This window comes from Salarias fasciatus, chromosome 2 (genome assembly GCF_902148845.1).
Source record: "Salarias fasciatus chromosome 2, fSalaFa1.1, whole genome shotgun sequence".
NCBI classification, from domain to species: domain Eukaryota; kingdom Metazoa; phylum Chordata; class Actinopteri; order Blenniiformes; family Blenniidae; genus Salarias; species Salarias fasciatus.
This window is the reverse complement of record NC_043746.1, coordinates 11540324-11612412: the sequence shown is the minus strand read 5'-3', so window position 1 is coordinate 11612412 and position 72089 is coordinate 11540324. Positions and strand designations below refer to the sequence as shown.

Sequence of the window (72089 nt, the reverse complement as noted above, 5' to 3'; positions counted from 1 at the left end):
CGTGGAGATGGAGCAGACACAGTTTTAGAGTTGAGGCAGAAAGAGTTTAGTGGCAGAGTGCTTCTTTGCGTGGGCACCTGACTGATCCGTTACGGAGGAGAGGGGTGACACGCTGTCCAGCGCTCTGGCAGGATCCCGCCTCCCCTCCTCGCTCTGGATATTGACAGTTTGATTAATGTCTCTCCTTTCTCTGCGCTCCCTGCAGATACGTTACCTGATATCCCCTTCAACTGCGAGAAGCCCGTTGTGGAGCAGACCTACCCCACCCAGAGGCTGCCCCCCATCTCTTACACAGGCCGCTTCACACTCGAGCCTGCGACCACCTGCAGCAACAGCCTCTGGGCGGAGCCCATCCTGGGCCTGTTCACGGGGCTGATGGGCAACGTCGCTCCCAGCTCCAGCGCTTCCTCCACTGCCTCACAGACCACCTCATCCTCTTCCACCGTTCCGTCCTCCTCCACGTCCTCCTCTTCTACCTCCTCTTCCTCATCTCAGAGCTCCAGTCTCAGCTCCTCGATTCACCACAGCGAGCCCAATCCCATCTACTCGGCCGCGCCGACATACTCCAGCCCAAACTCTGACATCTTCCCAGACCAGGGGCAGGCTTTTCCCGGCTCGGCGGGGGCGGTGCAGTACCCGCCGCCCGCCTACCCCAACAGCAAGACCTGTGGCACAAGCTTCCCCGTACCCATGATTCCTGACTACCTTTTTCCTCAGCAGCAGGGAGAGATCAGCCTGGTGCCTCCTGACCAGAAGCCTTTCCAGAGTCAGTCCAGCCAGCCCTCCCTCACTCCTCTGTCCACAATCAAGGCCTTTGCCACCCAGACTGGTTCCCAGGACTTAAAAAGCGTGTACCAGTCGCAGCTGATTAAGCCCAGCCGCATGCGCAAGTACCCCACGCGGCCGAGCAAGACGCCGCCGCACGAACGGCCTTACGCCTGCCCCGTGGAGACCTGCGACCGCCGCTTCTCGCGGTCCGACGAGCTCACGCGTCACATCCGCATCCACACGGGCCAGAAGCCCTTCCAGTGTCGCATCTGCATGCGCAACTTCAGCCGCAGCGACCACCTGACAACGCACATCCGCACCCACACCGGCGAGAAGCCCTTCGCCTGCGAAATCTGCGGGCGCAAGTTCGCTCGCAGCGACGAGAGGAAAAGGCACACAAAGATCCATCTAAGACAGAAGGACAAGAAAGCGGAGAAAGCGGGAGCGGTGGTGGTAACGACGGCGCCGGTGTCCGCCGCCTCACCTGCCTCCAGCTACCCCTCTCCCATCACTTCCTACCCCTCACCAGTGTCCTCCTACGCCTCCCCAGTGACCTCCTGCTACTCCTCTCCGGTCCACACTTCCTACCCGTCTCCGTCCGTCGCCACCACCTACCCGTCGGTCTCCATGTCCAGCACCTTCCAGTCACAGGTCACCTCCTCTTTCCCGTCCTCAGTCGCGTCCAACATCTACAGTTCCCCCGTCCCCACCCCTCTGTCAGACATGCAGACCACCCTTTCCCCAAGGACAATCGAGATCTGCTAAAAAATAAAAAAAAAAAAAAAAGAGCAAAGAGAAAAACTTTTAAGGCTCGCCACACCTCTCCTTTCTTAAGGTTTTTTGAGGGGAATGAAATCAGCATCAAAAGGATTTAGGTTTTTTTTTTTTTTCCTCCCTCCAAAAAGCACTTTTCTGCTCCCTGTGCAGTGTTAGGTGAATCTTGAGATTTACCTGAAAGAGAGAAAAAGACACATGCCAAGGACTGGGCAAAGGCAAACGAAGATAAAAAGGGATTTTTTTTTTCTGTCTCTGTAAAACAAATGCAACACTTCAAATGCATAAGGGACTCCAGAGATAGAGACGACGAAACCTCTGCTATTAGGTACAAGAGACAAACAGGTTGCCAGCCGTCGTGGTGCTGAGGCACGTCCGCCCTTGCAGGCACTCAAACAGTACAAAAGACATTGAATGATATACATAAGCTATCATATATGTATATTGTACATGTGCCATGTTTTGTTTTTATCATTCTTTGGTACCACAGATGTGAACAAAATTATTTGCATATTTGCATTGTATTATTTGAAGTGAGCAGGGCCATATTTTCTACATACTTTCTCTATTATGTAGTGATGATGCTGTGATACGTTTTGACTTTGTTTGCAAAAAAAAGCACTTAAGTATTCAAGCATGAGTAAGAGTGATGTTAGTTTCTGTTTGTAAATATCATCCACTGGTACTATCTCTTTCTCTCTTTCTCACATGTGACATATCGATCGGTTATATGGAAAAACAGAGAAAAGAAAAAAAAAGTTCAAAAGAATTTCAACAAGACAAACGCTCCCGTTATTTGGTGCCTTTTGTGAAGCCTTGCTGATGTTGTGACTCGGCTGAGCGCGAGAGAGGATGCACTGCATCTCGCCTTAAGGGTTGAGGGAATATTTTTGTTACAGAATGTAAGTCATACTCAGAGAGAGGAAAAGGGACGAGCTGCGAGGGCACCGCTTCATTTTACCAGAATGTAAGCAAAAAAGGTTAAAAACTATAAAGTATATTTTTGTAAAACTTAAGTGTAAATATCCACATCTTCAAGAGCTGGAATGTTGAAGTTACCTACTGAGTAGGCATGGGATTCTTTTGTATGTTATATACATGCAGTTCATTATTTTGTGGTTATCTTTATTTTGTATTTGTGTTTGTTAAAACAAGTGACTGTTTCTGGCTTCTAAACACATTGAATGCGCTTAACTGCCAATGGGATATTTGATGTACAAGATATCCTCCCAGAAATGAAATATAAATAAAAATATGAATATATATGTATATTGTTATCATACTTTTATTGTTTGACTTCTGTGTTTTTCAAATATTTCCATTGGTGCTTCCACCCATTTCATTACATTGAATCCCACCCTCCGTTTCATCATACACTCCTCATACATGAATTTCACATATACCATTATCTGACGTGGTAATTGTATGCAGATTATTAGTAGGTTCATACCATCACATTACATGGCACTGCTCTTTAATTAAAAAAAAAAAAAAATCAGTATCATAATCTTCAGAAAACTCTCCATTTCAATCTTTCCCCTCTCATGAAACCTTGTATGATAACGCATGATGACTCCCATGCCTATAAACACCGGGGATGAGGATTTCTTATCGACATCTAACTTGCTCTTGAAGATATTAAGCTTATCTAGATTTTCGTTTCATTTTAGATGTGATGATATGCTGTTGGCTCGTTCTGTTGAGTACACAGACCTCTAGCAATTTAACAAAATGAAAAAAAAAAAAAAAGAAAAGAAAAGAAAAGAAAACCGTCCTCTGTATGCTGATGGAGAAATGATTTTTAGAAGGGGATATTTTAAACCAGCCCTGCTTAGACATGCACGGGGTTATTTTTGCAGGGTGCAGGTGGAACCCTCCATCACACAATAATTACCTACTTTTCCACGAATGTTGGCGAGATGCTGTCACCTCGTAGTGAATGAGCTGTAACACACAATTGGGCGATATCGGCGTAGGTTAGAGTGAACTGCTGCACACGAGCAGCCGAACAGACTGGGCCTGAAGGTTTAAATGCTGTTTCTTTGGGGTTTTTTTCAAGCAGAATATAATAACAGCTTCATCGCACCATCATTATTCATCTGCCACTGTTCCCTAGGCAAGAAATTCGAGCTACATGTTTGAGTATGGAAATAAAACAGCTCAATTTTTTTTTTTTTTTTTTTTGTCTATGTAGACATAAACCCTCCTCTCTCTGAGCTTAGGAGTAATTTTGTGTTGTGAAATGCACAAACCAAAATACTCACAAATGCAAACACAGCTAAAATAGAAAGCAGAAAAACAAGTACGAGAGAGTGATGGAAGGAAAGGGGAAATAATTAAGGTAATTGGTCTCCTGATCCCAGATTTTCAAACTGGGTCTGATTAGCTGAGCGTGTTTGTACGAGTACGCAGGCATTGGGGCGCAATGTACACACACACCGTCTATGGAACCAGTTTAATCTTGTGAGTTCCTGCTGTGCGTCCGCATGCTGCCCATGTATGTGGAAGCGTGTAAAGCGTGCTGGATTTGCACCACCTATAGCAAAGCTGTCAAACATATGACCCGTGGTCCACCCATGGGTCCGGCATGACCCGCCAGATGACATTGCAAGGTGTGAAAATGGCAAAGAAGGCGTTAACTGCGATTTTTACTTAAAAGAAACAGCAATTTCTTTTTCTTTTTTAACCTACAAATAACACGACACTTGCTGGCGCGACAGTGACAGCTTGCTGCGTTACAGAATGAGAAGCATTAGCAATAAAGTCATAATGTGAGGTTAGAGTTGTGAAAAAAAGATTTTTTTCTATAACATTTCACCAGGAAATACATTCAAAACCACACAATGTAAAATTGTCTTGATAAACTTTAAGTTATTCACCTTTTTCTTAAAAAAAAAAAAAAAAAAAAAGATATTTAATTAAATGCAAACTTTTTCAAAGAGATTTTGCACCTCTTTGCTGTAAAACAAAGGAAAACATTTGGAGTAAAGCAGATGTACATGGACAACACACTTCATGTGGGTGTGCATCCCGTATGTGTGAGTGTGTATTTATTATACAAATGAACACTCATGTGATAAAGCTGAAGAAGAAATACATGCAGAAGAAGGTAACAATGGTTCATTATCTTGGATTAAATCGACATCTCTGCAACATTTTTTTTTAGAAAAAAATGAAATGTGTGTGCATGGACATGCACACAAACACAAATCAGTGTTGCAGTTGCAGTCTACACTAAGGGAAATCAACTTGATGTTTAAATAATGATGCTTCTCACTCAAGAATATCTTGGGTTATTTTTTAAGAGCAAATCTGGAGACTCCTTGTGTGGCTTGAAATCCTGAAAATCTGTCCTTTCCCGTCATTGTTTACAGCATATTCTGGTCCCTGGCTGCAAATAAAAAGACATACAGCAGTTTTGGCATGAAAACTTTCTCCTGTTGCTATGTGTTTAAGAAAAAAGTCATTTTATTCAATGTGGGAACCACAGACTGTGCTTCTCTCAGCCCTTTCTTGTGTCGGGAGACTGCATTTCAGCCAGCGTCGGTCACACAAGGATGGACGCTATTGGCCAACTTTGTCACAAGTCCATGACCCAGATGCTCAAACGGCAGGCAGGCAGTATCATAAAAAGTATTAGGGAGATTGTGTAGATAGTGACACGCTTTGATTGAAGGCTCTTCCTCGCATATCAAAGCTCGTGCGCCGGGCCCGTTCTGTTTAGGGAGGTGTGAGAGGAGTATAAGAGGATTTGGGAAGCGCAGATGCGTAGTGGCTTCACTCTGTTGTAACCCACAATGGAGCCACCTCACACCCCCAACAGGCTTCCACTTCAAGAGCCCTGCCTTTGTTCAAAAATGTATTTGTTCTCTTATTCTTTTTGGGAACTGTGTAGAACAAAAAAGAACGAATGGCGAAAAGAAGCCATTCTTTCTCCCACAACCCTCCAACCCCAACCCTATCCTGCTACCACCTCTCTCTCTCTCTCTCTCTCTCTCTCCCTCTCTCGCTCAGTGACTGTACCTCTCTCTCCCTATCTGGTAGTGCATATTTTGCTGGAGATGCTAATGATCTCCCCCCGCTGTATTCTGATGCAAGGTCTGTCTACACTTTTCCCTTTCATCCACATACAAATGTGCTCTTATTGCCTCTTCGCCCTCGGGCCTTTTAAGATGCCTTTTTGAAATATGCCGTTTGATAAGCACATCATTGGCCAAGTCCCTGCAGTGATTAGAGCTCTCTTTAATGTGAGCAAGTTACAGAGTGAATGAGGGGCTCCGGGGCCGGCAGCTATCCATTCTCCTCTGCCCTCACCCCCTGACATCTCCCGGGCCGCTGGGAGAAGCCCGGCGTCGGATCGGATGACCCAGAGCCCGGCTCAGCTCCGAGACGCGACTGGCCGTCCTCCATCTTTCATCTCCACATGGAGATTAAGCACAGGAGGAACGACACTGGAGGATCGCCTTTATAGAGACACGGTACTGTATGCTGGAAGGCGAGATTCCTGTACTTTATCACAGGAATGTGACAGGAGGACTGCTCTCTAATGTCTTTTAAATATGCTCCATTGATCTCGTGTTCAGAGCCTCTCTCTGCCTCGCTGGGATGGCTTTTTTATCTTGCCAAAAGGGAACGCTGAGACGGTCGCCAGGCGCTTTTCTCCTGTTCCGCTTCTTGCTCTCGACACCTGTTGCGCCTTTTGGGATAAGTAGGTTATATTTAAACTGCTTGATTTCCAGCCTCTTCACAGGTACATTTCACATAGATTGCAACATTTACAAAGACGCGGTGCGCCCAGAACGTGCTCGGCATACGGCGGGTTGAAACGAACGTCGCTCAGAAACTCCGAGGAGCGACAGACATGGACAAAAAGCAGCAGTCCGTCTGTATCCAAACACTTCCTCGTGTCGTAAATGAAAAAATAGCTCAGCTAAACTCGAAACAACAGATGCTCACTTTGTGTCTGAAGACACACGAGCACATAATAGACAGTCAACATGTCACAATTTTGTTCTCCGTTTCTGGGTTAAGATGTGTGAGTGTGTTGCATGTGTGTTTGCAGTGTACCCGTTCAAAACCCGAGATGCAAGAGCAGCACAGCTCACAAGCATCTTTGAAATTATTTGTGGCGCACAAAGGAGATTTTTGACATATCATTTCTACAATAATCTACAGGTGTCCTGGCAACTTTAGCTCTACTTAATAAGCCGCGCTTGTTTGAAGTACATGGCTTTGAACAGACAACAAAACAGTGCATGCTTAAGTACCTCCAAATATGACACCTCTTCAACTCAGCATCAAGTACACTACAGCTTCACAAAAGGCACCTGGGTGGCTCTGAAATGCAAACAGGCCCTCATAAGTCTTTATGTGTCAAGGCTAGTAAGTGGGCTTGAGTTGTTTTCTCTTCTGTCTGCGAGTCGGAATATTATATGCAATCCCTGAGCAGGGCCTGTGACGCTCGGTAAACAAAATGCAGCCATCCTAAAACTTCTCTGCTTTTATCAGCGCGATGCAGCGCAGATGGCTTCAAACTGTACATTACAGGCGTTTGACTGCAGCGTGCAAGACCTTTGTTCCTCAGTAACAATAGCTTATGTTTATGGAAGTGTGACTTTGAGACAATAGAAGAGTCGTAGCAGAGAGCAGCACTGCTCTCAATTTCAAACTAAACGTTCTATATCGAAAGCATGCCCTGCAATCCGCCCAATTCTGTGACCTATTTCATCTCATGTGAAGCAGGAGGGGGCATTCCAGGATCACTGTGTGTTGTTGTGTTTTTTTTTTCCTTGAGTTGCAGTTCAGGAGTTCAGAACAACCCCCCAGTTGTCACAACAGTCCAGATGAGAGGCGAGAGCTGTGTGTGTGTGTGTGTGTGTGTGTGTGTGTGTGTGTGTGTGTGCAGGCTTTTTAATCAAATATTTTAATGAAATCATACTCGAAACAAACAATAATGTGAACATTTTTGCTTTGATATGACCCCAGTCACTGGGGCATCTCTCTCTCTCTCTCTCTCTCTCTCTCTCTCTCCATATATATATATATATATATATATATATATATATATATATATATATATATATATATAAATATCTGCGAAGCACTGCAGAGTGATATAAAGACAATATATAAAGACAATAAAAGCCAACAAACAGGCTCCTGTGATCATCACGCAGCGTTCCATGTCTCCCTCTGATACATCAAAAGCTGCCAAAAGCTGCTAGGGACACAGACCTGATAGAAAATCTGTGTCTCTCCCTCCACCCTGCAGATGTGCCCCGCAGTGACTTCACCACCTGTCATTCAAAAGGCGGAGGCCAGGTGTCTGCTCCGGCAGCACCGCCACCTGTTCAGAGCCGCGGCCACAGAAACACACGGGGTCCCGTAAGTACGCCGCTTTTTTTTTTTTTCCACAGAGCATCATCTCTCACTTTACCTTAATCTCACTCTGTGTATCTGGTCCATGCACGGCCCAAAATAATCCCTAACCCACTTATTAGGTAATACCTGTGGAATGATTCAATGATAAATAAAGCTTTCTGTGGCTGAAATGAGGCACACTGCCGTACAGCATTAGCAGTTTGGGTCTGAGGATAATAGAATCAGGTGTTGCGAGCTCTGACGATGGTGCTGTGTTCTGTGACTCCTGCTTTCATAAAGCAGTACTAGAATCAAGAAAGAACCTTTATGCTGCTGCATTAAGATCACAAAGATAAGAGAGCATGTGCATCTAAAACATTTGTGCACATGGACATAGTGGGTAGAACTTGAAGGGCAGATGTCATGTCCAGGTGAAGGCCTTTCTGTGAGTTTGCATGTTCTCATTGTGTCTGAAAGGGTTTTATACATCTTTATTTCAAAGACATTCCTGTCACCTTGTGACTGAGTTTGTCTTCTTTCTTATTTTCTGTTCGGCCTCTGATGGCAGTCGCTTCACTGTGTTCGCCCTCATGACCCTCACTTGAACAAAGTGAGTAAAGACGTTTAATGTAAGGTTCCAAATATTATTTTAGCAGTGCAAAAACATGGCCTTACAACTGCGTATACTGCATATGCTCGATCAAAGACCCTCAGAGCATTCAACTGCGCCTGTAGTGAAAAATCGGTTTGAACAGGTCAGCACTGACAAGCCTATTAAACGTTTTTCAGGACGGCATTAACGTGAGCCACTGAAGTACAACACATGAAACAGTTGTACACCATACAACATATACAGTACACACAGGTGTGCGCCTGTTCGGGTCACATGTGGCTAGCTATATGTGACAACCACAAGGTGTTATCAGTCTCAGGGGTGACGGTATGATCGCAGGGAAGTGGGAGAAGTGAGAATCGGGGAGGAGGAGGAGGAACATGGTGAATGTGTATCATCATCTGGCCAGGTTTCCTCTCCCGCCCCCTCACTACAGCTGTCCTCCACGTCGGATGAAAGCCTCGCATTGCTATATTCGTCCCTCAGTGATGAGGTGGAACTAATGGCCACTTTCACACCGGCTGATGTCATCAGTGTGCTGCGTCTGGGGAGCAGGAGGGTGGGATACCTGCTGGGAGCTTCTGTCGTCCAGCCGCTCGCCAGCGCACATCACTCCGGCACATGTGTATCACATCATGTCATCGCTGCAGTCGGATCAGGAAACTGACTCACTGTTATGGAAAGAAACACCGGGAGACCTCGATGAAACAGCAAATACCTTCTCCTCGCTGCACGGAAATGAGACTGGCGTCGAATCAATCGCTAAGAGCTTTTTTTTTTTTTTTTCAAAATGCACAACTTGTTCAATGTCTAATTTCTGCGTTATCGAAGCAAATAAAAATCTAACCAATCTCTCTTCCCCCCTCTGTATGTCGCCTCTCGTCTATCCCCTAACAGCCAGTTAACAGGAGGCAGAGCACAGCCACATCTCTGTCACATCCATACCGTGAGCTCCTCATTTAGGGCCTGAGACTGCATGCATTGGCGTGTCAGCATCTGTCAGCTCTGTCAAGTGTGCATGTAGACTTTTACGCTTCCTAATGTGAAACGCTTGACAGGTTATTACTGCCAAAGTGAAGTCACGAGCCTTGACCGCGACTATAAACCTAACTTTAACCTGGGAAATTTTTGGCTCAGCGCTCAAATGCTTTGACAAGGCGATAGAAAAGCAAAGTTTTCTCAAATCAGACTCAAACTGTGAGCCTTGTGCACGTTACAGTATGCATGCTGTCCTGTTTCCATGAGGATACATCTGTGATCAGATCATGAACTCAGTGTGCTTTCAACGCTTCAATCGTTTGGCTATAAATACCTCAGATGCCCCCTCGGTGAAATTACCCCTTCAGCAGCAATATCTCCTCCTGCTTTCCATCATTTTCATCCTCTAATGTACATGAAGCCGCCAGTAATGGTGCTAGATTACAAAGAGTGTGCAAAGCTTGTGTGTGTATGTTTTTTACAGCTCGGAAATATCCCTGCAGTTAAGTATAATTCACACAAAGAGGGCCACACATTTGACCCATTCCCATGCGAATACATGCGCGCGCACACACACACTCTTCACAGTGCTCTCTCTACACCTCGGGGTGTCAGTGTGTGTGTGTGTGTGTGTGTGTTTAGGGCTGTACACTGCTGCTTAATAGAGTCCTCCATTGTGAGTAATGACCCCAGCTCTTCTCTGTTATTCTATCCAGACCAGCGGCCTAAAAGCTGCTGCGGGGATGAAAATGAGGGAGTATCTTTTATTCTAAAGCAGTAAAATAAGGAGGAATTGCAGTTAAAAGAATGGTTGTTCGCCAAATTTGTTGTTCCCGAACACACTTCATCCATCTTCCTCTGTAAAAGTTAAGTGCCCTTTTACATTCTCACTATGTGACTTACGCCTTTAACACTGTTGAATCAAACACATTTTTCTACATTTGCTTAAAACAGTGTTTTGTTTCCCCCCCCTTTTGTCTACAATTACGCACCCTGGCGCTGCTGGTATGAAGCCGCGGCGCTCGCTTCCCTGCTGAGCCTCGTGCGGTAATCATGGAGACATCAAGACAGACATGACAGCAGAGGAGAAGAGTGTGTGGAGGTGCAGATGACCGTGCGTGTGCACTTATGTTTATCTGTGAGTGTTTGTGTCTGGAACTACAATTTACACTGCGACTGTCTGCCATCCATCCTTTTCCTCAGTCTGCAGGGTTTCCTTTTTGTGTGTGTGTGTGTGTTTCAGAGGGAGAGAGAGAGAGTGAGAGAGAGAGAGCAGGTGCGGGACTTAACTTGTGGCTTTACAGATGTAGATCTAATTGCGGCATTTGCTGTTTACCAGGAAACATCTGTCTGCGTATCTGTCTGTTGGTCCGACCGGCAGCAGCCAGTTGTTTGGACAGCCACGCAGATGGCTGATCAATAAGCAATGAAGCATACGCCTGCGACATGGTTTCAGACGGTGTCTGAAAAGTATCTGAGTTTGCATTTTGCCATCTATTTTCACATCTTTCAGGAACGGTAAAAGGAGAAGGAGACGGAGTCAGTCAGCAGGCCGAGAGGAGCTCAGAGCTTCTGGACACTGAGCAAGACGAGCCAGAAAGAAGAGAGTGTCCTATTTGGAAACAGTCACAAGTACATTGAAATCTAGTATTTGTCTTCTTATATTCAACTACACTAACATAACCATGAAATTTGTGGTCAATACGCAACAAAAATGTGCAAAAATGTGTACTCTGGCACGGCGACGCTCTGAATGTACAAATCATCCCGTCAACATGTTCGGTGACTATGGAAACAAGCCGGTGATCGGCAGACGTTAGATTTACCACCATACTAATGAAGGGACCCGGCTTGTATTTTCAAATAGAATAACATACATGCACAGATCGGCCATTACATTACTGAAAGGTGAAGGTGAAAGGCATTTATTATCTGCTCCCAGTGGCAGCTGTTAATGGGTGAGATGAATCAGGTAGTAAGGAAATGTTTTGTCCTCAAAGCTGATGCATCAGAAGCACGAAAAATGGGAATCTAATGGTTTGAGGAAGTTTGGAAGGAGCCAATTTTTTTTTACGTTCAGACAAACTGAAACACTTGTGAGGTGTTCCCCGTCCACAGTGACTAGAGTCTATCAAAATGGTCCAGGTATCTGAACTGGGATGTTTCAGCTGTGAGGTGAGCGCTCAGTGCGCATCCTGTTGAAGATGGACTGTGTGTCCATTGCAAGTCAGCAGATGCAGGTTTCATTCATGTGGTTTTTATTTTGAGATCTGAAGCCTACCTCACTTTTGTTGCAGACCTGGTGCACCTTTTCCTTGAAGGTGTATTCCAGTGACCTCCTCAGCACGCTGTCATTAAGCAAAAGTGGTTCACAACCGGTTTTAGGAACACAATAGTGACTTTGAAGTATTCACTGTGCTAAAATACCTGCAGTTAAGAGGGAGTTCCAGCAGACGCAGAGATGTTTGAAACTTCACGGTATACTGCACAATGCACAGGTCTTCATTATGCTGTGGCTGATCATTAATCAACTCAATGCTTAATGTTCAACCAGAAGATCACAAACAATCAAAGTAAGGTTCAGTGTTGTAGTCATGAGGCCGAAGGTGTCCTGCTTGCTGGTTTCTGCTGACATATAATTTCAGTAACACTGATAATGATCACAGTAAAGGTGATCAACCATGTCAAAACGATGCATCATGAGTTCAGAAACCCCAAGAAGCCCAGATTTGGATTGTGAGAAACAAGGTAACTCTATGAAGCATGCCAAAAAAACGACGCTGCATAATGACAGCTGCCACCTGCGAGCTGGCTACCTGCACAGCACAGCTTCATTAAGTGTTCTGACAAAGAAAAACAAACGTGAAAACGAGAGCGCCGAACTTCTGGGGAAAGTTTTAAAGTGATACAAACCAAAGCTGATCCTGTAATACTTCATTCACTTTGTTAACAATCAAAACATTATCCTTTGCTGCCGCGACTGATTTTGTCGTGTCACTCAGGCATGGAGGAAATGCTTTATCTGCATTCACTGCTCCCGTGCGGTGCGAGCCTTAACAGCCCAACACCAATCACAATGAAGGGCACGGTTACTATGAAGCAGTACAGAGGATGGATGGATGGATGGATGGAGGCTGACTGACAATGTGTGGAATGTAATGCTGCTGTTTAATAATGCTGAACACACAACAAACAAAGACACTAATTAGAATAATCCCTAACCCTCACCCTGAAAACAAACTTTGTATTCATTTACAGAAAAGCCTTCGTCAACAATCAAGAGGATAAAAATTGTGATCTATACATTGGAATATGAGGTTTCTGTGTTGAAAAGAGGGATCCTGGAGTCACAATAAACACAGTCATGGAGCAACAAACAGGCCTGTATAATGCAAACACTGTTGAATAAACTGCTCCCAAAGCCACAGCAGCGGAGTTAAAATGACTTTAAATCCATGTATAAACACAACAATGACTGTCAGTGGAAATGTGAGGCTGTCACCGCTGAACAGACACACAGCTGTTTACTACGTGGCCGCATCGCTTTTCTCATGCGTTTTCCCTCTGAGCGCGCCGCCGTGCTAATAGAGCAGCATTCCTGACTGTGCTGTGTTGTCATAAGTGCCGAGAATGATTGCTGACCTGGTAAGTGTCTGCTACAGCAATAAGGCAGGAGAGCTGCAGGCGACGGTGGGAACGGAGCGCACAGAGCGGGCGCCGGAGCTGAAACCAGAGAACGGGATCGGCCCATCCCAACTGGCGGCCCACCGCCGCCACCCCTGCAGCCTCCTACGAGCCTTCATGTGATCCCCTCTCCAGAAGCCAGGCAGCAAAGGAAATGTCAGTCTTCCAAGCCAGCCAGGAAACCTCCATGCCCAAACAAGGCGCTTCCTGCCCTGACACAGCTCTTCCTGAGGCCTATGTAAGGACTTTCCTGCTCTCTCCCTCTCTCTCCGTCTGTCAGTGTGTCTGTCTCTCTCTCCCACTCTTTTGGCGGGCTGCCCTCAAGAAAGCTGCCTCAGTTCAAGCATTTTTTTTTTTTTTTTTTTTCCCTTGCCCTCGTGCGAGGTGTGTTTCTGTGTGGGCGTGTATGCATGTGCGTTTTTATTTCACACTCGCCTATCCACTTGCAGAGTAACGCAGCGTTCCTGTCACACAGTGAGAACGTTTAACAACGCTACAATTTGCTGCTTTGATGCACAAACTTTATGTTTCTCCTCCCATGTTTTATACATCTCTAGAGAATTCTCAGGAAGGCTGTTTGTGTTAAAAAGCATCCTGTTCTTTCTAGTCCTACAATGGCCCCTTTTACAATCTAGTAAATGTGCAGTAAGGCCACAGCTCAGGGAGGAGCATGTATGTCAACTGTCTATAACATAACTGCAAATTATGACCGTAAGATGTCTGGTGGGACTAGTTTTTCAGACACACCTCTGAGGACTTTGTGAGAATTGTGGGAAACACAAAAGATTTCTCCTTGATAAATCCAAATACATGTATATTATAAGAGCTATAATATACTGAAAAAGGCAGCCAAATAAATGCAGATCCGTGTCTTTGCAAGAAAAATTGGGAGCAAAAAAATCAGCTTACTGAAGAAAATTCTCTGACTTTTAACAGTTACAGGGGAGTGTGCCTGATAATTAGTTTTAATTATGACACCCAAGTGTTCATTACTGATAATTGCCCTGGTCCCCTCTTATTTAGGGTTGATGTCATTCACAGACTGGCATCAACAGGTTTTGCAAAACACTGTGAGAAGTTGTTGGAGGAAACGTTGGTTTTTGTTGTTTTTTCTTTTTTAATCACCCAGCCTTTTGATATGACTCATGGTACTTCATGCTGATCTGTTGATCTTGGCTAAAATATTAAAAGACATTTGAAAATAAAATTTTACAGCTGGTGCGCTCGAGCTTGTCTTCAACAGGATGAAGCATGTGAAGTTCATAGTGATCCGGTGTCTTGCTCCCGGCACCAGGTCAGCGTGTGTGTTTCCCTAACAACTCTGCACAAGTGAAGCACGACTGAACGATCACCGTTTTATTTACTTACCTGCATTTATCTGATTTATCCTGATCTACTGTCTAATTCTTCTGATTGTGGGACTTTACAATGCTGCACTGATTTACTTTTTCCTGTCACAGTGCAGGAACACGACAGTTGCACATCCTCCTTTCCACTTTTCCATGCAGGCCTTCAGACACGTCTGTGTTTGCATTTTATATGTGTGTGCTGAAAAACTCTGCACAGTTGTGGCCAAGCTTGTATCGCGCAGAGACGTATCTCCGTCTGCTGCCACAGCACTATGTGGCACAGTATTTATCTTACAGCTGTAGTTAGCCCCGAGTGGTGCATTTAATCTGTAGCACTTTCAATAGTATTCAGTCGTGGGAGTGGGAGCACAGGGTTGCCTGGTTGTATCTGTATCTCTCACAAAGCGCAGCAGCATGCTGCTGTAACATTATCTGATTTATGGCGGGGGGGGGGGGGGGGGGGGGGGGGGGGGGGGGGGAGGCTTTGCGAGTCGGTTGGCAGCGTATATCAGCTGGTTCTTTGTGCATAACAGTGGGCTATTTTTCTTCTGAAGCATTTTACTGCTTTATTGTGGAGAGTAGACAGATAGATAGATAGATGGTTAGATAGATGGAGGTGGAGCTGCTTGTTTCAAAGTGAAAATTATATTTAATGCATTCATATTATCTTTTATGTCTTCAGTTCACCTCTCGACTTCAGGCACTTTACATGTGTTATTTCATCCACTTTAGCTATAGACAGCAGGCACTGCACATTATGTTATGTATATTTTTATTTGAACGCAGATTGCAGATTTCTACTTGCTAGAACTGGCTGGTTGCTTAACCTCTGCGACAATTCAGAATGACCCTGAAAAGATTAAAGCTTCTCACATTAACAGAAAGATATTTAAAAGGGATTCAGTCATAAAATTGAGATCAATGTAAGATCTGGTTAAATGTGAGAGAATGAAAACACTTCTGGAAAGTGTCTGGAATACTTATTACCAGTTTTCTTTTATGCAGAAATTAGTTTCTCAGTCAAAACTATGATCCAAGCTGAGTTGTGGTCAGTTTATTTGTTAATGATTAACCTGATGTTTCCATATTGACATAGTGCTACAATAAGCTGCATGTGCAGCTGAATACGTTTCAAAACCTCTTTGTAAAGTCAAGTCAGTTGACTTTGATCAAAGCAAACCAAACATCTGCATTCCTACTTTAGTAAAGAATGTGAGTACTTTTGCCAACTGTGGACTTAATGAGATGGTCAGCGGGACGATGCGGCACACAGGCACACAGTCTGACGGCCAGATAGGCAAAACAAGTCCGTGACTCTAGGGAAGCATTTTTTTTTTTTTGGCCTTGATTTGATCGTGAAGGAGAAGTAAGTAATCCCTTCACTTCTCTTCCAGTTCACCGTGCAGCATGTTCCCACACCATCCTGTCTAGTGGCCTCTCAGTAATAAGTCTCTCTGCTGTGAAGTGCTCATATACTTTTAGTAGGTCTGCTTTTAGGTGCTGAGATCTTGATCACAGCCATTGTGCCTCGTAGCGAAGCGGAGCCTTGTGGAAACGCCGGCGCTGAAAGCAGCCTCTGTCTTGACTGAAGAGTTTGCTGAGAGATGTCTGACGCGACAAAATAATAACTACGGCACGTTTATGTTTCAGCCCACAACAACAGGCAGGAATGACAGCCATAAATGGGGACTTTACGTGGCCTTTGAAGAGACTCAACAAGACTTTTCCTACAAAGAACTGCAGAGCGCCACTGACCTCAGAGCATTTATAAAGCTGGAGTGGAGGATGTAAAAAGGCCACGGACGTCTCCTGTTAAAACCACAGCGATGGCACTCTGCGAGAATAAACACATTAATTGAATTCCAAAGTGGTAGAATTTCTTTTGATCCATGCAAATTGATTTTAACAAAGTAGTAAGTAGTCATTTTGCAAAATGCAGCTGTCTGCGGCGTCAAAGCTGTTAAGATTTTGTTCTGAAGGTGTTGCGGTTTGACAGGACGTTAGCTGTGCTGTTACAACACCTTGGAAAGCATCACCATCATCACTCTTTCTCTGTCTCTCACACACACACTCTCTCTCTCACACACACGCACTCACTCTCACGCAGTTGTACTCGCACAGCCTGATGCACACATACAGTAACATGAATTCTCTCATATGGCTGCCTGTCTTGCAGCAATTACATGATGTGCGGTAATTGCCAGTCTCTGAAGCGGGCTCTTCAGACACACTTCAAAGGGAGCGGAGCGCGTCCACGGACGCAATTAACAAGATCAACGGAGCCCAGATGAGCTGGCGGGCCCCGCGCGCCTCTCCCCATTGTTCTCATTTTCACTCTCATTAGCGAGTGCGCGGTGGGTGGGGGGGGTGAGGGAGGTGGAGGTGGGGGGGGGTGGGGGTGCGATGGGGTGGACACCTGCGGAAAAGCGCCGCGCGCACGAGAGAGAGAGAGAGAGAGAGAGTGACACGGAGGAGCCAGCAGGAGCGCAGCGCAGGGACACCGGTGTTAATGATGGTTGTCTGAGCGACTGGAGGGAAGGGCGCAAACAGCCAGCTGTGGGTGTCGAGGTATGCGAGGAAGCGGAGGGGAGACGACAAACTCTGTGCGCGCGCCAGCGCGCGCGCGCGCGTGTGACTGATGCACCTGGGAGAGGATATCACCACGGCAACTGGATTGAAGCTGTCAGCGCAGCGGAGAGGCGGCAGCAGCTTCTCTTCTTCTGCTGCTTCTTCTTCTTCTTCTTCTTTTTTTTTTTTTTTTTTGTAATATTTCCACGCGCACACGGACGCACGCTCTTCTTAACACTCACTCCAGATAAAGTCAGCCTGAGTTTGGTCTGGACCCTGAACACCTCTAGTGACACCTAGAGGACAGCAGGTAGAAGGAGCCCTGGCAGGCGCGTGCACGCGCACTGATGGAGACACATTATTGTCATTTCTCATCCCGAAGCAGTGTACAGTTTCATAGTTTCCACATTTCCCCCGCGATGCCTCTCGTTGCCCTTGTTTGGGATAAAGCGGCGTTGATCCTGAGTGCTGGAGACAGTTAATGTATGTGATGACACACTGCCGTTCATCAAAACCTCCACAAAGTCCCAGTCCTTCAGTCATATGTCTTTATGGTCGAATAGCCACTCTCCTCCAGCCCCCTTAAGATCTGAATATTGCATCTTTGTGGCACCAATTCAATTTCTTTCTAGCAATAAACCAAATGAGTATATATAGCTGTGTGGTACACTGTAACGCATTTGCCACCACCGAAGGGGAAAACATTTAACTCTAGTTGTTGTATTCTTTCAAAGTTGGATTTCCTGCTGTCTAGACCACTTTAGTCTTTGTTTTTATTCGAAGGCAGCCTGGTAGGCTTGTAAAAGCCGATTGGTTAGAGCTTTTAAGAGCGCTTTTCATTTGTTTCTGCTGAATGTTTAATGCTATGAGACACAGCGGTGCGTATGACTTGGAAATGTGGGGGGATGAACACTCGAGTGTGGCACATGTAACAGCAGCCGGTCAACTTCTATCATGTAGAGGTGCATTAAAATACATTACTGCCGTTCTGCACCGCAGTACCTCGGAGATAAATGGAGCAGAGGGACGAGGGAAAGTAATCACACTAACCAGACACTTTCCTGCTAATTCCAGCCCTGGCCTTTCTCAGAGATTCAGTGCTTAAGAATCTTAAAGTGAAGGCAAAGGTGGGACTCAGTAAACATGTAATTTATTTTGCACTATAACGGACTGTACCAAGTGTGGCATTCAAATTTTTACAGCGCAGACAAATGACATTAAAACATCTGCGTCTGACCGTGCTATCCTGTCTGCGCAGACCACAGGCTTCTCCTGCCAAACCACACCAGGACAAAGGAGGTGGGGGAACCGGGACCACTGCGCCAGTTTAAAGACGACTTTAGTTCACACCAAACACATTCTGGTTTTCTTGTACATGCTATTGTTATTGTCATTGTCGTTTGGCTTTTATAAGCTGGAGTGAAAAACTGCTTGTGTGAAAACAAGGTATTAAAACTGTTGGATGTGTTTGTTCTTGGCAGCTGGCCTGGTGATGGTAATAGACTGAGCGAGCTATAGTTGGGTGTCGGGCTGTGATTTCTACAGAGAGTCAAGTGCCTTGGAACAAATTGTACCGTGCAGCACAGAGTATAGAATTTGCAGCGTTATTCTGGCTGCTTAAAGCAGTGTAAGAAAGAAAATCTTGGCCGATGCAGCCACACGTTTCTATCCGTGTGCACTTGGACACGCTCGCACAAACACAGGTCCACATTCACACACACACACCATTAAGCCACTTTTGGCTGGTACAGATACGCGACATACAGCACAGTTTGGTAAATGTCTGTCTCTGCAGCTTAGCGAGAAAGAGAACACTGTGTGAATGTGTGTTTACATCTCAACTCCAATGCTGTGAACTTCATTTCACAGCGGCCAGATGGAGATTTAGCATGTGAACATGCGCACCACAGAGATGAAAATACACTTAGCGAAAAGGACTAAAAACAGTCTTGCCACTCTAATCAAGACTTACTGAATGTGGCTTCTGGAACAGGGGGAGAATGTTGTTCAATCATAAGTTTTTCGGAAACTCAGCAGTTACTAATCAGCTGGACTAAAATGTCCAGTCAAGACATAGCTCACTTCCTCTGATTGTTGGATTGCAGCCTCAATCAAAACCTTTATATATTGATCACTGATGAACATTAGATAACTTGTTGACTCAGACTGTAAAATATGAAAAAATGTTTAAATTTTCTGAAGTTACAGAATAGAATAGAATAGAATAGACTTTTATTGTCATTGCACGGGGGGGTACAACGAAATTACATGGGAGCTCATATAAAGCTACAATTCACCTCGATTAAAAAGTCAAGGACAAGAAAACTTAGGAAAGACATCAGAGACAAAACAGAAAACAACACAGACATTAGGTAACAACAGAAAAAATACAAGGGCAGGTATAATTTGCATAAGCGCATCCACAAGATGCAAGAGTAATAAATAACAGTGTAACAGAGTGGTGATCATGCTACATGAGGCAGTGACATGTTTTAAAAAGTCCCGACAGAAAAACAAGACTTTTCAGCCATAGTATTGGTAAGTTCCTCGTTTTATGTGCATGCATGCCTGTGAATGTGTGTTTGTATGTAGATGGGAGTGGCCATGACTGGTACCGGGACCAGGAGGCAGACAGACAGAGAGCGCGCCCCAGCTTTAACAGGGCCTGTGTAATTATGGTCAACCACACTCCCCACCGCCACCTTTATTTATAGGGTTGCAAACACACTGGGGCTTCAGAATGCTGTTCCCAATGCATTCCAGTGCATTTGGGACTTTTTGGTGAGGGATGTAAACAAATGATATTTTAAGTTGGGTGTTAAAGGGTGGGGGTTACTTTAATGTTGGTGTTTTAAGATATAAAGGCTGATCAAACTCCTAATACAGAAACATAAATTCAGGGTGTTTAAATGGTCCATTGTGAATTCAGCGATGCCAGCTTTTCACACCCAAATGTCCAATCAGTAGTCGCCACAAAAAAACTCTTGCACTTCATTCACTGGCTCTGGGAAAAACAAACTTTGATCAGTATTTAAAGTAACTCATGCTAACTATTTCCGACAGAGCTCATCAAAGAAACATGCCGTTGAGGTTTGGTCAGAATCGATGGGGACAGATGGCCTCTGGTCACAAACCTCTGAGGACAGCAGGCCCATTTGCCCTGTAGCCTTTAGGCATGAGCCACGATAGCAGAAGCCAGCCGTCACCTTGGGGATGCAGCAGAGTGGAAGTGAACGGACGTGAGTTAACATGAAGAGAAAAGAAGAAACACATGAATGTGGACCGGTAGCTGGCTGTTAGTTGACCGAGAGCAGCTCCAGGTCTGCCTTTCTTTCTCTTCGTGCCCGTCCAGCACATCTGCTGCACAACTGAAGGAAATGTTAAATGTTCAGGATATCCTGTTGCAATGAAAAATCCAGGTTGAATGAAAGGGCCCGGCGTGGGCTGCGGGAGGGGGAGCTCATGTGTAATGCCTGTCGGTGGACGCACGACCAGAGCGATGACGAAGCTGAGGGCCGCGGAGAAACACACGAGCAAGATGTGTGCAATGTGTGGAATATGCTGGTGAGTTCAGGGGACTCATATTGAGAGCAGGTGTGCTGTAAGAGGTGGAGGTGGGGTCATAAGATATGAACAGGGAAAATTAGGGGCTTTGATGAAAACCAAAGACGTGTGTGATCACGGTGCATGTGCTAATGCGTGCCTTGCAGATGCTTCGCTACTGTAACCTTATGTTTTCTACCTGTCTATCCATCTATCTATCTTTCCGTAGGCGCAGAGTCTCAGGAGAGAAGACGTCCGAGGATCAAGAAGTTTTTAACCATACACTATAAATATAAACTGTATTTCCAACGCTTGTAGTTGTCTTAACGTTCAATTCTGAAAATATTTTGGAATAAGACACTCTCATAATTATTTTTTTTCTCACAATCAGGCAATGGCAAAATTCTTTGCCAAACAAGAAGCTCAACAGTGTGGACCGTGGGATCTGATGAATAAATAGCCCTTGCATCAGGCTTCTGTCCTCAGCTGGGTGAAAAAAATCAATACTGAAGCTCGTGGCATCTCACCTCGACCAACAAGCCGGGCAATGGGGGCAACTTGAAATGAATTTGCGGAACATCAAACTCCTACACCCGCATTCACGTCATTCCTTCAGTAGACCTCCGTGTTCATCCTGGCAACGGTATAATTTCCCTGTAATGCACCGTCAGGGCAGCTGACCCAACTGTAACACAATCTTCTGTGGATTAAGACCTGACATGTCTCTGCAGTGTAACGCCGCCGCACAATGTTATGCTTTCGCAAGAAATGCGTAAAAAGCATAACCATGGTCTCTGTAGAACGCAGATGGCTGACAAATAGGGAATCATTTGAACCGCAGATAAACAGAGGAAAAGACCGAGAGGGAGGCTTCGCGCAATAACAAGCGGTGTGTCGCGAGCCTTTTCTCGGTGGTTGTGTTTACCCTTGCTCAGTCCTCCAGGGGTAATTTAGGGAGGGGAAGAGAGACAGAAAGTTAGAGCACAGAGAGACCAAAACTAGCAAATAACTGTCAGGAGGCAGCCTGTCTCCTTCAATGTTAGGTGTTTGTGCTGACAAACACACAAAGACGAGTACACAGAGGCACGCCGATACGTCGGCGCGCGCGCACAGACAACTCGTTTCTACTTTTCCTCTTTCCAGACAAACTCTGAGCTGAGCTTTAATCCTGTACACGAGCATGAGGACTTTCTTTGTTGCAGTTGTTTGGCAAAGAACTGTTAACAATGCACCTTCAAACTGAAGCATCGGTGACAATATCTCACCGCCATCCATCACCTGCTGCTGGCTCGCAGCGATGGGAATGGATTCACACCTTTCACGTGTCTGTTCTTAACTAGCAGCAGGATGAGAAAATACCCAGACCAAGGTCAGCGGTTGGGTCAAGCTTCTGCTGCCAACTTGGTCCTATCTGTGTGTGAGAGCCAGTCAAGGTGACATGCGGGGAAGGCGGGGAGGGGGGTTATACCTCGTTTCCACAGAGAGACACCAAGCCCGGGGTCAATATTGACTGTCAACCATCCGTGAGCTTGGCTGGACACCACTTGACTCCTCTGTCCTGGGTTCATTTTAGTTTATCAGAGTGAGGGGAAGGCCGGGTGTGCAGAGGGAGTCAAGTGTGGAATAAAACCAGGCTTAACAGTACATGCACACGCACACACACACACACACACACACACACACACACACACACACGCTCAGTCTCGTATTTCTATCCTTGTGGGGACCTTCCATTGACTCCCATTCATGTCTAGCCCCTAACCCTGACCCTTACGCTAACCCACACCACAACAAAGCCTAACCCTAAAGAAATGTTTTTGCACTTTTACTTTTTTCAGTAACAACAACATGGTCAAGAAAACACTGTTTCTCCTACTTAGGACCGGAAAAAGGTCCCCACAAGGCACGTCGTTCCACGTTTTGCTATCCTTGTGGGGACATTTGGCCCCAACAAGGATAGAAATACGAGAACGCACACACACACACACAGTCACACACACACACACACACACACCGTCTCAACCTGCCATCTGGAGACGACAGGCAGGTATGAAGAGGCTTTATGGTGAACTGAGTGGGAGTTGCAGCGGTTTGGGCAGAGTGACAGAAAAGGTGACAGAGAGAGGGAGAGAAAGTGAGAGGGAAAAAGAGAGAGTGTTAGCAGGCGAGAAGGGAATGCAGTGAAATGTAAAATGGGATAATAACAGCGTCACTGAGGCCCTTGATATTTGTTTTAACTGGACATCCCATCTTGGCTTGGAGGACAGTTGAAGCTTGACCTAGGCGTGCGCACACACACACACACTCACTAACACACACACACACACACTGCAGGGTTGAAGTCAGAGCCGAGATATGACCCACAATGGCCGAAGAAGCAGTGCCGGGCCAATAAGAGTACTATATACATGAAAACAGTTCAGAGACCACCACAACACCAGCAGCGCTGAAGGGGAACCATGCTATGGCTGTACTCGTACGCAACAGTCCACATTAAGGTTTTACTTTAAACACCAACATCGTTTGAGCAAAACCGAGGCTTCAAAATAAAAACAGACACGCTCACTGGACATCCGTGACTCTGATCTGTAGGCTTTTCATAAAAACGGTTGAAGCCCCAGCCAAAGGGGGGGGCGGCTCAGACTAAACAAGCTGTCTGCGCACGGCCTCATGGGAAGCCGCTCCGACTACATGACGGAGGTCAGATGAAACATGCAAAGATGAATCAGACGCTAACACGTTCGTTTTACCGCTCAAGAGATGTCAGCCTCGTTTCTTCACGACTTCGTGTTGATCTCTTTCAAACATTTATGGAAGTTGTCTGGAAAGGAAATGTGAAAAACAGAGAAAAAGACAACAATGGGCAGCGAGGACGTGGTGAAGGGATGGCGAGTGGAGGACGGGGAGAGAGGAGTTTGTGAGCATCTTGGAGAGAGTGTTCTTTTGTTCTGTTGCATTAATCTGCCTTTTTTTCCCCGTTCCCCTGCTTGTTCTTTTGATCTACTGTTGGATCATCCCCTTGATGATTCAGTAACAGCAAAAGAAATTAAATACATCGGATTGACGACCCGCTCCCCCATCTCCTCTTCTCCCTGTTTCTCCCCCCTCTTTGCCACCATTCCCTCCCTCCTCTTCTCCTTCCTCCCCTCTTCTCCCCGAGGCCTCCATTTCTTCAATAGATAAGCAGCGGATCTGTTCTTTATCGCTCCACTCTCCATCTCTATCCTTTTCCCTTCTTCCTTCTTGTCTTTTTTTTTTTTTTTCCTTCTGCGCTGCGTTTAATCCCAGCCTTGCGGTGAATGCATGTCAGAGATGTAATTCTATTGTTTAACATGCTCTTCTGAGCCCCCACCCCACCCCAAACTCAATCACTCCCTGGGCCACATGCATATTCATCAGCTATCAAAAACAAAAGGCAGATCACACTGTTTGTCATGTACTGCAACTAGTGCCATTCAGTTCTCTCCTTTCTTTGCCGCTTCCAGCGGATTAGTGCGTGTTAAACATATCTCAGACACGCAAATCCTAAGTACTAACATATAGACATTCAGTCAGGGGAAGAGAGTTTCTTAGCATGCAGGCCAAAGCTCCTTATGCTACTTTCTCTCGTAGCAAGATGCAAGAATGTCTGGGGAGAGCATTGAGCAGAATTATAGTTGGGGGCAATCAGCAACAAAAGCAGAAGATTTAAAAGCAAGGCAGAAAAAGGGGTCAGTTATGCAAAGGGACATGCGTGGCTTTTTGAGACTGTAGGCCATTCATGGGGCGGCCTGAGTGCGAGTCAGTCCTCAGGTCGCGCTCCAGTCTTCTGGGTAATGTCCAGGCTGCACCGGCGCGCTGCTCCAGGTTCCAGGCTTCAGGCTCCAGGGCCAGACAGATGTAAACACGGCCTGACCGCACACAGAGGCACAGTGCCAGCCTGTCCTCACCTCGCACATTAGCAGCCAGGGAGGCTACTCTGTGGGCCAGAGGATGGACAGCACTGAACCTGGCTGGAGGCAAAGCGGGAAGGAGACGAGGAGGGAGGGGGGAGGAGCAGGGAGGAGAGGAGAAGCAATAATTTTATGCTTGTTAGAGCAGTTTGTGTTTTAGAAAAAAAAAAAAGGTGTTCTGAAGGCTCCCCTGCCTTAACATTGTATACATTTATTGTTCTCATTATTTGCAGCAGCTAATTGCTGCTCATGCCACCAGCGGAGTGCGCGTTCGGCTGGATCTGCGCGGATATTTTCTCCAACGCCCTGTCATGACAGATGCGCCGGGCTCCTCAGTGCCTGTTTGATTTATGCGTCAGGACAAATATGGGTCAAAATGAAACATCCAACGCTGTGGCTTCTTCTTGCTTGTTCTTCTTTCTTCTTTTTCATTCCCTTTACACTTTCTTCTTTTCAAAGCTCAGCTCAGCGGGACCGTGTGTGTCTCTGCTGCTGCACCAGAGCCAGGTTTTGTGTGTGTGTGCGTGTGTGTGTGTGTGTGTGTGTGTGTACACGTTTGTGTGATGAGACGTGACAAGCGCCTTCATCCTCCCCTCAGACACCACATTCCACAACGCTCCGCCACTCGCTCCGTGTGGCGGGCTTTTCATCTCTCTCTACCCATTCCTTCCTTCCTTCCTTCCTTCTTCTTTTTCTTCTGCTTCTTCTTCTTCTTCCTCCTCCTCCTCTTCTTCTTCTTCTTCTTCTTCTTCTTCTTCTTCTTCTTCTCTCCGTGCTCTTCGTCTCGCTCTCACAGGTGGAAGAAAGGCAAATGGAGGAATGAAAGGGACAAGATTCTAATTAGAGGAGGAGGCTGAGACAAAAGCAGGGGGATAACGAAGGGAAGCAACGATAACGCATGTAAAACACAAAGCCTTAATCTTAGAGAGCGTTTGGAGGGATCTCTCATTTCTCTCCCTCTACAGTGGAGCGAGGCAGGGGGGTTGTGTGTATGGGAACACGCGGGGATAGGATGTGATTATGAGCGCCGAGCTGACAGACAGATAGATTGGCATGTGTGTGTGTGTGTGTGTGTGTGTGTTTGTCTGAGGATGTGTGAGTGTGTGTATCCCCACAGGGCCTTCAGCTCCCTCTGTTCATAGAGACCAACTTAAAAAACATAGCTGTGTAAAAACAAGCAGGCAGTTGTACTTTTAGCATTGTTTACTTATTTGCAGACAAGAGCAACAAAGCAGCAATTTATTTAGGTAACGACATTTCAATTCCGCTCTTGTGAGGAAGTTTCACCTACAAGTTTAAGTTGCTGCATATTTTTTATTTATTTATTTTTTTGTAAGGCAGTCTGAAGGAATGCGAAGACAACATGTCAAGCACATAAACCCAAATGTCATTTTAATTCTTCCCTCTCGCTCGGCCAGCAGTAATGTCTCCCTGCTTCTCAGCCCCTTCCCATTGCTTCCTCCAGTTTTTCCCTCACTTTGCATGTGGATTCTGTCTATTTACTTATTTGTGTCGCCCCTGAGCCCCTCTGACACGCCGCTGCTCCTCCAGGGTCTCTCAGTCATGGGATAGAGCTCAGGGACTTTAGTTTTTTTGCCACTGCTGTGAAACTCCATTCAGATGATGAAACTGCGGTGCAGCTGTGTCTGCGGCTCACGGTGGGATGCTGCTGTCTTTGTGGCTCTCCGCGAGGCTGAGGAGAATTCGCACTGATGAAAGAGCCTGCAAATGTTTCTCTTTAGCCCGTGCCTGTACATCCACTCACTGAAAAGCCATTGTGACTGTAAATGACACACATGCCTGACAGAATTTGGATTTTTAGACGAATACTAGGTGACTACTATTCAGTACAATTTCATTTAGCTGTCACACATGTATAAATATGAGAGCAGCTCAGTGTTTGCACATGATGTATAGATTGCTAATTCATGAATGTATGCACTGGAGTGAAACACGAAAACAAAAATAAAACAGGTTAGATTGTTATCAGAAAGCACCTAAGCGCAAGTGGCACATATGACCGGCTTTAGTTTTGTCGGCTTTTTCGTTTCTCATTAATCTTGCCACGAAGTTCAGATCCTGTGAGTCACAGGGAGACAGAAAATAACGGCGAAAGATAACCTGGCAGAGCGCATTTCCACAGAGTCTTCCCTGAGGTGATGCAAGACTTTAGACAAATGTCTTGTTTGTTCACCGTTGAATGGCCATCTTTCAAGGGGTGGCATGCCAGCGCACGCACGCACTCACACACACACACACACACACACAAATATGCACACAGGAGCAGATCATTTTTCTCCCTCATGAAGTAGGTAGCGAGAATATTACAAACCAAAATCATAACACATTGCCGTCGGCCAGAGGTTGGACGAGGCGAGGAGAGGCAGCTGTGTAATTGAATTACTGTCTAACAGACAAGAGGATGGATAGATGGATAGATAGATAGATAGATAGATAGATAGATAGATAGATAGATAGATAGATAGATAGATAGATAGATAAAAAAAAAGTAGGTGTGTTTGCGTGCACATGTGACAGAGTGACAGTAAAAAGCCTTATCCTCCATTAATAACAGCCACTAATCCCCTGATGTGATTACCTCTCCTTCCCTCCCCCCCTCCTCTACTTTACCCCCTCTCCCTCCATCCATCCACACTCTTTCTCCCATTCAGCAGAGCCAGCCACTTGTCTTCAGCTCAGCTGGTCCAATCCCCTGAACAGATCCAAGACTTCCACTGTGTTCAGCTGCCAGGACGATGGAGGTCTTCCAATTTGACGCCTCTCCTTACTAGAACTCGCCTCTGGGCAGGTGTATAAAAAAGCAAAAGTCAGTGGTGTTAGTATGGCAGAAGGAAGCAAATTTAAACAGATTAAGACCCATGTCTCTGTTCAAAGCTGTGACACTTAATGCTGCCTGAATGAGAGGTGACGTGTGATATGAATCGTGCGAGATATGGTTCTGAATGTTCAAACGTTTATGGAAATATCTGCGAGCATTAAGGATTACGGGTGTGCAAAGGAAAGCAACAAGCATGTCAGGATAGCTATTTCTGTCCTCAATGACTGGCTGCCAAATGCATTTTTTTCCCCAGCATTTGATAAACTCGCTACATCAATATAAAGTCTTCTGTGTTTCTATGGAAACTTAGACCTACGAGAAGGTTGAAATTTGCCACTTAGCTCAAAACCCTCTCAATATTAGTGTGCACTGGTGAATCTTTACAGTTTGTGCATCACAGACATTTTAACATGATGAATTCATGCCACAAGTCACTTAATTTTGCAAATGAATAAAATTTACAAGCTCATTCAAAGTTATTATTATTATTACTGTTATTATTATTATTATTATTATTATTATTATTATAATTGTTAATTTATTTTTTATCATTATTATAATTATTTTTATTCCACTTTGTTTTTTTTCCTGTATTAAACAGTTTTTTAAAAAAAGGACATCCACAGAATATCCCTGTTTTACTGGATACATACTCACAGGCACACATGCTCAGATTTTTGAATATAGTATGCATCACAATCGGCCACGCTCTCGGGGGAAGTGACACTTGTAGTACAATGTTGCCTTTGGTTTACCTGGCGATGTCTCCATGGTAACTGTTATGTCTGACCTTCAAACACGTTCGCCGCTTCTCATCCAGGTTGCTGGGGTTGGGTAATCAGATCACATCAGCACGGACACAAGCGCACTGTTAGATCAGATCATGAATTTTTAGACTGCTACTTCACAGTCATTCTCAACATTTAATCAGATCCAGTAATTTCTTCTTTTTTTTTCTTTTTCTTTTTTCCCAGCTCAAACTTTTGGCCCTGGCCTCAAGATTACTACTTCGCCTTGTTTTCATTGCCTCATTGACAGGCATGCTGTAGCTCTAACAAGATGAAAAGTTCCCTTTGAGCTGCTGTAGTTTGCAGGGGGCCTGGATAAAGACTTGAATCAATTAGTACTTCTTTCATCAGCAAAAGGCCGTACCCCAGCTCGCTACATGCTCTCACAGACGGCTTCTGTGCCGTTCCTCTTTGTTCCACCTCAAATCCCTGCCCCTTTCATTCCTGCTCTGTTCAATACTCTCATCTGCTCTGTTGTTCTCAAGTTCATAAGGCGCTCCAGAAGGGCCAACATCTGGCAGCTCCTCAGGCCCAGGACCATGCATCCGTTCTGGGGCAGAGAGACCTGGATATCAGCCCCTTCCTGCGGAGCTCGCTCTTTGGTGTATGTGGTACGTTTCACAGTCTCCACTTCCTGAGTGTTGGAGCCTTGATGTGGTCAGAACTACAGGGATGATTTATTACAGTCCTGACTCTGTCCCCCTTTGCAAGTGCTGCCGTTATTATAACCATAAACTCCCTCCTCGGCCCTCAATCTCCCACCTGCAGTTTCACAAGTGAAGCCTTCAGCAGGCACAGCTGACAAAACCCTGCATGGCTGCAACCAGGACCGCTGCGCCGGCACCTTAATGGATGCTTGGCCTCAGATGTTTGAGGAGAGCGTGGCGTCGTGCTGCAAATGAGGTGACAGAACAGTTGAGCAGATGACACATATTGTAAATTCTTTGCAGTTCAGCAACATCCAACATCTCCATTTGTGTTTCAGCTTGTTGTTCTCTGTGTACTGGCCCCGAGGTTTGGTGCTTTGTGTGGGTTAGTGATAGCTGCCATGGTCCAGCTACCAGTAACCAGTGGTAGGGTTGGGGGGGGAGGGGGGGGGGGGGGGGGGGGGGGGGTGACTTGGATGTAAATTGTTTTTTAGCTGTGTGGCCAATCAAAGGGACCTCATCAAAGTCGCCCAACCAGTCCTTCCCACAAGCTTCCCTGCCTCTTTCCTTCTGTTTATACAAATGCCACACAGTGTAATCAGCAGGGCATGAAGAGAGCGAGAGATGGATGAAAGGAGGAAGGGACGGGGAAATCTGACATTGAGGAAAGCACCGGCACAGGAAAAAGGCACTGCAGTTTGTATAAGCGACGCCAAAGGAAAAAGGCACATGAAAGCAGGAAAACGGCAGCGGAGAGCAGAGGCGAAGGGTCAGGAGACGAGCGGAAGTCCAGGAGGAGGGATGTGGTGGAGTCGTGTTTACAGGCCCCGGACACACCGTGCAGAGTGACTTTGTGCGTCAGCAGCTGAGTTTGTGATGGGTAACCGCAGCAAACCAATAATCAACAATATTTACATCCCTGTGGGCCATTAGTATATTCCTCAGGAAGTACCAGACTTCTGTTTGTGAACTCGGAGACAACAAAAGCAACAGTTGTTTCACCAGTAGCTTTCAGAGATATAAACAGTCGAGAAGGAAGTGGAGGTCATTCTTCAAACATCCATTCACATGTACATCCATTCATGCACGTACAAACACTGATCCCTACTGTGCCGCGTGGTCCCCGCAGAGGCACGAGGCTTAGGCATCCCCCTGCGACCCCCCCATTAGCGGGGAGACTCCCTCACAGGCAGCTGCCTCACGGCTCCACTGAGGTATCAGATCTCCTCCTCTTCCTGTGCTCCTTAATTAGGACAATTAAGAGATTTACAGGACAGATGGATGGAAATCCAGCTGGCTGCAGCGCCTGCCCCCAAGGACCGCTCCGACGATGATGATGAGGATGAGGAGGAGGATGATGATCGTGATGATGATGATGATGTGAGATCTGACTGAGAGCTGGAGAGCGCCAGATTGACTGTGAGGTGAGACTCTGGTGCCCTCTACTGGGCATTATGAAACACTGTTAGATGACCATTCTGTTTAACTTTTATTTTTTCATATCAGATTTACATTTGTAAAGGCAGAGGAGGCAGAGCCTCATATGTCAACATGGAAATAACAAATAAATAGTTTTTTAAATGATAGTTTGAATCTTATTTGCTTTAAACAATTGTGGTTTGTTTTTGTTTTCATTAAAAAACGCTAAATTCGATCATTTCCAGAAGAGACCCGTGGATGCTGGGGAGCGGCACGTGCTGGCCCGGTCTCGCGCTGCGTGCCGCTGTCTTTCTATATATTACCTCTCAGATATTTAACATCTCTGCCCCTGACTTTCCAGAGTTTAGTATATGTATACAGGTGTGTATTTATTATTGTGTCACCACGTGTTTACGGCTCTAATAGCAGCAGTGGAGGCAGGAGCTGAGCCAGCTTTTACAATGGAGGATACTACTTCCTGTTTTATTACCTGAACTCAATCCAAGCAGCGGGTAATGATTGAAGGATTTTTTGTCCAGAGGAGTCATAAACTTCACTTATAAGTAAAGGTAAGACCATCTTAACCTTTTGTTTGTTTGTTTTTTTTAAATCTAAAATGCATGTCAGGCGTGTACAGGTGCAGTTTGTAGATGCTTTTGCATTCACTCCCATTTTCATTCACTCTTTTTATTATTTTAAACTTTTTTCATCACCTTTTTAACATCATATTCCTACTTGTTTGATTTCTTAAAATTCTACTCTAATAACTGTATTCTGCGTGGTGCAGTGGTTGGCGCTCTGGCCTGGAGAAGCTCTGGGCTCAAATGACTGGGCCTTTCTGTGTGAAGTGTGCATGCCTGCCCTGAGTGTGTGGGCTTCCTCCTTCTTCCCACAATCCAAAAACATGCATGTGAGGTTCATTGGTGACTCTAAAGGGTGAGAATGTGAGTGTGTGTGCTTCTCTGTCCCTCTGTTTGCCCTACAGTGGACTGTCCTGTCCTTGATTGACCCACTCAGGACTCAGTTGTACAAAAGACGAATAGATAGATAAATAAGGTGTTTGTGGCTGTCGCAGTAAAAACAATAATATTGGTTTTTTTTTGTATAATATCCACTGTAATTCAAGTCAATGTTTTTTGTTGCAATAGTGCCCCTGTGTGGTTGAAAAGATTATTGTTTGCATGGATTGTGTTTAGCTGATTGGTTGAGGGTGAGAGAGCGGAAGCAGGAAGCAGGAACGCAGCAGCCTCGATTCAGCGGAGAAGTTGTTTGCAAAAGAGAGCAGAAAATAAGGAAATGCAAAAGGAAACATGGACGATCAGCAAACATAACAGCTCCCACACATTTGAACAGAAGGCGCACACGGTATGACTTTTATTTCTGGAAATGTGGATGTTTATTTGAGTTTGACATTTTATTGATGAATATTTTTTTTGTGTGTCTGTTACTTTTCAGTTTTTCACGTTGCTTCTTGCCCAGCTAAAAAGAAATAAAACGCTGGCAAATTCATCAGTTGAAGCGTGGCCTATTTCTGTGCAAATAAATAACCTGGGAGCGGTTATAGTGAAAAACGTGTCCCCTGCCGTTATCAACGAGGAAACATCGCTGCACCGGCGTGAGAGGGGCCAGCCAGCGAAAGAGCGATGAGTGAGCAGCGTGGCTTCAGCTTGACCATGCTCCAAGGGAAAGAGGTCTACGTGGAGTCCTTCACCAGCCTCCATGGTTCTGCAGCGGCTGGATATCCAAACCTCAAACAGTTTTTCCAGTGGAATTGAAGACTAAAGCTTCACTTCAGCACAATGCAAGTCTACAGTAAGCCCAAGCTTCACAAGGATACCAGGTCAGACTGTGTCTATAGACTCTAAGAAAAAAAAAAAAAAACTCAAATACAAAGAAGAAGAGATAAAGAAAAAGAGTTCAAAGGAGTTAAGAGAGTTAAAATTGTTTACAAAGTGTTTTTGTTTATTTTTGCTGTGACACTGGTATTGTTTGATATTTTAATATTGGGTTAACTTTGAAATATTTGAAGTCTATTGTGCAACACTGAGATGGAAGATACTTCAGAAACACGTCTGTTAGAAGAAGTAATTGAAGCATTAGAAAAAGAGAAGGCTTCATTAGAGGTAAAACTAATGGATGATCTTGAAGACAAAGAAAAACAAGAGATTGAAATACGCCTAGGTGAGATCCATGCAGATCTTGAAATTCAAAGAATAGGCCAACGTCCAATCCAAACTTTACCTGGAGTTGAAACAGAAGTGAGGCGCTCAGACAGAGAAAGAAACCTAACTGAGAAAATGTTGGAACTGAAAAGAGATGACATACTGAGCAAAGAGAGAAGTTTTATGTCAACCTACTTGCACTTTAAAGCTGAGGTTCAACTCACAAGGTCAAAACTGAAAGGAGAATGCTCTAAACTTGAGTTAGGTGACATGATTCAAAGGGTTGAAAAATGCGAGTCAGATTTAAAGCAAAACTATGTATCTTTACGTGCACTGACCGCACCATCCCAAGACATAAGGAGAAAAATGGACAGTGGCAGTTCGGTTTGTACTGATATCATAAAGCTTCTGAAAAGGCGTTATGCAGATTCTGACAAGGAATTTAATGCACAAGCTGCAAAGGAATCAGTCTTTCAATTACTGCAAAGAGAGGATGCGAAGTCAATTTATGGCTCAACTGTGTCAAGACAGAGAAGTCAACACAGAAGTCTAAGTGAGCACGAAAGCCAATTTTCTGCAAAAAGGGCTGAAGCAGCAGCACGTTTAGCTTCAAAACGAGCAGAAATAAAAAGAGAAATGGAAATCTCAAAGCAAAGACAGGAGATTCTTGCTCAGCAAGAGAAGCTGAAAATGTTGGAGAACCAAAGAGATCTTGAGGCAATAGAGGCAGAGTACAATGTATATGCTGAAGAAGAATCAAAGATGGATGCTGAAAGAACTGCAAGTGAAATAAAGGTCACTTCAAGTCAGCTTCCAAAACAGCAGCAGAACAATGTCTCACGCCCAGAAGTTCTTTGTAAGCCAGCGCCAGCTTTACCTGAGATTAAAGGTGAAAAGATTTTCCAAAGGGTGTATGTCCCACAAACTTGTGACAGGAATCCAATGCCAAAAGACACTGAAGTAGCATTAGTCCAAGCGTTAAAGGACTCGTTGACAATGACAAGACTGCCAGCTCCTGAACCATTTACATTTAGTGGGGATCCGCTGAAATTCATTGAGTGGAGCACTTGTTTCAAAGCTTTAATAGAGACTAGCTGTGTTGATCCAGCTCACAGATTGTTCTACCTGAAAAAGTACATAAGTGAGGAAGCACTTACTGTATTAGAAGGAACATTTTATAGAAGCGATGAGGAAGCTTACACCCAGGCTTGGGAGGCTTTGAATAAACGTTATGGCCATCCATTTGTTGTCCAGAGAGCGTTTAGAGGAAAACTAAGCAGTTGGCCAAAGATTGGGTCAAAGGAGTCTCTGAAACTGCGAGAGTTTAGTGATTTCCTCATTTCATGCAAAAACGCTATGCCTCATGTACAAGGTCTCAGGGTATTAGATGATTGTGAAGAAAATCAAAAAATACTCCTCAAGCTACCAGACTGGGCAACAACACGTTGGAACAGATATGTGACTAAAACACTGGATGAAGGAAAAGAATATCCAAGTTTTGCGGAATTTGCTGACTTTGTGGCTGAAGAAGCACGCATAGCATGCAACCCAGTCTCGTCCTTGTTTGCACTGCGAACATGTGACAAACTAGACAAGGAGCAAAAGCGTCCTAAGGCGAGTGCCTTAACTACTACGATAAAAGGAAACAAGAATACGAAGGCAGCAAGCACAGCTCAAGAAATCAAATCTCCCCCTTCCACAATTCAGAACAAAAGACAAATTGAGTGCATTTGTTGCAAGCAAAGCCACTTTATTTACAAATGTGTAAAATTTGCTGAAATGTCTCTGGAGGAAAAGAAGAAGTTTGTTTCTGAGAATAATATGTGCTATAGTTGTCTGAGAGTTGGCCACATTTCAAAAAACTGTCGGCAAAAGGCTACTTGTAATGTGTGCAGGAAAAACCATCCTACTCCACTTCATGAGGACCGTCCACAAGTGGACAAACTTGAAACGCCACCACAAGAAGATGCTTCTGCAGTGTCGAACAATGTGAGAATAGACAATAGTGACCGTACTTCAATGATTGTGCCGGTATGGTTATCTTGTGCAGAAGGTAATGGGCTTGAGATCTTAGTTTACGCGCTCCTAGATACTCAAAGCAGCAACACGTTCATAGACCAAGACATTTGTGAAAAGATTCAAGCACTCACAGAGTCAGTTAAGCTGAAACTGACAACAATGACAGACAGGGGTTCAATTGTTCAGAGTCAAAGAGTGAATGGGCTGAAAGTAAGAGGCTACTATTCACAAGAGTACATTGAGTTACCTCCCACATACACTCGTGAATACATCCCCCTTGAACAAAGCAGTATTCCCACTCGAGAAACAACAAAGGGATGGGCACATCTTCAAGGTATTGCACGAGAAATGCCAGAGTTGCTTGATTGTCCTGCAGCACTTCTTATTGGCTACGATTGTGCAAGAGCTCTGAAACCAAGAGAAGTAATACCAGGCAACGACTACGATCCTTATGCAATCAAAACAGACTTAGGTTGGAGTATTGTCGGATCTATCAAGCCTTTGACAAGTTCAATGGATGTAACCGGAGCGTGCCATCGTATCACTGTTAAAGAGCTGCCATCCATCACTCCCTCTTCTGTGATCAAAGTGTTGGAAACAGATTTTCGGGACACAAATCCCAAAGATGGAAACATATCACAAGAGGACATTCAATTTTTGCAGCTCCTCAATGAAAACGTACACATCAATGAAGAAGGTCATTTGGAAATGCCTTTACCTTTCAGAGAACGTCCCCAGCTTCCAAACAACAAACAGCTCGCAATAACACGGCTCAAGCACTTGAAAGCAAAATTGGAAAGGAATCAGAAGTACAAAGAGGATTATGTGAAATTTATGAATCGTGTATTTGAAGATGGTGATGCAGAGGAAGCAGTCGGCACATCTGCAGATGATGTCACATGGTATATACCTCACCATGGGGTATACCATCCTAGAAAGCCAGAGAAAGTGAGAGTTGTGTTTGACTGCTCAGCGAAATTTCAGGACACATCTTTAAATGACCATCTCCTCACAGGCCCAGACTTAATCAATACGCTCATAGGGGTACTCTGCAGATTTAGAGAACACCAAGTTGCCATTACATGCGATGTAGAGAAAATGTTCCACCGCTTTCATGTCTCTCCAGAAGACAGAGACTTCTTAAGGTTTTTATGGTGGCAGGATGGAAACACCAGTACAGAGCCAAAAGAGTATCGCATGCGTGTTCATATTTTCGGAGCAGCATCCTCGCCAGGTTGTGCGAACTATGGCATGAAGTATCTTGCAAGTGAACATGAAAAGGATTATCCGTTGGCGGCAAGCTTCATTCACAGAAACTTTTATGTGGATGACGGATTAATCAGTGTTGATACAATCGAAACAGCAAAACAGCTGGTCCGTCAAGCACAAGAGATCTGTGCAAAAGGAAAATTGCGCTTACACAAATTTGTGTGCAACAAAAGAGAAGTTTTGGAGGTAATCCCAGAATCAGAGCATGCCATCAATGACAAAGATGTCAATCTGAACTACTCTGACATTCCTATGCAAAGTGTGCTGGGAGTCAAATGGAATGTGGAAACAGATTCATTCTCGTTCAATGTTGTTCTCAAAGGAAAGCCAGCCACTCGGCGAGGAATCCTGGCAACAGTAGCGAGTGTGTATGATCCACTAGGATTTCTTTCTCCATACATTCTAACTGGGAAGCAAGTACTACAGGAAATGTGCAAACGCGGCATAGGATGGGATGATCCTATTCCTCCTGCTCTGGAAAAGCAATGGAAAATATGGCTTAATGATCTGGAAAACTTGCCAAAGATTCAAATACAGAGATGCTTCATTCCTGAGGACATGGATACAGTGCAAAGGATTGAGTTACATCATTTCTCGGATGCAAGCAGCAGTGGCTATGGACAATGCTCATACATCAGGATTGTAGCAGAAAACAAGGTGCATTGTGCTCTCGTTATGGGAAAAGCCAGAGTGGCTCCCACCAGAGTTGTCACTATACCACGTCTCGAATTGACCGCAGCGGCAGTTTCAGCGGGAGTAAGTAACTTCCTCAGAACAGAGCTTGAGCTAAAGATTGACGAGGAGTTCTTCTGGACTGATTCTCAAGTGGTGCTCGGGTACATTAAAAATGAAGCAAAGCGCTTTCACGTCTTTGTCGCAAACCGTGTTCAGAAAATTAGAGACTTCACAGATCCAAAGCAATGGTTCTACATAGAGACGGATCAGAATCCAGCAGACCACGCTTCTAGAGGTCTCAAGGTGGCAGAGCTCATGGACTCTAGTTGGTTAACTGGACCTAGATTTCTCTGGGACAGAGAACTTGTAACCAAGCCACACTCCCCAGCTCTTTTCTTGGGAGACCCTGAAGTAAAGGTTCTTGAAACTAATGCTCAAGAGAAAGACAATTTTCTTGAGAGATTCTCGAGATTTTCTGATTGGAACATGGCACTTAATGTTGTTGCAAGGATAAAGAGACTTAACAAAAGAGACAAATCAGAGCTCATTACTGTTGAAGAAAGACAAGAGGCTTCTCTAGCGCTTATTCGGCTAGCACAGAGAAGAACTTTTGAACAAGAGTTGGATCGAGTGAGACAAAAGGGAAACAAATTGCCAAGAACTCACAAGTTGCATCAACTTGATCCTTTCATTGATAATGATGTACTCAGAGTCGGAGGCAGGTTGAGAAAATCCTCAGCATCATTTGAGCTTAGACATCCTGCTATTCTTCCTAAGGAAGATATTGTCACAAAACTGATTGTTGATTATTATCACAAGAAAACACAACACCAAGGACGAGGTCAAACCCTAAATGCACTTAGAGCCAATGGCTATTGGATTGTAGGTGCCAGTAAAGTAGTGGCCAGTTACATCAAAGATTGTGTAGTATGCAGAAAGATGCGAGGGTCAACAGAAGAACAGCGTATGGCTGACTTACCAGCTGATAGAGTAGAGCTCTCCCCTCCTTTCTCTTTCACAGGATTAGATTGTTTTGGTCCTTTTATCACAAAACAAGGTCGAAAGGAGTGTAAACGTTATGGTCTTCTATTTACATGTTTAAGCTCCAGAGCTATTCACATTGAGATGTTAGAAGATCTTTCTACTGATGCGTTTATAAATGGATTGAGATGTTTTATAGCGATCAGAGGAGCAGTGAGACAGATTCGATCCGATCAAGGCACAAATTTTGTCGGAGCTCGTAATGAGTTTGAGAAAGGTCTCAAAGATCTTGACAAGGACAGGATTGCTACCTATCTAGCTAAAAACCAATGTGACTTTCAAATGAATGTTCCCGAAGCAAGTCACCGAGGCGGTGTCTGGGAACGCCAAATCAGGACTGTCAGGAATGTTTTGAGTTCAGTCTTGGCACAAGCCATAGGAAGACTTGATGACACCTCTCTAAGAACTTTCTTTTATGAGGCTATGTCAATTGTAAACAGTCGCCCACTTACCACTAATACTATTAGTGATCCAAAAAGTGCGGAACCTTTGACGCCCAATCATTTACTTACAATGAAAGAGTCAATCCCTCTTCCACCTCCAGGCAATTTTGTCGGTGAAGATTTGTACAGTCGAAAGAGATGGAGAAAAGTACAGTATCTTGCAGAACAGTTTTGGCACAGATGGCGCAAGGAGTACTTAACCAGTATAAGTTTAAGACAACAGTGGCACACATCCAAACGAAATGTACAAGTCGGAGATGTAGTGATCATTAAAGAAGAGAACATTCCCAGAAATGAATGGAAATTGGCAAAGGTAATTGAAGCCAATAAAGACGATGATGGTTTGGTACGAAAAGTCAAGATTCAAGTTGGACAAAGAGATTTAGGAAGTAAAGGTGAACGTCTGAAACAGTTGTCCTATCTTGAACGACCAGTACAGAAACTAGTGGTACTAGTACAAAATGAGTCAATTAAGATTTGAAAGGTTAAGAATGGTTTATTTTCTTTTAGGTTGGAAAATTACCATGTTTTATTTTGTTGTAATATAAACCTGTTGTAATTTTGGTGGCAGTGTGGCTGTCGCAGTAAAAACAATAATATTGGTTTTTTTTTGTATAATATCCACTGTAATTCAAGTCAATGTTTTTTGTTGCAATAGTGCCCCTGTGTGGTTGAAAAGATTATTGTTTGCATGGATTGTGTTTAGCTGATTGGTTGAGGGTGAGAGAGCGGAAGCAGGAAGCAGGAACGCAGCAGCCTCGATTCAGCGGAGAAGTTGTTTGCAAAAGAGAGCAGAAAATAAGGAAATGCAAAAGGAAACATGGACGATCAGCAAACATAACAGCTCCCACACATTTGAACAGAAGGCGCACACGGTATGACTTTTATTTCTGGAAATGTGGATGTTTATTTGAGTTTGACATTTTATTGATGAATATTTTTTTTGTGTGTCTGTTACTTTTCAGTTTTTCACGTTGCTTCTTGCCCAGCTAAAAAGAAATAAAACGCTGGCAAATTCATCAGTTGAAGCGTGGCCTATTTCTGTGCAAATAAATAACCTGGGAGCGGTTATAGTGTTTTTTCTCTATTTGGAAAGAATGCTAACATGAGATCTGAAACTCTTCCAACTGCTGCTGATTAAATGATGTATAATCTACTGCATATACCCTACTCTGGAGTAGGTTATATGCAGCACACGTATATATGGTACACTATGTATGTAAATCTAATTCTGATGGAATCTGTTCCCAGGACTCAGCTCAGTACCTTGTCACATGATAGTGCACTGAAATGTTTGAAAGTGGAAAATTTCAAAGCCAGGGACTCTTTGAAGGGTATTTCAAATGTCAGGTTTTGCCTAATGTCACTTTTTAAGCCTCAAAGATAAAAAAGGACACAAGGAACTGCGCTAGGTTGAATAAATTATGCACATTTCATAATTTGTAGGTTTAAAATGTGTTTAAATGGAATACATGTCTGAATTGATTTATGAATGAGATGATAAAGTCTTCAAGCATACAGTTTGATATGATATGCAACCAATATTGCTCTACATGCCCCCAATATGTGCATTCTGAAATGTTTCTTCCATGCTATAATCAAATATGTCAGACGTAAGACCCTTATGCAGTTTCCTATTTTCTAAGATTTTCATAATAAATAAGGTAAGGTGACCATGTATGCTAACCTGAGGTAAGGGGTGCTTTATGAAAGAGAAAACATTAAAAAAGAACATTGTGTATTGTGCTTATATGAGGGATTTAAAGCAGAACAGTCCTGCTTAACCTTCATCTACGCAAATTCTGAAATTGTATAAACAAATAGCATCAATTACAATGTGTCACACATGTAATCTGAAATGTATTTATCATTATTATTTTACTTTAATGGAAACTAAATTTAATATGGACTCTTGAGTTACAATAAAGACAGTAAACAGATGAACGATACTCATAACTTTGTACATCTGTATGTGATTGTTTTTTCTTGTTCATTTATAAATACAAAAAAAAGGTGTTATTCATCAGTTTGTCAGATTCTTAAGGTAGGAACATTTTGGATGTAGTTAAAATAAATTTGACAGAGGACTGTTTATTCATCTCAAATGATATTTTCCTTTGACCAGAATGTGTACGGTTACCTCCTGTTCATTGATACCAGGATGAGCACATGCATGCGCCACATACTCATCGTTGTTTGTAGATGATGTTAAACGTTTAGCAGCTGGCTCGACATGGAAGTATTTTATTTCCCCATTTTTTTAAGTCATCTTAGTTTAAAATGTCCTTAATCATCAATTGTCTTTTTAATGTTGTTTTCTGGTGAAGGCTGCGTCCAAGAACAGACCAGTGAGGCAGTGCAGACTGAACAATACTTGAATGTACAAAGCACAGAAAACACAGAATGACAAGAGAATGGGGAGCAGGTTGAGTTGTTTCTGTGGATAAATAAAGTTTCTGACTTTTTACCTTAAACTGAGAAGAAATGTGTTAGGTACAAGAAGGTCCTAAATATAGAAAGTATCTATAAAAGACTCAAAATCCCCCTCTGGCCATCACCAGTGTGTTAGGTCAGTCGAGGAAATCAAACTATTCTTTACCAATGAAGAGCTGTTGAGGTCAGCATTTTACGAAGTTTTTAATTTATTCAGCTGAATAAATTTCAATTGTTTATCTTCTCATTATGCCATGAAAATATTAAAAAGATGGCGCAGATCATGTTTAATGAGAAAATGTAATGGCAGCAACTCTGTCATCAAAAATAGAACGAAATAACAAAAATAAGTGTAATTTAATGTGGAAGTGAAACATAAATTTAACCATCAAAACAGAGATGTAAAACCTGACTCAGACTTTTGTTTAAGCAATATTTTCTATAAATTCTTTTTTTTTTACATGGAAAAAGAAATGTAACATGAACATGAAATTCACATATTTTGCATGTTTCACTGCATCAGACAAAAGTTATGCTTGTCTGTAATTTTTGTTCAGTGTTGCCACAGAATAACAATGCTGAATAAAGACAAAAATCTACAACTCCTGGAGTGACTCGGCACCTCTGAAACGCCGCGCTCCTGCATTCAGCCACCTGAAACAAACAGAGCACATTTTCAAATATTTTACAGGTAACTGTGTTTTAAGAGAATTTTCTGTATATATGTAGAAAATAGCAGAAGTACGCACATATTGAGGTTGCCTTTTTTATGTTTTATTCCTGTGAAGAGAGGTTGTAAATATCAAAATTTAATCAACACACACAATACATCGTATCCGAATTTCCATGAGAAGCAGCGATGTGCTGAGTGCACTCACGCCGGAGTTGCCATGTCGTTACTATGGCAACAGTCAACGCCACCAGCACCACCGGCACCACGATGGCTGCGAGGTGGCCGCCGGGACGCTCCTCAGCGTTCACCTAGCAGGGAGGATTTACCCACAGTTAACAGAGCAGCAGAAAACAAAGAGGTTAAAGCGCCGTGTGTTTCTCATTAGAGGGAAATCCGCTCGTATTAGACACAGCTGGCTGAGTCAGTGTGAGTAACGAAGTCTCTGCTTGACACTTACAGCCTGCGTGTCAGCTGATATGGTGGGGAAAATCTCCCTCTGGTGACCTGTCGCACACGAGCACAACACAAGAAAGTCAGGCAGGAAGAAGCTGAGACCGTTTCTGTTTTCCACAAATCTGCAAAAACGTGCAGGAACAAACAAAAGAGCTGAGCTGAGCTGAGACGTAGTCACGCTTCCTTTTGTTTGAGGAACTGCCACGGCTTCGCTATAGAGCCGTAGTGCATTTGTGTTTTGGACTGAACAAGAGCCACCACTTCTTCTGTCACAGAGGTTTAAAAAGGAAGCAGTTTGCCTGCTGTTAATGAGCCGCAGTCAGCTGAAAACAGACTGAGGCCTGTTCCACACATGATATCCAGCTGAGACAGCAAGTACAATAATAATCCTCATAACAACACCTGGCTCTGCGGTGGTGATGGTGAGCACGTTGCTGGCTTCACTGCGGCCCCCACTGTTCCTGGCGAACATGCGCAGGTTGTACGTCGAGGGATGTATCTCTATTATTGTTGCCTCCGTCTGGTTGGGGCCAAAGTCGACCACAGTCTTTGTGTTGTCCCACGAGGCTGCAGAGAAAAACACATCTGACATATTGAGGATTTCCAAAAGGATCAACGTAACAATGTCAGATTTCAGAGAAGTTTCTCTCTCACCGTTGGCTGCTTTGTACTCCAGGCAGTAGGCAGTGATGGGACTGTCACCTTCAAAGCCAGGAGTCCAAGAAATGGAAACGGTATTGTCTTTCAGCTCTTTCAACTCAACCACTGGGGGATCTGGGGCGACTGCAGGGAGCACAACAAGGACCTTTAGCAGAGGTAAACGCTTCATGTTTATACAGCACAGTTTTCATTGGTGTGTTTTTTTGATTATCATCTGTGTGAAGGAAACTGGGAGAAAACCCAAACAAGCACAGGGAGTACATAAAACCTCAAAAGTCCCCAAACTGGCCTCAAACCAACGCTCGTGTGGCCTGACAGCAAGTCACCTTGACTCAAAAAAATCAGAGCCAGTAGTAAAAATAATAATGATGATATTCTAAATGACTGCTACGGAAAATTTTATATCCACTTCACTTTTTAATGAAGAACAAGGTTTTTCACAGTATACTGTGAAAACTGTGCAGGTCGAATATGATAAGTGCCTTAACCTTCATTTGGAGATACTTGATAGAGCTCCTGAGTGAATGAGTCACATCCTTCTTAGCTTATTGTATTTCACTGCAGACGTGTTGACACAGACAGGATGAAGTATGCAAAAATATGTATGATGTTTTTTTAAAAAAAACAGTTAAATCAATTCAAAATGCTTCAAATAATCATGATAGATAGACAAAAATTCTAGAATAGAATAGAACAGAATAGACCCGTGGTGTACCTCCTGTGCTGTGGGCTGTGCTTTGCTCCCAGACTGTGATTTCAGGGATGGTCTCAGTTGTAATTGCTGCAAAAATTTGTTTAATTAGAAAAAAAAAAAAAAAAAGTCAAAGTAAGTCCAGTCAGAGTGAAATGATTTCGGTAGTTTCAGCAGGCCCCCGTCATGTACCTGCAGCTGAGGTTGTTTTTTGTTTCCACACTGTTGCCGCTGGAGACGAAGGCAGACTGGACGCTGTCGTCGCTTCATGAACTTGAGACACAATAGAAACATCAAATCAGCATCTGTGTTATGCTACATGTGATCCCTGTGAATGGCGTTTTGGGGCCTACCCTCATCCAGAGTGGAGCAGAGAGGCGCCGTGGAAGCAGGCCCTATCCCTGCACTGGTTTTGGCCTGTATCAGCACGCCGTACTTGCTGGACGGCCTCAGGTTCCTCAGGACGGCGCTCTCCTCTTCACCTCTGGGTGTGACGCTCAGGTGCCTCCACTGCCTGAAATGTCCTCCGACAGGGTCGTACTCTCTGTAGCTGATGCTGTAACTCCGCAGGACTCCGTTTCTCAGATCGGCTCTCGGAGGCTGATCCGGAGAAAGCAAACCACATCAGGTCACAGATCGTCAACGCAGTGGATGTAATGTGGCTTATTTTAAAACAGCAGGTGAAGATTGGCTGTCACTACAAGTAAAGTAAAGACTTCACCTTCCAGCTGACTTTGATGCTGTGAGGGCTGACGGCCTCAAGCCTCATATCCAGAGGAGGCCCCTCCGGTGCTGCACAGGAAACACCGTCACCATTTCATTTTCTTTCAGCTGAATATGCCTTCATCGATCCTGAATGTACCTGCTTCTTTGGTCGTCACTGTGACGACGTCGCTGGCTTCACTCAGTCCCACGCTGTTATCGGCAAACATCCGGATGTTGTAGGCCTTGGCTGGACGTAAATCCACCAGAGTCACCTGAGTCAGGGCGGTGTTGTACATTTCGGTTCTCACTGCAGAGTCCCATGGTGCTGAGCAACAGGAAGGCAAAGATCAACACCCAGACTGCACAGTACTTGTTACAATAAGCCTGCTGTTCAAATTGTCAGGAGAGTTTGTTTTTCTTACCCTGTTTGTGCTTTAGATGGACGATATAGCTGGTGATGGGCCGGCCGCCGTCAAACCCGGGAGTCCAGTGAATGGTGATTGATCGTTCTTTAACCTCACTTATCTCTATCCTCAGAGGATTGGGACGCACTGGATAGAGAGAGGAGTTCACTAACCAGCAGCCACATTAAGAAAAAAATGCACACATAACTAATCTGGTTTACTTTAAAAAAGGATGAAGTCACCTGATGGCGATTTTGGTTTTTATTGAAAAAAGGCTGTCATGACTCGTTATGAAAACAGAAGACAGTAATGTCTTTTTTTTAGAATGAACACAGCTGCTGTTTTTCTTTTTTCCGATGGTTATTTTTGCTGGTCTCACCCGCGTTGACCGTCAGTGTGATCTGGTGCTTGAAGTCGTTGAACCAGCCCGGTATGTCCACCCGGCAGCCGTATATCCCCGAGTCTCCCTCCTCGACCTGCCTGATGGTCAGCGACACGTCGCCCTCGCCCATGCTCCCCAGGAGCAGGTACCGCTCCGACAGCCGGCTGGTCACCGACGTCCCGTCGGACCGGATCACCTCGTTGGCGCAGCCCCTGTTGGGTATGGGCCCTCGGCCCCAGCACACAGACAGCCTGCCGTAGTACTCAGCATCGTAGTTACACGTTAAAGTCACATCCGTCCCCACTGTGGCGATGGTCATTTCTGCAGACGCGCCACCTGACGAGGCAATGAGAGACTTTTGAGAAAACACATTAAAAATCATCAGCACATGTTTTTTTTTTTTAATTAAATCTCCTGCATGACTGTCTTACCTATGAGCAAACAAATGAGAAGACTGTCCCAGCTCATCATGTTACCGGTCTGCTCTGTGGATCGGTTTCACCTGCTGAGCGACACTGAAGTGACCACAGCGGCTTCGCCTCTGAAATGCCTCCAGATCACATGACGCTGGCCTTGAGGTGCTCGCACAAACAACTTCTGCCTGAAGAAGAGGAATGCAGAAAAGAGTCGTTTCCTTCTCTGTGGTTTTGGTTCCCTCTGTCAGAAGGGCAAAACTGTTTCTTTCTGATGATTAGACACCCACAGAGTCAAGGTTACTAACATGCAAACTGCATTCTTGCTGCTGGCTCCCGGTCTCTGTAACGGCCGCTGTCAGAAAGACTGAGTTCCCAGCTGTTTAGTGAAGAAACAATGCGAGAAGCACACATTGTAAAATGTGTTGTTGAATCAAAAAACTCTAAAACCAACTACCCTGTTGATAGTTATCAGCCCACAGGCTCAATTGGAAGCTTTTATTTTACTTGAAAATAATGAATGAACCACTTTCATTTACCACAAACTTGTGTATCCATTGTGGCCTCAAATTTACCACAGATGAAAATAGAAAGTCTGGTTGACTCAGGGGGTGTTGACTCCTCTACGTGTCTTAGACTGCTGAGTAAACATTTAGGTCTATTTAGTAACCCGGCGGAGGACTTCCTCTGTCCTGACCCCAAGAAACACATGGACAGCTTTGTACATATAGTGAACTCCAAGATATTTTCAACAATATCAAGGGTTTTTTTTTTGCAATTGCATTTTATTTCTTAAAAAAAGATTGGTTTTGCAATATTTACAAACAACTACACCTTGAGTTTAATTCAACCTGCAGCTTTTTTGAGAAAGATATCATTAAGTTAAATTTCACTTAAAAAGGAATTTCTGTGCATCTTCAACAGTGAGAGTAAAGCTACTACAAAGCATAAGAATATGCCATTGGGTTATTTTTTCTTTTTTTTTTTTTTGCAATCTACCATTAAATATGACTTTTAGAGATTTTCTCTGTTACTGATTTAGAAAAAGACACTTATTTGTACAAAATAATCTTTCTTTCTTGTATTTCTCTCTTTCATCAAATATCTACCAAATGAAAGAATATAGGGTGCTTCTTAGCCGCTTAGATTTTGCCAATTATCTTGAATGCAGCCAAAATAACGAGCGCTGCTCATCCCACAAATGCCTGTTTTTTATTAATCACAATGTTTAATATATCAAGACTTATTTATATGAAGTAATTACAACAAACAAATGATGTGGCCACTGAAAATGCACCTTCTTAAGCTACGTTCACACCGAAAGCGTCGCGGGCGTCGTGAGCGTCGCTTTTCTATGCAAAGTCGATGGTGGACGAGCGTCGTGGAGCGGCGGGCGGCGGGGCGGCGCATCAGGACCGTCATGAGCGTCGCTTTTCCAGCGTTTCGAGCGTCGACGCCCACGACGCTCATCCCCGGCGTCAGGAGCGTCGTGAGCGTCGCTTTTTGAGAGTTGGGAAAACTGAACTTTCGACGCGCTGCCGCTGAGCGTCAACCAATCAGAGACGATCCCTCCGGTGCTACGTCACTACGAGTGATCCGAGCACCGATGCGGGCCGGCCAGTGTTGCTAACTTGATGACTTTCTCGCTAAATCTGGCGACTTTCCAAAGCCTCTTGGCGACGTTTTTTTGTCAAAAGCAACTAGCGACAAATCTAGCAACTTTCTCCGGTGCTCTGGAGACGTGACAGGACGTCTCGTTGCTGTCGTCCATGAGCAGCGGGTGCTGCGTGAGCCCCTCCCCCGTCCCAAAGCGCTCACAAGCGGTCAGTCTCAGCAGCGCTCCCCGCTGCAGTCAGAGCAGAGAGGAGCAGAGCAGCCAATAGCGACTTTTCCGACAACGACGCGGCCTAGCTTTATTTAACAAATAAAGCCGAGCCGCTCTCCTGATGCTATCCGCCATAGCTGGAAACAGAAATCAGCCTCCAGCGCGCCAATTAACTGACGTGCATCAAGAGCGTCGCGAGCGTCGCGAGCTTTGTGACCACCCGGTGTCAAGCGTCGTGTTTAAAGCGTCACAAGCGTCAGCTTCGAGGCGTCGCAAGCGTCGACGACGCCCGCGACGCTTTCGGTGTGAACGTAGCATTATTTAAGATATATATATATATATATATATAATTTTTATATTTATCGTACTTCAGATGTTCTATGTCTGTATAATTCAGTGTAGGTACTCAGGCTTTTCTTACAAACTCATTAGACCAAAGTTTGAGCCTAAATTGTCCATGTTTATGTGTGTGTGAGACTGTGTGCACCTCTGTGTTAACCTGGGCCGGACTGTGACCTCCCCATCCCTCCCTCCCTCTCATAAAGTCACAGTCTCCACATCCCTCCAACCCTGATCTGAATGAAGCAGCTACGAAAGATAGATGGATGCACTGTGTGCCTGTGATTTCCCTCGGTGCTGGGAATACAAATCTGCCATTCATCATTTACACACACACACACACACACACACACACACACACACACACACACACACACTAGCTATTACTTGATATTTTTATCTGAATGTGCTAAATCCAGTAGGTGGCAATGCATCCACATATATGAGATCTGAACAAACCTTTTCATGCTCTGACATCCAGCTATTTTATGGTTTTCTCAGAGACCTGTGGGGGGTTGGAGCCGATCCCAGCTCAGTTCACTTTCAAGGGCCAAAATATTAAAGAGAATTAAATCAATGTAATGAAAATGAAGAGAGAGAGCCAGCAGCCGGTTTGCCCAGAGAAACAGGAAAACATGTACATCTTTGGCCAAATTGACTCAGTGGTGACTTAAAATATTTGTAATCAATGCAGTACAACTCAATCGATCAATGTTTCGTCTCACTCGATCCAATTCAGTGTCGCATTGGAGCTAACACCATCTGATGAGGACAGAGTACAGCCTGGACCAGACAACCAGTCACACTCATGTCCACATCTACCGACCATTTTCTGTTATGACTTCACCTCGGTGGACTCAGATGCATTAGAAGAAGGCAGTATAAGCAGTAAAAATACAGTAAAACAGTAAGATCACACAAAACAAAAGCTAGACAGGGGCTTTAGCATCAGTCTTGGTCACTGAATCAGGTGTCGTTCAGTCCAGACAGCAGCATCAAGACGTGATTAAGTCAAGTAGTAAAGCAAACAGACTACAGCAGCAAAAACACAATCCATTCCCTTCTCCTCTTCCCGGCGTTTATAGCTCGGATGGAGGTACGCACAAAGGAGAGCTAATGCCTGATGTTTGGTCCTGGGCTGCTGCCAGACGGTGGCTGGAAGGGAGCAACTAATACTCCTGATGAGGAAGAGGAGCATCCAGGAGAGCAGACTCAGCCTTTCTTTTAACTTGTGCATTAAAAGTGTCATCAGGTCCGTTAAAACACATCCCAGATACTTTAGAGGCTTCTTTTGTGATAGTCCTGAGGGAATTGTTGTCCTTGAGGCCAAGGTTACCGTACAGCCATAGGAACAGTATAGGAACTGACACTTCTCCGGGGTAAGAGGTCAGCCATAATCTGAAGCAGTTACACCTTTTATATGGGGGGGGGGGGGGGGGGGGGGGGGGGGGGGGGGGGGGGAACATGACTGTGGTTTCCTTGCATTCTGACTCTTGGTAAGGAGAGACAAGCACTTTTTGACCAGTCAAAGATTGATTTTCACTCAGAAATATGTGAACAAGTGAATCTTGAAGTAGAAGCTTTTCTCATACGATTCATATCAGCACACTAAGAAACAAAAATTGTGATTCATTTGAGGTCCTTTTGGATATTTATCAGACTTCAGAGTGGACATAAATACACATGTGGACAAAATTGTTGGTACCCTTCGTTTAATGAACGAAAAATTCAGAGTGCTCAGAGAAACAACTTGAATCTGTCAAAAGTAGTAATAAATAAAAAATCTATGAAATTTAACCAATGAAAGTCAGACATTGCTTTTCAACCATGCTTCAACAGAATTATTAAAAATAAATCTCAAGAAACAGGCCTGGACAAAAACGATGGTACCCTCAAGTTAATATAAAGTTGCACAACCTTTTGAGGCAATAACTTCTCAATCAAACGATTCCCGTAACTGTCAGTGAGACTTCTGTATCTTTCAGCAGGTATTTTGGCCACTCCTCATGAGCAAACTGCTGCAGCTGCCTCAGGCTGGAAGGGTGCCTTTTCCAGACGACATGTTTCAGCTCCTTCCAAAGACGTTGGATAGGATTTAGGTCAGGGCTCATAGAAGGCCACAGAGAATAGTCCAGTGCTTCCCTCTGAGCCATTCTTGGGTGTTTGTAGCTGTGTGTTTTGGGTCATTGTCCTGTTGCAAGACCCATGACCTGCGACTGAGACCGAGCTTTCTGACACTGGCAGCGCATTTCTCTCTAGAATCCCTCGACAGTCTTCAGATTTCATTGCACCATGCACAGATTCAAGACACCCTGTGCCAGATGCAGCAAAGCAGCCCCAGAACATAACAGAGCCTCCTCCATGTCTCACAGTGGGGACAGTGTTCTTCTCTGATATGCTTCATTTTTCCTTCTGTGTGAACACAGAGCTGATGTGCCTTGGCAAAAACTTCCATTTTTGTCTCATCTGTCCATAGGACATTCTCCCGGAAGCTTTGTGGCTGGTCAACATGTAGTTCGGCAAATTCCAGTCTGGCTATTTTATGATTTGTTTTTAACAATGATGTCCTCCTTGGTCGTCTCCCATGAAGTCCACTTTGGTTCAAACAATGACAGACTTCACAGTGCGATCTGACACTGATGTTCCTTGAGCTTGAAATTCACCTTTAATCTCTTTAGAAGTTTTTTCTGGGCTCTTTTGTTACCATTCGTATGATCCGTCTCTTTGATTTGTCATCAATTTTCCTCCTGCGGCCGCGCCCAGGAAGGTTGGCTACAGTCCCATGAATGATCATTTTCCGTCTTTTCTAGGGGTCCCATCATTTTTGTCCAGGCCTGTTTCTTGAGTTTATTTTTTAAAATAATTCTGTTGAAGCATGGTTGAAAAGCAATGTCTCACTTTCATTAGTTAAATTTCAGAGGATTTTTATTTATTACTACTTTTGTCAGATTCAAGTTGTTTCTCTGACCACTGTGAATTTTTCTTTCATTAAATGAAGGGTACCAACAATTTTGTCCACGTCTGTATGTTTAGAAATGCAACAGAGAACTAATGTGATCACCAAGAGAAATTTAAGGGTTTCAACAAACAATACGCACATTTTATTACAGATAATAATAAATATGATACAAATAATTTATGAATCAGAACATCAAACCCATTAAATGTAAAGAAACAACATCAAAGATTTATACTGGCAGATGGAGCTACATTTTACTGAATTATGCTTTTACAAACATGACATTTGTGGAAAATACTGCATATAAAGCAACATATTTCTTTTAAGACTTGAACAAGCTGTCAATTGTTTGTTTTTTTTACACCAGTCATGTACATATAGTCTTTGACTCAAATCACAAAACGTGCTTTCAGCTCAGCTTCTTTCTCAGATGATTCACAGAGAAAATATGCACAAGAAAAAAAAGTCTGTTCTGAAGAAATGACTTGTTTTAAAATACTGTTACTGTAACTCCAGTCATTACCTTTTCCCAGTAATTGTCTGATAATTGAGGACTAAAAATAACAGTTGGCATGGAAGTTGCTCTGCTGTTGAAGTCTCCATGTGATCAACATTTGACTCTCTGTGCCACTGGAGCCTCGTTACTCCTGAACTACAATAACGCAACAACATAACTGTAACATCAGCTTAAGCCTTTTGAAATAAAGTCTGAAGCTTACTGGGCTGAAATGACTGCACTCCATCCATCCTCCCAACCAGGACTGATCACCAGTTCACCAGAGCGACAGCAAACCCACAGGCAATTTAAACTCTTCATTTCACCTCAATTGTATCATAAAAGAAATTATTTTATCTAATCCATTCAATCACACACACCTTTATTAACCTCTGCGACCTTCACCTTCATCTTTTGGTTCAGTTATACATAAAACAGCTTCCAATAAATCTAAGTTCTGGCTGTATTGGGCCATCTTCACTCATGACCTGTTAAACTGATCGTCAAAATCAAAGAGGCAACAGAGAAATGAATTAAAAAGTTTACTTCAGTGGATAGCTGTGCAAAAAACTGTTTAATTTAAAAAATAAAACACTCTTCCCTTTGAACTTGTTTTTCTTTTACAATGAATTGGACCTCTTCAACCTAAATATTTATGCCTTCAATCAGCAAATGTAGATTTTCTGAAACAGGATGATCTTAGCTCAGTAGTTCCAGCAGGTGGCGCTGTGGCCAAAAGTATGAAACATCAACAGGCTTCTTCAAGAAGCCAAATAAAGGCAGAAAAGGGCAGCAAATTAACCCACAGAATATTTTTCAATCTGCTGACACACATTGACTCTTTTCAGGATCACTGTGCTTTTCTGGGTGAACAGGTCTGTTCTGCTCCGGGTTTGGGAGAAACGTAAAGAGCTGAGGAGATTCATGACTGGCAGCCACAGAGGGTCCCTGCCGGCGAACCCCTTTCTTCTCATGTTCATCATCATTAAAATGTCAGGACACTTGAATAAATATTCTCAGCAGCAGAGGTGTTGACATGTTGAAGAGTCCCTCGCAGCACAAACATCCTCCCTGATTTGAGGAAATGCAAACAATAAATACCAGTTCCAGTTTTAAATGGGGGAGACCCTCCTTGCGAGTTCAGCTGCTGAAGAAAAAAACCCCCAAAAAAACGCCCACTTCTAATGTAAAATTAATCTGAATGGTAGATGAGTCACAAACTCTAATCCTGTTGGTACTCATGGAAAATAAAGACGAGGATTATGATTACGGCTGAGAGGAAAATAACTGCTCTTCACCCAGGAACGCTTTGAATTTTCCCTGCAATGGAAACAAACCTTACCGTGAGACATTTTTTCAATTATTGTTGGCATATGGGGTGAGATACTATACGAGCCATAAAAGGACTATACATTACATTTAAAAAATGGAATGCTAAATAGATTTTTCTCTCCCAAAAAGTGTCCAATAACATTATTGTTCATAACAGGATGTGAGTGTTTTGTTTTTTCTGATTCATATTTTGTCATTCTTGAGACAAAATGCTATGAACCGAGAGTTAGATAAAATTAGATGCTGCTTGTATTGCTAATGTAGTATAATTCTGAATCCAAACATTTTCATACACACATTCATACCCAATAGTTCAACATCCTCTCACACACACCATGTGAGCGCAGGACCTTTCCCAGCCTGGACACACTGTTTAAAACAATGCGTGGGGCCTCTTTGTCACTGTAATTAAACTGTACCCAACCTGCATTGTTACGCTTGTTGACACGCGAACTTCCGCAGTTGTTGATGCAGCTGTTGTTGATTTTCCTGTAAAGAGTCTTTTTTGTCGAGTCTCATTTTGCTGTTTAAGGCTTTAAAGCTTTTGATTAATGTCGCCTCATTTCAGTGTGATGCACCGGCTCATCTGAGAGTTCACCTCATTCCTGGCTCTCAGTAACAAGCTGGAAATCATTCATCTAGAAATACAGTTTACAGAGTTGGAGCCTTCCCCTGTGATCAGTTGTGTGTTGATTTTGTAGTCATTGAAATACCCTGTTACCACATCCCAGCTGCCATCGCCACGGCAACACATCTGCATGGACAGCGTCCCACAGCCTCAGCAGAAACCCCTGATGGGTCAGGACCTTGTATCTATAGGACAGTGTGACTTTTTACCAAGTCGGGTCAGTCGCTCTGACGATGCAAGAAACACCAACAACTCTTCATTAAATTGCACGATCACATATTTCGTGTGTGTTTCCTGCAGATGGGGCCTACAGCTGCACCCACACGCCTCCACACCGAGCCCTCCACCAAGTGCTCCACAAATAGCTCAGATATGGGAGCAGAAATATCGACTTTTCTCAAACTGGGATCGAATGCAAGAAAGAAAGATCCGGCTGCATGTGTGTGTAGGCTATTGTATAACAACATCCGAAAGTAAGAAATGTCTCGCCCCCCCCACACACACATACACACACACACACACACACACACACACACACACACACACACACACTCACAGTGTACACTGGAGGGCAGATAGCTTCACACACTGTTGGTGTTCTTTCCTCTTTTAAAATATCAGGAAGGAAATCAATAGCCCTGTCGTTCTGACTCGTCATCTTATGAACCCAGTTTGCTTGAATATATAAAACACTGACTTTCATCTGTGTGAAAATATTCGATTTTTGCAAAGTAGTATTACAACATCCTATTTTTTTTTTTTTTTTTTAGTAGTTTTGTTGTTTGGTGGTAAAGTTTAACAAACCAGAGCAGAGAAACACAAAGGAAAGCTTTCAATTATCAGGATTGTGTAAAATGTTTTAAAACACTAAACCTTTTTGACGATTCTGATCATTTTCACTAAAAGATTTCTGTATGATTTACTCGGAACGCTTCTTCAGTGACTCCAAAGCAGCAGCATCAAACATCGGTCTTGTTTTGGAAGTTTTTCTACAAACATCAGTCAGATTTTATTTTTATTCTCACGCACACAACACTTAAAAGTTCAAGTTTAAAGTTCCACTCAGAAGAACTACAAAACACTTTCCAGACTTGATTAATGCTACACACACACACACACACTGCTTCCTTTATTTTGCCCCCGCCGAAGAGCTTGTGTTTTTTAAAATGATAGTGTCGCCTTTTTCTCAATCGCTTTTCACCGAATTCATCTGTTTAATTCTACTCATAGTTCGATATCTGGAGATTGCACATTTCTTAATATCAGTGTGAGTGTGCAGAGTGCAGAGTGTGTGGCCACATGTGTGTTAAAAGCTCATTGTTTCGCCACCATCACTCACGGGGAGGAAGCGTCATTGTGTGTTCACGATGACAGCAGAGTAAGAACAATATTTTGTCTTTGCCCCGTGCTCACCTCCGACAGGCCTGTCTACACCTCCACTTGTCAGCGTTGTCAGCCACAACCGGAGTGACCAAGCGCCCCATAAATCACCGTCCTCCCACCGCGAGGGCTGCCGCTAACTCACTCCGTCGCTTCTCCACGACTGGGAAGAGGCACGGCGAAACTGAAGCCTTTCTCGCAAACACAAATGCGGGGAGAGAATATAAAGCAACACCAGCTCCAAGAAAATGGGTTTCTTAGCAACGACACCGCACTTCATATCCTCATAACAGGAGAACACAATAGGCCAACTTCCACCGACTCCAAAAGTCATGGATACGAGTGATTTAGAGCCGAGTGCGGGGCCAGGTCATTCCTGCACCCAAACAACGGGGCGGTTCGCGTTGGCAACTTTGTCCTCAAGGCGGCTATAAAAGAGCATGCAGTTAACACAGTGTTGCAATACAGTTTGATTTATTAGGGTAAGTAAAAGGTGTAGGACGAATGTAAAACACTTTAATACTCTTAAAATATGTGAAAATATGAGCAATATTATGTGTGAAACAAACATGAATTGAGAAAAGCAAAATCTGTTTGTGGTAGTGTCTTCCATTTTCACATTCAAATGGATGCAAAATTCTGGGCAACGTCCGCTTTCTACATCTAGATCCGTCCTCAACAGGAATCCTAAATGTCCTGAGTCCAGCTGCTGAATCCACAGGGCAGAGTGACTCTTGACCCTGTCAGGCCAGTGACTCAGGGTGTTGGGACACACTGCAATTTTATTTTAAGAACGTCGTAGTTGTAACCTCAGTTCCAGTGGAACAAATATATAGTCAAACTTGCTGTCTTAGCAAATATTATGAGAACGTAGCACATGTTCCACATCGTGGTAAAGTGTCCATTTGCTGCTCTGGTATAGAAACGTCACTGTGCTGATTTCTTTTATTTTTTTCAGTTGTGTCCTTGTTCCAACACACTTGAACCTGATGACAGTGTCTTCGTCACTGAGCTGCCTGATGACGAGCCGCCCATTACAATCAGATGTGTTGAAGCAGGGACACTTCAAGACCTGCAGGACTGTGACCTTCCACAACCAGGAGTCAACACCTCCAACTCAAGGTGGACGAGATAATATTTAACTTTTTTTAAGATGATGTTTATGGATTTTTAATAAATTATCTTCCTGAATGTGCACAAACTGCAGAGCTGAGTGTGATCTCTGAAAGTTGAGTAAAATGTTACACATTCACACAGATCATCTTGCAGTTTCTAATGAAGCCATAAAACAACTTCATTTCTCTGCATGATCATTTCATTCTAATCAGAGATTAACGCTTTGCTAAAGCGCCCGCTATCAGGAAGGCTGTTAGAGGATTCTCTCTGTTTCTATTTCAGTGTTTCTCTGCCAAGTCTCTCATTTGTGACTGAACTGAAGCTCTGCTCTGGTAGGAGAGGAGTATTGTGTACTTTAATTTCATGTTGAGATTAAAACAGGAGCCGCTGTCAATCTGAAAGGCAGATAAAGACTCAAGAACGACTCTCGGCACAGAAAAACTGGACAAAGGCCAAAATGGCAGAACGAACAAATATAACACTGGGTGACTTCTGCTGACTCCTGATAACAAGGAGCAAACAGAAAAGAAGAAGTGAGAGTGCGGAGGTCAGAGTCTGTGACATTTTTAGAAATGACATGGAGGGCTGGCGGCCGCCGCTCGGCTTATTGAAACTTTTTGAGCAAAGAGAAGAAGATCTGTGGTTTGAAGAGCGACGTGTGTCCAAACGCAAAAGATAAATCATCTTCATCATTTGTCAATTGGAAGTTTCCTGAAGTCATCCATCACAGCAGAAGGATGAGAGAATGCATTGATTTGCAATATTGCTGACACTGGGCGGCCCGCCGTTTCCTCCAGAACAAACATGCTGATGTGTCAGACGGCTCCATCCTCCTTCAGATGACCTCCGAAGCCCAAAAGTGCTGTTTTTAAATAAAACCAGCCATCTGCTGGAGGCGAGACGTGTAGGTGAGACGCTGCTGAAGATTAGTACGAACATCACGCTCCAAAAAAGAAGATCATTGGATGAAATGAGGTCTTTTCTCAGATGCTCAATAAGCAAATCACACAAAACACATTAAAAATAAAAATATTTTTTAAAGCAAAGCAAAGCTGTCTCATCTCACATTTATGCTATAAACAACTCGCCACACAGGAGCTTATTAAACATCCTGCATTCCTCCTTCAGAAGATATCGTTAGCAGTTATTTGGTACACATGCGATAAAAGGCATATGGTAATGAGATCCTGAAAATGAAATCAGCTTTATCTGTATTGCATCCAGTGTGCAGAAAACATCTATAGTCTTGCTTTATATCCTAATAAATAATTTACATTAACATTATGCCCTGAATCTTTTGGGTTTTGCATAATTTCTATCTACTTTTTCCTTCTTTTTTTTTAATCACAGCAACATCTCAAACACAACATCCTTTGTTTCAATCCAAACCGCAGCCCAGTCATTCAGAGGATAACATCCACGGTCAAATATCTGAGAGCAAAAGAGGGGTGGTCTGCACCGTAGAGTCCTCATGACGTGGTGTCCTGCGAGCGCGACACATATTTATTCATTTATTCAACGTGTCGGCGCACAGACGACGACCCCGCGGTCACAGTGCGGGAGAAATATTTCGGCTTGCTGACAGCTTGTTTTGGGCTCCACTTGTTTCAACTGACCTGCAGCGCCGCCGCATCAGCAGGAGATGAGGAGGATCCCGGAGACGGTGTCACCACACATGTATGCAGAGGAGAAGAGTTTAGGGTCAATAGGTCATCGGATTTCAGTGAACAAGCTTTAGCTGGCATAGATAGATTTAAAATAAAGTGTTTACTCAATAATGTAGTGGCCCAGTCTGTATGGACTCCAGAAATACAGTGTAAACACAACAAGTGGTTTAGGACTGTTTGTGTCTCTGATGCTGGTAGAAGCCGCCTGGAAAGGTTTACAGTAAAATCAACATTACACCAACATTTAAATCACAATGATGCTCAGTGTCGAAGCTGCTTGGTCACCTGTCAGGCGTTACAGTGAATTGTAAGGTGGAGCTCACATTTTTCATAGCGCTGAATCAGACACAAATTTTGTTGTTTGTCAATATTTTGAAATGTCTCCTTGTTGTGGTGGGTTTTTCTTCTTCTTTGTATCTCCCTCTCCTGTAATCTTGAATCTGTATACAGCTCATGCTTGATGGATTTACGGGGGGATCGGCGAATTCCCCACTCCTTACTTCCCACCCTCGTCTCTCCTGGGAGTGCGTCTCAATGTTCCACTCCTTTCTCCTATTAATATCCCACGAGGGAGAGCAGAGCTGATGGTGGGTTTGGGAGCGGAAACGCCCCCGGGCACTCCTGTAAGACTCCACGCTGGATGAGGAGGAGGAGGAGGAGGATGAGGGGAGAGAGAAGATTAAGATAAATGAGAAGATAATTTCAGAGAGAGTGTGTGAAAAGAGGATGAGGAAGAATGAGTGAGGAAGGGGGGAAAAGCGAGGACGCAGAAACAGGCATGTGTGGGTAAACGCAAGGTGCAGGGAAAGTCGCTGCCGTCTCAGAAACACTCGGCGGAACCTTCATGCCGCTTGTTTACTCCTTCTCCTCCCACATCCAGCGTGTTGGGCCGCTGCCATGAATCCTGCTGCTGTTACTCCGCTGCATCATTATGGGAGATTCAGCCTTTTTCCCACAAACTTACGGTTCAGTGACTCACCACTTGATGATCTTCATCAACATCTTTGCGCCAGATTGTGACCTGAAAACGGGGGGCTCGGACAGATGAAGGACTCTGAGACAAAAGTCTCCGCAGCGCGAGGAGGAGAGGCGGAGCGGGACGTGAAGACACTTCACTCGGAGCATTCTCATGGGTTCACTCCGCCTCGGCACGATCGAGCGGGAAAAATGTGCAAACATAAACATACTCTTAAAGGAAGGCTGATTAGGGATGTACAGAGGAGAAGAAGCTCCGCTGACCCGAGCCTGATCCACATCCAACTCTCCTTCTCCTCTGGGAAAAAAAAGCTCTCTTTTCATTTCTCACATGGCCTAGCCACCCCTGCTACTAACACTGGACCAAGAGATGCTGAGAAAACCATACGAGGACATGAGCTTGGGACCAGTATGGGAAAGATTATCCTGAGCGCCAGTCCCCTAATAGAAGTGATGTGAAACCAGCTGAGGTATTCAGTGTAAGGCAGTCTAACGGCACCTTTTATAAGATATTTTCTGTTTTCATAACAGTTTCAGTCGCTCTGTTCAAGAAAAGCGGCCAAAACAAAAGCCCCACACCTGAAAGAAGCACGTGCAGGTCAGACGTTTGAGTCCTCTCATTTTACTGACTTCCTGCAGCTTCTATCTGTGTTTTTTCCTGTCGTCTTGTTGGAGGCCATCGCCGAGACATCGTCTAACGAAGCACAATACCGCAAATCACAAGTCCTGAGCACAGCAGCAGTCAAAGTTCATGAGAAAATCCGAGGCGCACATGTTCACACGCACACACCGGCCAGTCCCGACAACAAAGCGTTAGCGTGACCTACTGGGAGCTTTGGGTGTGACCTCTAGTGGCTCGGAGCGTTATGACAGGAGCCGAGCGGCGAGTGTAAAAAATGACAAACTGCAGTCACTTAAAAGTTTCCCATGATAAGGAACTATTTATACAGCTTGCGGCCCGAGCATAAAGTGTGTTTTGTTGTTAAATGTAAAGGCTGGACATTTCCAGCTCTTTCCTGTTTAATGTTCGAACACATACGTTAATAAACATCCAGCCATTGTCTGCCGGAGAGGCTGAAGACAACGCTCCGGTCAATAGCTGCTTAACAGTGAAAAATAGCCTCTGATGCTTTTGGCTGTGAAAGTTCTTCGTCATTGGTTGCAGATCAGCAAGAGAAACACCCATTCGGCGGCCTTTGACTGAGTCATTGTTAAAGACGGACGGTGGCCTGATTCAATATAGGTCCTCGCAAATTGGATTAATGGAAAGAAAGACAGAAATACGAGGCCGAGGTGTAAATCAGCAGCATAAACTCCGTCGTACGCTCAAGTCAGAGGTTAGAAAAAGTCATAAATCATCTAGTCGGAGGTTAAGTAAAGCCCAAACCTAGCAGCTGTTTGGACTTGAGCTGATGTTTTTATATTTTTCTTTATTAGATCAGAAATGTGCTTTGAAATGCGTCGCTGTTTAATGTTATGTCACTTCTCACATCGCAGCTGGCGTCCCTGCTGCGCTCAGGTCCAAGGTCACAGAAGGAATCTGTACTTGGACTAATTTACCTACTCGTGGCATTTCAGGAATTTTCACACACGCATACATGTGTACAGATACACACACACACACACACACAAACACACAGGGTGAGTTACATTCATTTCCTGGAGACCCGCTCTAACCTCGTGCACCCTCAACCTGAGACACCACTTCACCTTAAAACGCGGTGATTTATGATTCAGAGACCTGCTTCTTGTCTCCATAAGCACGTCTCATCCCTACAACGCGACAATAAAAACAGATTTAGGTCCCTGCTGCGTCGGTCAAACCTCCCCACACGCCATGCACGCACACGCACAGACATTCTGTCCACCTCCAGCCATCCTGTCTGCAGAGTACATAATCCGTCTTTGGAAAAGCGATCCCTGTTTATTGGATTCATATGGGGAACCTAAACAAAGACGGGAAGGAAACACACTATCTGCATGAGTGAAAACAATCGGCAGCGGCAGAGGGTGCATGGAGTCACAGGAAAAATATTAAAAAGCTCACCTGAAAGGCCAAATGTGACATTCCAGTAATCAAAAGACTGTTGCTTTCAGCTCATTTATAAAGACGTCCATCTTACAGCTCTTAAGTCTTTGACGTTCATCTATAAATGGCGTGTTGTATTCTGATTGCGTTTTACACACCAGTTCCGTTAATGGGGGCCTTTGATTTGTTAATTTTATGGTGCAAAGCTAAGAACAACAGTCAGTGATCCGATATGATAAAAGAAAACAAACACGGTTATATAAGGGGCGTGTTGGCACGTGCAAAGGGAACACGCATGTATCCGAGACGTCTGGTGAATTCATTACCGTGAAAAGTTGCAAATCACAACTTGGTTCGACATTCAACATTTCTCCTCTTAAGTTTTTAGAATTTAAGCTTTGGGCTTTGAAACAGAAATAAGCCTCTTAAGCGGAGACTCTGCGACTCTCAGTCGGGTCACATGGTGTCGATCAGCTGACAGTTTTCCCTCCTTGCTTCTAAATACACAAAGCAGGAAACAGACAATACATAATGGTGCATGAGGAATACAAAAACATGATCTGCTCACTGAAATCACAGCTCAGCACTGAATTTGAGTTGAGATGCTGAGTTTCATGCTTTGTTTTCTTGGAATAAATACATGAAGACGCAGCTTTGTTTGACCATAGTTCACTACTTCTCTATAAATAGACTGTAGTTCTGTTTACATTTTGTGTTCCTCATCAAACATTCATGCATCCGTAGTGATGTGAAGAGCATTTCCAAAAAAAATAAACATGTAAATCTAATGTGACATGTTTGTAATCAATGTTCGCCGAGCTCACCTTCCTCTTTAAATACGGCTTCATGCATCGGCCTCTTTACATGAAATCAGGAATCAAAACTGGAACTATTTGTTCCAGGGCTGCTCGGAGGCCGGGGGACTCGTACTCCCTGATCTTCCCACAGCCCATAAACATGCGTCTCAACCCAAACTGCTATCTCTAAATACGACTGATTAATGGATGAACGTATTAAAGATGTAAAGTTAGAAAACTATGAGGAACAAGCTGTAAAATGTTTAATATAAATCAATTCTTTCACTGAGTTCTTGGTAAAAATCTTCCACAAAATTCTTCCTGTGTGAATTTGTTTTTTTTCCCCCCTTTATTTCACTTTTGTCTTTATTCGAGCAAATAAGTCAAGCTTAATCGTTTAAACTTTGTCCTGTTTTTTTGTGTGTTCCGTTCAAAAAAACTGACATGTCTCACACAGGGATGAAAAATCAGCCTGTCGTATATGAATAATACAGGGAGCTGCTTTATGTGGCAGTGCTTTTTTCATTTACAGCAAAAAATAGCACTCAACAGATATTTTAAATTGTTACAAACATCTCTGTATCTGTCTAAACCTCGACAGAATGATTCAAAACTTGCTTTCTGGCCAAGACGAAAGAATTTTTTTTTTTTTTACCAGGCTTACTAACAAACCATCTGTGCATTGTGAGTCTCTTTCACTGCCCCCCCTCCCCCCTCCCTTCCTCTGCTTCATGGGTTTTCTAGTAAATTCTACCATTCCGGGACGAGACGTGAATGACCAATCAGTGAGATTACTCCCAGGTTACGTAATGGGCGGCCGGCCTCCGCTGCATTGTGCTGCACCCTGTAGGCAGGTTGAAATCTCGGAGCCACTTCTTTGTGACAACACTGCAATCTCCTTGGAGACGCTGTAGCTGCAACTGTGCAGCTCTCTTGGCCCGGCCGCGGTGGGACTGCCCGGGTTTCTCACAGACGCCCGTGGCATTTCAATTAGGCCGTGAAAAATACATCCACTCAAGACGCTCTGGACGCTCAGAAAAAAAAACAAGCGGGTGAAATCTGAGAGGCCCTCTTCGCCAACTGACATTAGTGAACTTTTTTCTCATTTTTTACAGCATTATGCACTCTACTGGGGGGAATATCACTCCGCGGCACAATTCAGATGATGTATCTCGGCTGTGGAGCATCCAGATTTACTCCATCGTCTGTGTTTATAGCTTCAAATATTAAAAAGTCATTACAAGAAAAGAGATTTGGACAAATTGCCGACTGTTCCCTCAACAACACTTTAAGTCGTCTTGCAAACATGAAATCCCTGGAGATATTTATCATGTGCTCACAATTTTCTTACATCTGTCAAAGCTACTGTTTATTTTATGCCTTTTTTCAAAGCCTTGTTGCCAATAAGAGCAGAATAAACTCTGTGAAGGAGAAAATCTACTCCACAGGTCCCGGTTGCATCACAGTGTTTTGTGACTGAGATCTGCAGATTTCGACAAAAGAACGTCTGTACCGAGAGTTTGCAATCAATCTCCTCTGTAACTTTTATCAGTAGAAACTACAAAGACGGGCTCTGAGAAGTGTTTCTACTGAGAACATTTAGTTTCAGCTTCCAAGAAGCAGCGCACAAATGTTCTGATGAATAAAAGATTGCAGAATAAATAAATAAATAAAAACAACAAACACAGTTTTCCTCTCTGCATTTATGCAAGTATCATGCTTGTTAGCAGATAGATTATTGAAACAAAAAGGACAGGCTATATCGTTTTTTAACAGAACTCCTTCTGTATTTGTTGATTAATTAAATTGATTATTTTATTAAAACATGAAAAGTTGACTGGATTTTGCAAGAAGCTTTTCTGGCACTTGGAGCAAAAAAGAATATTTTCAAAAATTACAAAAAAATGTGTAATTATTGTAACTTCAGTATGAAAACATGATGCTTTGCAATGCAAATATGATGAATGGCGAGGAGATCTGTTTGTGTAGTACCCTGCATCCGAGTATATTTTAGGCAAATGTCTTGTTATAGGTACATATTTGGCAGCCATTTATTGTTAAAATGATTTAATATCATCTTTGATTGTTATTATTTGAGACGATCAGAAACAAATTAAAAGGGCTTAATTTGGTGAACATGTTCCGACATCATGGAAACATTTTCCTCTCATCACTAAGAATAATTAACAACAGAAGTGATGCGGCGTTCTGGTCTGTCAGCACCCCCTGTGGTCCATGTGGACGCCCTGATGTTGAGGAAAATCTAATTCAACCTGTTTGTTCTGAAAACGATTAAATGCAACATGAAATGGGAGATTAACGGAGCTGAAGAGCCCATCGCTCAGGAGGAGGCCGGAGGGACTTTTATTTTCCTGATATGATAAATGATTCCGAGCTTTAAAGTCTCCTGTTCTCACAATAAACAACAAAACTCATGAGTCAGACCACAGGTTGAAAAGAAAAGTGTGATAGAAGCTCCTTTCAAAGAAATCAAATTTCATGGAAAAAACTGAATTGATATTCAGATTAACAGGTGCATCAATTTAATACGAAAAAAAAAATGAGTCCATTTTAAAGAAGTTTTGTACAAAAAATGGAATCTACTCAAGAAATATGGAGCTATTTCTTTCTGTAAAGTGTTTAAATGTTGTTACTGAGTATCAAAAAGCCAACACAGTAAAAATCCAGTAAAATGACTTCTCAGTGTGCAAAATATTATTGGGCTTTCATAGGTTTTCATTTGAAAGCTAGTTTCCACTGAAATGTGTCGTCACACTTAAAGTAAGACTCAAAACACACGAGTGATTTTATTGAATTTTACATTTGTCTTTTAACTCCTCATTCTGGAAACTATGATAGTCTCGAATCTTGAATTTGTTTCACTTGTTTAAAATATGTTCAGAGACTGAGAGAGAGACTTTCAGTGTCTTGATGCAAGTTTTAAAACCAAAGTCCCGACAGCCTGCAGAAGCTGTTCGGTGATTATTTCTTCCAGAAAGTGTGAAAACAGAGTTTATTTGTTTCACCGTGCTGCTATTTGTTACCCTGCAACCTCTTGATGAAGATAAATACACTGTAGGCTCCTCTTCTCCCTGTATTCTCATATCTTCTCCAAGTTCAATCAGGTAAAACTGTTTTTTTCTAACAGTGAGAATTTATAAATATCCGTCCCTTCCTTTCCTTTACACCCCTTTCCCATTGTAATGAATGATTCTTCTCCAGCTACATTAAGTTTACTGCCCGGCCGGCACCACGAAGCGAGGGGCAGCAATGTTCCCGACATGGCATTTAATCTTTGAAAGTACACTCACTCTTCATTCAGGGGGGGGGGAAAAAAAATACCAAAAAACTCAAATTGTTCAACATATTTTCTTTCCTGACAGGCCTTCATTTTTAAGGCAGATCCAGTCTGGCGTTGATAAGGTAATGCTGCAGATCAGCGGCCGCTCTGCTGCTGGGAGCATGACGGATGGTCTGGTGAGGCGCCCGGGCCTGGGAACGGGAACGGGAACGGGAACGGCTCCCCTCAACGCCGCGTGAGTCTGCTGGAAGACGCCGAGTGTGAGAACACAACACAAAAAGCCTGCGCGCACCGTTTCCTGTAATGACAGTAATTAAAACAGAGAGAAGATAGCAGCTCTGCTCCCAAATGGCACACTGGCACATTTTAGCGTCCATTGTGTCTGTGGGAGAGAGGAGGTAACTAATGCACTGACTGAAGTAACAGCTCCGCCGTGTTAATGGCTTCGGGATGCGGAGGGAGGACTTTCAAATAGACGGGCTTCAACCGAGAAAAACCTCCGACATGCAAAGCCGGGCCAGAAAAGGGTAAAAATGCAGCACTAATGTTTCCTCCTAATTTGTTCAACCAAGCACTTCCTTCGGCGCGCAGCGAGCGCCGGCTTATTGTTCTGAGATTCTTTTTCCATTACTTGAATTTGCTTGAAAAGACTCAACAATTAAAGGAAAGAGACATAACTTGGACCATTGACTAGCGGGCTCACTTCTCTCGTGGCGAGCGGCTCCGTCGGTTATGATCAAAACGGTCAAATGCACAAATCATTAAATCTCAGCAGCTTCCAGTGGAAGCCTCACTTCTTGGGTTTTTATTATATTGTCAGTTTACACATGACTGGACAAAAGAATAAAATAAAAAAATAAATAGTGACAAAAGAGGATGTTGAAGAAGAAGAAGAAGAAGAAGCTGAAGTTGAGATAGAAATAAAATTAAACCACATCGAAATATTTCAGTTTTTCATCATAAAACCCAGAAGCCTGTCTTTAAAGACATGCTCTTTTTTTATATAATCATCTAAATTCAGCTGAGTGGTTAATACCAGCGTGTTTGTGGTGTAACACACTGAAACCACAGATCTATTCCTGCCTGACACAAACGTACCTTTTTCAGTCTCGGAACTCTCACAGCAGAATTTCCAGCCGCTCGGAAGCCCGGCTGCGTGCTACCTGCTGAGCCTCGAGAGCGGACAGACACGTTTGGCTGCTGACAATGAAGCCTTCAGCAGGAGGACGATACTTCTCCTTGGAGAGTTGGAAGAATCTCACTTTCAGAGCTAAATAAGGAGGGCCAGAAATCTGACAATCAGGTAGAAATGAACAAGCAGCTTGTGTTGTCAGGAGGCTCGTCAGAGTGGATGAAAAGGGCCGAAACAGTGTTGAGAGACTGAAGGGTTCAGTTTACAAGACGAATGAAGCAGGTTATAAAGCAGTTAGATCTGTACCCTCTACATTAAACTCTTATTTGTAAGACTTTTTTCTTTAAACTTCATAATGTGGACTTCTAAAGCCTTGGCGAATAGAATGAATCATTACAGCAAACCAGCTGAATTTATCATGCGTGATGTTTTGATGGTCGTTTATCTAAAACCATAAAAACAACATTCCCCTGTAATGTGCAATTCCTTGTGCAGACTGATTTTATTCTTCCTATCCTCAAAATTAGCCAGCGGTATTATCTAATCTCATGTGTGCGGTTAGTGCAATGTGCTGTTTTGTGGTGGTGAGTGGAAAGATGAGCGTCTCCAACATTCTCCCTCGTTTCGGCGTTGCCAGCTCTCTGACTGAGCCTGAAAATCTCCGAGGCATCCGCAGTGTTTCAGGAGTCTTTACACTTTGTTCCAGCAGAGCATTTCTCAGGAGAGTGTATCTGTGCAGCCTAACCTCGATACCGCGGTGGACCGAGTCGCACGTGACAAACGAGGTCGGCTCTTCTGCATGTAAACAGTTTTGACATCAGCTGGAAAAAAAAAAAAAAAAGGCAGTCACAATACATTTTCTGTAGCAGCAAAGGAAAGTGTTTGAAGCGCATTTATAGATTCTGCCTGTTTGAGTCTTCATTGATTTTTGGTATAGCTTGTGTGTCTCGGTCAACATGGCGACTCAGACTCAAGGCGGAGTCAGAGGTCATCATTCAGTACACCCGATCAGTACGATCGTCGACCCAGACCCGTTTTGGAGCAGATTCACTGTTAACACACCACAGACATGAAGATCCTCTTATAGGAGAATCTTTTAAGAGTAAAGATAACCCGTCGCTGTCCTTAAGGTCGTTAGGAGGCAAAATCGGGACAAAACCAGCCCTTTGTGTGTGGCCTGCTTTAAGGTCGAGCAGCTGAGGATTTCGTTAACTTGAAGCTGCTGGAGAAGTGGAGCAGGTGGAAGTGTTAAAGGTGGTGGAGAGTCCGGTGTCCGTTTTATTTTAAGTAAGCAGTGTTTTCCACAATTGTTTAGCAGAGTTATGACAGGAAAAGCCCAGCGCGATTCCAGGACGGAGAGCTTCCTTCTGGAGTTGGGATGTTCTCCCAGTGGATGGAGGATTACTCTCCAGCTTCCTTCCTCAATTGATGCCTGTTCGGACGCCAACAGAAAAATGCCTTAAAGGTGCATTAAGGAGTTTTTCAACTTTAAAAATACTTATTTTCCACTATAAAAATGTTACACATTTTTAATGATGTGTACAATGTGCCCTGACATATTCATTGCAAGTACCGCTAACAACGCTAAATTATCACTTGAAAGTTGCAGTGCCGGTCCGGCACCAGAATTTTTTAGGGGAGAATTTGACGTAATGCGCGCTCTGGCTGTCCTGATGGAGTTAAGTTTCGTTTTGTCCGCCATTACTCCGCCAGATGCTTAGTGAGCAACAACTGAGCAGGAGCTTCCAGAAAGTAAGAACAGACTAGCTTCTAGCACTGCCACAGCTCCACACAGACTCCACCAGGTAAAAGAAACTTAAATCTTACTTGAGCGCTACTAAAAGAGCGAGGAAGGAGTTCCTCTCTTCCGTGCACGCGAGCCACAGTCACGAGTGTTTCACTAAGCTGCATTACACCCAAGGCCTGCAGGGGGCGCTGTTTCGCATAAAACGTGCAAACTCCTTAATGCACCTTTAAGGTTTTTAAGAAAAATTAATATAATGTTTCACATACATTCACGAAAGGTTTGTTTTAAAAGGAATGTGCATCTTTTCTAACATGACCAATCAAATCATCAATTTAAGCAGGAATCATACAAAGAAACCTCATTTTGAATTGACAGTCTTAAAAATGTTCCCCTCTGGGAAACAGCAACTTTGATTTGTGTTCTGTTAAAGGTGCTGTAGGCAGGATTTTGCAAGTCAATGCAAATTTTTCTGTGTTTTCTTTGGATTAAATGTTAGAGTACCCATTGATAATCCTTTAGGAGTGTAGCATAATTGCACTACCGCGAGGTCGCAGCGTTTCCATCTGTCTCGGTTCTAATAATAATAATAATGCATTGGTTTTATATAGCGCTTTTCTGGACACTCAAAGACGCTTTACATTGCATTATTCATTCTCTCCATACTGGGTGGTGGTAAGCTACTATTGTAGCCACAGCTGCCCTGGGGCAGACTGACAGAAGCGAGGCTGCCAATCTGCGCCATCGGCCCCTCCGACCACCACCAACCATTCACTCTCACAACTTTCACACTTATGCAAGGTGGGTGAAGTGTCTTGCCCAAGGACACGACAGTTTTACACCTGCGGGAGTAGGGATCGAACCGCCAACCTTCCGGTTATAAGACAACCCGCTCTACCAACTGAGCTACTGTCGCCCCGAAGTTCTGAGCTGAAAAGGAATCTCGACAGCTCCAGGTAACTTTGACCAATCAGAAGAGCCCCTGAGGCTCTAACCGTGATTGGTCGAAGGGCGTTCGGCGCACGTTCTTCTGGGAGGGGCTTAACTTGCGTAAGGGCGTGATGTCAGAGAAAACAGGACAGGATTGGCTGTGCTGGGTTTCAAATCGCCATCTTAGATGGGTCAAATCGCCATCTTTCTTAGGTAACCCTAAGCAAGATGGCGAAGATGCGGAATCCTGCCTACAGCACCTTTAAGAGTAAATTAAATATTATGTTTTATTTATTCTCAACATAAAATGGAACTGCATAATGGAAAAAGATCAGTCAATACAACAAAACAAGGTGTCGACTTTGTATTGTAGAAAAAGAAAGAAAAACTCTCAGTCTACGAAAAACCAAAACGCACTGGGGCACCAATTAATAAAGTAGTGTTTTTATTATAAAACACAGTATATATGGATGGATGGTATTTCTTGCTTCCCTCTCTTGACATTCCTGTCACTCAGTGATCCGCTGGCCTCCTCTTATCTCGGGATGTAGCTTTTCGTTTGGCGTCTGTGTGGTCCGAGACGGTTCTCCTGTTACTGAGGGCTCTGCTTGATTTGACGGGGTGTCCTCCTGTTTCCTCTCTGGTTCTCTGTACTCACCTGTATCGTTCTGTGTGCCCTTCTGGGTCGGCACTGTGGATACAGGTTGACCTTTAACGCTGCCTGTTGGCAACTCAGATACCTTAAAAATCAGTGCCTTTATATACCCAGGATTCCTGGAGAAGTACCAGGGATATGTGAATGGGATATTTACCTTCTGATGATGCTGCTCCTTTGTAATGCAGTGACACTCATGCATGTCAAAGGTAAGGCATTCCTGAGATTTTAACCCACATCATGTTGACAGACGTCCTCACATGCTCCTGTTGTTTCCATCCTCACTTGAAATGATTGTCTCAAACGGATTACCAGTAGACACGTAGACTCTGAGCTGGACATGATGAGTTTTTTTCAATGAGCACTAGTCAAATAAACATGTTGACACCAGTAAACATAACCAGAGACCTGAGTGTCAGACATGGTTTAAACTGCTTTACTACGGCACGGTTTGGCCTTTTCTCTTTGCCTTCAAAACTTTCTGAACCACAAACTTTTCCAGGGATGCTGAATTAATGCACAAACACATTCATGTTTTGATTTTAATTGAAGTTTCTGACTTTGGTTTCTTTGATCCCAGAAGAGTTTGGTAAGAAGATGCCCAGTCAGGATAAATCACCTAATGAGCAAAAGCTTCTGTCCTGCAAGAGACAGCAGAGATAAACAGGAAAGTGTGTTATGAGCAGAAAGTGGAGACTATTCAATAAAAACATTACTTATCAATCTTACTGTGATCCATATTAATGTATTCTTTTATGAGCCGGCAAAATGCTTTTTGTAGTGAAAAACTGCTGTGTCAACACGAGACTATTTATCCATGTTAATTTCAATTTCTGTAGTTGCTCTTTCTTTGCTTCCATCATTAGCTTGTGCATCGTTCTCTGTCACTGCAGAGGTTATACGGGGACACACATCCTCAAAAAAATGGACTGTCCGTCATCAGATTAACATTTTTCAGGATTACTAAAGTTCTATGAGTGGAATTTCCCTTTTCCTCCAAAAGTGAAGTTTTCTTTGAGTTTATTTGGGCCAATATAGCTGATTTACATCTGACAAGTTTCACTGCCGGCATGCCAAGTTAAACTTAGCTTCTGGTGGTCTTGGATGACCCTCCCTCTGCTTCGAGCAATCCAGGAAAACAAAAACTTGCATCCTCTCATCTTGAGCGCACCCTCCAACCCACTGAACTTTGGATTGTTTTCCAGGATGACATTCTTTGTTTGGCTTGTTCGGGCTGCTTTCTGCTGTCCACCGTCTTCATCAACAAAAACAGGAGAACTAAAACCAGTTTATTTTTCAAGGTTTCATTCAAAAAGAGGTTACTGTGTAGCAACGTTGTCTGATGTTCAGGATTTTCAACCTCTTGCATGTTTAGTATCCACAAGCTAATAATAAAATTACACCAAAACGACTCACAAAACCATGTAATTCAGCAACAATAAACATAACCTACTTTCCTAAAAATCACATAATGGGTCGAAGTAAACTGGCCAGCAGTGCTCCAAAGACAAGAAAAAAAAAAACCACTGAGATGAAAACTAAAACTATCAGAGTGGTCTAAATAACATGTTTCTCCTTTAACAAAGTTTATATCGGGGGAAAAAGGCTTTACAGAAGTTGTTTTTATTAAGACATTGTATTTTCTAACATAAAGCTCGTAGAAACACATGGATTACATTGCATGAATTTTTAAGTAGCAACAGGACACAAACGTACAAATTCCCAGACGGTGGGGCCTTTTTTACCAAACCTCTCAGATGTTTCCTTTTTACATCTTTTTAGAATACATCAAAATTCCAGGGAAACTCCAGCAGGGGGGATGATGTTGGTTTCAAAAGGAACCTAATTCCAATTGGAACCTATTCAAAAAGGCCAAATTTTAGAGTGTAAATAAACATATTTAAAAGCCCGGTTTCAGAACATATTTTGCTCTCTAACTAGTTTGTACAACTGTCCCCGCCCAGCTGTTCTCTGAACTATTGGTTCAAGTGTTCGGTCAAAGGACACTGTCCTCGCCTCCTGAAACTGACCAAAACCCATCAGACCCTCGCTCCAAAGCCTGCCCCAGAAATGAAACCTCACCCTGCCCTCTCTCTACATTGATTCCAAATTAAGGACCTGATCATGCACGTAACAGAGGAAACCTGTCCGACAGACGCCATCCGATCCACGTTAATGAGGACAGTCCGGACGTGATGAAGCTGTGCAGCGAACACAGGGATCCCATGGTGGAACTGTACAGGCCAGGATTCCAAACAGCGCTGCTCTTTCCAGCTAAGCTGCACAGCACCATGCCGAGTGGGACAGTTCCTCATCGAGGTCTCCATGACATTTAACTCACTGTTACTCTTTGATGCTGATTTTGTCAAACTCACTAATGAACATATCGATCTTCATATCTCGAGCAATGTGACACCTGATGGATCTGTAGCCAGAATTTTGGAGGCCTGTAAAGGTTTTTTACGGGATGAGATTATATCTTACACAGGCTTCAAAAGCAAGGCTGCCTCTCAAAAGAGCCAGGCGCTCGACAATGGCACATCTGAATTGCAAATGAAATGTGCCAAATCCCCCTCTGCTGATCTGACCAAAGAGTTCCTGAGGAAAAAAAGTCTGAATTTGACACTATGGCCATTAATGTGGCTTTTCAATCAACAACTAAGGCCAGATACAGTTATTACGAGTTTGGTGACAAGCCAAGCAATGTTCTTGCCCACCAGATTCGTCAATCAATCTCAGCTCAACATATCACGGAAATTTTAATATCTAATGCACTTTCCATTAACCCTCGCGGTGTTAATGATCACTTTATGAACTTCTATTCCTCTCTGGATAGAACTGAAAGTTTACCTGATGAAAACTGGTTCAATTATGGGGATTGTAAAACCTTTGAAGAAATGTTCATAACAGACACTGCTGCTGAATTAGACGAGCCATTTACTGCCAGCGAAATCAAAAATGCTGTGATGGCTATGCAGAGTGGAAAGAGCCTCCGGCCGGATGGTTTTCCATCACAATTCTATAAAGTCTTTATTGATAAGTTGTCCCCCAGCATATCCCTCAACATGTTGAATAAGGTTTTCGACTCTGGTGTCTTACCACTTACTTTATGACAAGCCACAATTTCATTTATTAAAAAAAAAACAAACAAAAAGATAAGGATCCCCGGCATTACAGTAACAACCGCCCTATTTCTCTGCTTTGTACAGATGTCCAAGTTGCTGTTAAAATGCTGGCAAATGTCTAGAGCCCATAATGTGTACGATAATTAGTCCCGGTCAGACAGGCTTTATTAAAACCAGGCACTCCTATCACAATGCCAGACGCTTAAATATTCTACAAGCACCCTCTTCTTCTGACGCTCCAGAAATGATTCTCTGTGTGGATGCCAAAAAGGATTTTAATCGGGTGGAGTGGCTCTATTTGTTTCAAACCTTAAAGCATTTTGGTTTGAATCCTGGTATATTCATCGCCGATGGTCATGCCCGTACAAATAATGATTACTCTAATTATTTCTCCTTCGGCCATGGAATCCAGCAAGGCTGCCCTCTTTCTCCCCTTTAGTTTGCAATAGCAACAGCAGCCCTCCGGTCCAGCAATATGTGTGGCATCTCAAGGGGTGGTTACATTCATGAAGGTATCCTTTTACGCAGACGACTTTTTGCTTTTCATTTCAGACCGGGATAACTCTTTTTCTTTAGTTTTGTCTGTATTCAAGGATTTCGGGCAGATATTGGGTTAACTGATTTTAATAAAAGTGAAATTCTCCCTGTTAATCCTACTGCTTAGGCTTACTCATTTGCTACTTTACCCTTTAAAGCTACTTCCCAAAGTTTCAAGTATTTAAGAATTCACATTACAAAGAAATTTTCCAAAGCTTTTTAAAACTATCTTCAATCCTGTTACTGGAACAACTTGGTCAGTATATACAGCGTCAGTCCTTTTTACCTCTCTCCCTGACTGGTAAGATTAGTTGCATCAAAATGAATGTGCTGCCCAAATTTTTGGATCACTTTCATTGCATTCTGGTGCCTATTCCAAAAAGCTTCTTCCGGTCACTTGACAGTTTCATTTCCAGAATGTAAAATATTCTTCTCCA

At 43.6% G+C, this 72089-nt stretch overlaps 3 protein-coding genes across 3 annotated transcripts in view; 2 read left to right on the top strand and 1 right to left on the bottom strand.

Moving 5' to 3' along the window:
• egr1 (early growth response 1) overlaps nucleotides 1-2161 on the top strand; it is a 3416-nt gene extending 1255 nt beyond the window's left edge. The window contains exon 2 of the mRNA XM_030105836.1: nucleotides 206-2161. Within this exon, the coding sequence (XP_029961696.1) occupies nucleotides 206-1533 (1328 nt within the window). The 3' untranslated portion in view covers nucleotides 1534-2161. The remainder of the gene's footprint in view (nucleotides 1-205) is intronic.
• Nucleotides 2162-31374: 29213 nt separating this feature from the next.
• LOC115404751 (uncharacterized) lies at nucleotides 31375-57328 on the top strand. Its single transcript, XM_030114129.1, has 4 exons — nucleotides 31375-31627; nucleotides 31718-35391; nucleotides 46168-46174; nucleotides 57225-57328. The coding sequence occupies exons 2-4, from the start codon at nucleotides 32311-32313 to the stop codon at nucleotides 57326-57328; spliced, it is 3192 nt and encodes a 1063-aa protein (XP_029969989.1). The 5' UTR covers nucleotides 31375-31627; nucleotides 31718-32310.
• Nucleotides 40546-44812, bottom strand: LOC115402895 (Down syndrome cell adhesion molecule-like). The gene is made up of 14 exons (XM_030111536.1): nucleotides 44704-44812; nucleotides 44270-44608; nucleotides 43909-44037; nucleotides 43644-43811; nucleotides 43503-43573; nucleotides 43135-43381; nucleotides 42974-43054; nucleotides 42806-42871; nucleotides 42085-42213; nucleotides 41833-41997; nucleotides 41435-41481; nucleotides 41183-41285; nucleotides 41054-41084; nucleotides 40546-40958 (listed from the first exon to the last, which is right to left on the bottom strand). Exons 1-14 carry the CDS (start codon nucleotides 44741-44743, stop codon nucleotides 40901-40903), a joined length of 1674 nt encoding a protein of 557 aa, XP_029967396.1. The 5' UTR covers nucleotides 44744-44812; the 3' UTR covers nucleotides 40546-40900.
• Nucleotides 57329-72089: the final 14761 nt, after the last annotated feature.

Bases quoted from the DNA above. Each gene is read 5' to 3' on its own strand.
- LOC115404751 (XM_030114129.1), top strand. From the start codon at position 32,311: ATGGAAGATACTTCAGAAACACGTCTGTTAGAAGAAGTAATTGAAGCA.
- LOC115402895 (XM_030111536.1), bottom strand. From the start codon at position 44,743: ATGATGAGCTGGGACAGTCTTCTCATTTGTTTGCTCATAG. The intron at 44,038-44,269 runs GTGAGACCAGCA...CTCTCTATCCAG, and splicing joins CACACTGACGGTCAACGCGG to TGCGTCCCAATCCTCTGAGG. The intron at 43,812-43,908 runs GTAAGAAAAACA...CCTGTTGCTCAG, and splicing joins CCATCTAAAGCACAAACAGG to CACCATGGGACTCTGCAGTG.